The sequence below is a fragment of the Pithys albifrons genome, chromosome 5 (genome assembly GCF_047495875.1).
Source record: "Pithys albifrons albifrons isolate INPA30051 chromosome 5, PitAlb_v1, whole genome shotgun sequence".
Taxonomy (NCBI): Eukaryota; Metazoa; Chordata; class Aves; order Passeriformes; family Thamnophilidae; genus Pithys; species Pithys albifrons.
The window spans coordinates 66,812,684-66,884,152 of NC_092462.1; the positions used below are offsets into that span (position 1 = coordinate 66,812,684).

The 71,469-nt window shown below is 42.5% G+C and overlaps 1 protein-coding gene and 1 long non-coding RNA gene across 2 annotated transcripts; one reads left to right on the forward strand and one right to left on the reverse strand.

Annotated features, from left to right (window-relative positions):
- Window positions 1-26,144: 26,144 nt before the first annotated feature.
- Window positions 26,145-34,311, forward strand: TNIP2 (TNFAIP3 interacting protein 2). Its single transcript, XM_071556933.1, has 6 exons — window positions 26,145-26,693; window positions 28,812-29,117; window positions 30,909-30,992; window positions 31,556-31,837; window positions 32,199-32,318; window positions 32,807-34,311. Exons 1-6 carry the CDS (start codon window positions 26,346-26,348, stop codon window positions 33,086-33,088), a joined length of 1,422 nt encoding a protein of 473 aa, XP_071413034.1. The 5' UTR covers window positions 26,145-26,345; the 3' UTR covers window positions 33,089-34,311.
- A 16,795-nt stretch (window positions 34,312-51,106) lies between these two features.
- On the reverse strand, window positions 51,107-57,681 carry LOC139671941 (uncharacterized). Its single transcript, XR_011697823.1, has 3 exons — window positions 57,617-57,681; window positions 54,862-54,946; window positions 51,107-52,573 (listed from the first exon to the last, which is right to left on the reverse strand). It is a non-coding gene; the product is annotated as an uncharacterized lncRNA (long non-coding RNA).
- Between the last annotated feature and the right edge of the window lie 13,788 nt (window positions 57,682-71,469).

Consider the following 71,469-nt stretch of genomic DNA (forward strand, 5'->3'; position numbering starts at 1 on the left):
TGCTAGTTCTCCATCCTGCTTTTGAACTAAATGCTAGAGAAGATTGCTGCACATTAGCTATGTTTCTCATGTGAGTAATAAAGGAGTAATCATACAAATTTACAACATTACTAAAGCAATCATAGCTAAATTATAAGGAAAGTCTGTTTTATTAATGACTACTACTCAGAACAATTCCATCACCTCTTCTGCTGCAAGAGCAGTTTACAAAGTCCAGCAACTGAGTATCTGTAACCTGTCCATGAATGATAAATCCTCAGACCTCAAAAGTGCCTCTGTTGCCATGCCCATATGATGGGGGAACTAAGTTCCCAAGCCATCACTGAGACCTCTGGCTTGGGAAGGATGTGTGATCCCGAACAACTGAATGGACAATAACTGGCAGAGCATCTCTCACCACATTGCAGGTCTCACTGCCAACCATATCCTGGACTTCATCAACAGAAGTATGGCTAGCAGGTCAAGGGAGGTGATTCTCTCCCTATACTCTGATGTCATGAGACCCCAGGTGGAGGAATATGTTCATATATAAGAAGGGCATGGACTCACTGGAGCACATTCAGAAGAGGGACACAAAGATGCTCAGAGAGCTGGAGCACTTCTCTTATGAAAACAGACTGAGGGTTGGGGTTTTTTACCCTGGGGAAGAGAAGGCCTTACAGCACCTTCCAGTACCTAAAGGGCAAATATGAGAGAGTTTGAGAGGGTCTTTTGACAAGGGCATGTAGCCTTTGGACAGGAGGGAATGGCTTAACACTAACATAGGGTAGATTTAGATTACGTATAGATATAGGGAAGAAGTTCTCCCCTGTGAGGGTGGTGAGGCACTGGAACAGGTTGCCCAGAGTTGTGGCTGACCCCTCATGGAAGTATTCAAGGCCAGGCTGGATGGGACTTTGAGCAACCTGGTTTAGTGGAAGGTGACCCTGCTCTGCCAGGGTTTGGAACTACATGATCCTTAAGATCCGTTCCAACACAAACTATGCTCGGAGTCTATGAAGTCATTACATAAAAGAGATTAGTGCTACTCCCCATGTCCCCTGCGATATGACTCAGAGCTTTGCATTACAAGAACAAGCAACTCTTGGGGCTGGAAGAATTGTTTCACTTTGCTGAACTTCACGTGGTATTTTCCTGCCATATTTTATAAGATTTCTAAGACAGGCATTTTCATTTCAATTGCTCACTTCCACTTCTTCACTGGCACAGATTCTAATCTTTTTACAAGCATTGTGGAATACACTTGCACAATATCAGATGCTTATAGGAAAAGATTGGTACAATGGGGCATAAAGAATTAAAAAGATAGTGAACAGTGCTCTGTGAACTTGTTGCACTTCTGTCTCAGGAATTTCCTTCACTTGCACCTGGGATGACATTTACTTGAATTACCATATAACAAGAGAGATGATGCACCAAATAGCTGATTGACTCAGCCAATGATTCAGTAAAAGGTCAGCCTTATACCATACATAGGCAACATAAAGGCTTCATCCTACCGTTAATGAAGTCAACATCAAAAGTCCCATGGACTTCAAAGTGTCAGGGAGGAGGAGGCTTTTACTTCAGGATGTTCAGCAATGCCTCATGACATATCCAGACAACAGCTCACGTACTGGAAGACAGCTCTGCCATAGTCATTAATAACATTTATAATGTAATTTTTCGGCAAGTCTATAGCTGTTGGCACTTTGGCCATGGAGCTATATGTGGTGGCACATAACATGAGGTCCAAAAGGCCCCAGGATTCTGCAGAAGGAGTTAAAAAATGCCAAAGCAATGACATAAATATATTTACTGACTTTATCTTGTATAGTAACACATTTGAAAAAAGGGAATAAAGGTTGGGAAAGAACATCACATAATATGAATTTTTCATTTCTTCAGCAATTTTTGCCTCTTTCTGCTGTTTGTGTAACACATTGCATTAAACTGTGTGCAAGTTTTACTTTCATCCCTCGGGCTAAATTGACTGGATCATTATCTACAAGAGGAAACATCTGTACAGATTATTAAGTCTGGCTTCAGGGTCTGAAATTGTTAATTAAAATATAGATGAGATAAAGGAAAACAGCAGCAATTACATCACCACCTCTAAGAACCATGACTTAGTTCTCAGTGCTGTAACCTGGGGATTTACTACTCTTATCAAAGGGTTAGGAAGCATTTAGGATGAAATAAAGATTAGCGTAACCTCCTTACCTGTTCTGCCATCAAACCAGCAGTTATCGGGGAAAGTTTCCGTGACTGATTAACCCACGGCGAGAAAAAGCTCAACTGACCTGAAACACTTTCTCGAGGCAATGGCACCACCTGCAGACTGCGCTTGGAGGAGCGGCGGCGGCACAAGGACGGGGGCAGGGGCAGGGGCAGCGCAGGGACGGGGGCAGGGGCAGCGCAGGGACGGGGGCAGGGGCAGCGCAGGGACGGGGGCAGGGGCAGCGCAGGGACGGGGGCAGGGGCAGCGCAGGGACGGGACGGAGGCAGGGGCAGAGGCAGGGCAGGGACGGAGGCAGGGGCAGAGGCAGGGCAGGGACGGAGGCAGGGGCGGGGGCAGGGGCAGCCCAGGGACGGGGGCAGGGGCAGCCCAGGGACGGGGGCAGGGGCAGCCCAGGGACGGGGGCAGGGGCAGGGGCAGAGGCAGGGCAGGGACGGAGGCAGGGCAGGGACGGAGGCAGGGGCAGAGCAGGGAAGGAGCCGCTCTGCTCTCGCAGGCTTGGTTATACGAGGTGGGCAGCCCTGGAACAACGCGCTCCAGTGCTGCCCATTTTCTCCTGAGTCCATTTTAGCCATACCAAACATAATCCCCCCCCGTTTCTATGCCTTCCTGGATAACACTTGCCTCATGCTTTCTCTCATCATTCAGTCGTTTCCCAGCCCGTCCCACCCGGTCCCCGCTCCTCTCCATCCTGTTGATCCACGTTGGGGCACTATTTCCCTCCTCCTGCCCCGTTGCCCCCTGCCCGGTCCCAGTAGGCAGCTGGAGGTGAGGGACCACAGGGGACACGCGTGTTGCTCCCTCCAGTGCCTGCTCAAGGTGCTTCTCGAGGTGCCGAAAGGGTGAGAGCACCCCCTTCGGGGAGACACCGCTCCTCAGTTCAGCTAATTAAAAAGTGAGCATTACTTGCTGAATCAATAAATAGCAAATTGATGATGGATTGACATCTGTAGACTTGTGACTGATAATTAGATTAAGTTAAATTAACTAATTATGGTAAATACTCTCAAGCTGTCAGCTGGGCATGGCTACACACAGGATAAAGTCCTCCTGTGTATAACATGAAAAACTGATATTCTGCTCTAGGAAACTGCAAGAGATCAAGCCTTACTTATGCATCTGGCTACCAAGCCATCTCTGCCTACAGTTTTTATACACTATTACAGCTTTTAAGGAATGGAAATGCTATTCTGTCTTTCCTTTTGAAAAGGTGCCTATCACAAGCTTTACTGGGATTGGGAATATACATTGTGTGTGAGTATCTGAGAGGGTGAGCTAAGGGGAACAAGCAAATCTTTGTGACATTTTTCTCTGTTTTTTAAGGAGACCAATCTTAGAAGTTTTTTAATGTAGGGAATAAAACTGTTACCAAATTGAAGTGGCATCTTCCCTATAAACCCCAATTGCTGTCCTATTTGCTCATGTCCTGGCCAGAGGAAGGCTGGCCTTAGCTCCCTTCTTCTTCCTCCAGCCCATGGATATTTCTTCCATCTTTGCTTTAGCTAAAACTGAGAGATGAAAGACACTTCTTTGTTTTCAGTTGCTTCCAGCAAGCATCCACACAAATGAAAAGAAGATCTCCATATGTAAAGGCTCTGGAAGGAAAAGGGAAGATGTGGTCTGACTGCTTCTATCATGTCATTAATGCTAAAATGAAATAGGATAGATGAAAACAGTCACCAGCATCCGGACCTGTTGCCTGAGAAACCATTACCAGTTACCATAAGAAAGGAATTCCTTGGAAACAACTTTAGAAGCCAGAAGGAAGTTGCACAACTGTCAGTGGTCAAGGCAGCAGCTCTCCTAACACAGCAACAGGCTAAAGATGTGACCTGAGTAATAACAGCTCATCAAGATGTGTCTGAAACCCTTATTATTACAGCCGCTGGCAACCAGTCAAGCCTTCCAGGCTGCAGACACCAAACTGCCTAACTCCCAGGAATGCCATCACAGGGTGTTTTTTCTTTTTATAGTGCTTAAAAATCCTTAAAAAGGATTAATAGCCCTTCAAAGAGGGTAATTACTATTTTCTCTACTTGACAAACCAGGAAAATGAGATCTGGAAACTTTAACTGACATATGCAAAATACTCCATGTTATAATTAAGACATCAGAGTGCCTACCTTCAGGGTCAAGCTGCTGAATTACATATTTATTTAATATATTTAATTATATATGTTAATATATTATGTAAATTGGATTATTTTGAAAGATTTAGAATGAGTCTTGACTTCTAAATTTCCCTTCTGGTTCTGTCACTTGTCTTATTTATGAAAATGCAAAAGGCATATGTAAACCAAGCCACACCTCCTTCGTAATTATGATTGCAGCCTTTAATCTGCTGATGACTAGGAAGTTTATTAATTAAAATTAAAATGTTTAACAATTAAAATGTTTAACAGCAAATACAATTGCATCATATCTACTTTCCTATTTATACAGAAGTATGAACATGAAGAATTGGGAAGTTTGCTCAGAAGTGACAAAGTAGAAGGAAATGGGCAAGGGACTTCACAGAGTTTCTTTACTGAGATATGGTAAAGGGGAGATGTACTTCTGATTTTGCCTGGAAACTAAGCACATCCTATTCCCTACATCTAATGCACTACAAGATTGGAAGCAACATCCTTGAACATTCTGTTCTATGAGCAGCAAGAATTTTGGTTACTACATGCAGGGGAAAAAAATTGTGCTGCTCTGAACCCCATTACACTCACATGATAATGTGGAATTTCTGTTTTCTTTTATTCTATATAAACTCTAGAATATATGGACCAATGTATTCCTGTCTCCTGTAAGACCATGAAAAAATATCTGCCCTTTTGTAATTTTTCTTTTCTTTATTAAAAGAACAAAATTAATTTTGACCCAGCATATTCAGCTGTGTGATAAATTGCTGTCAGATGATTCTAATTCTGAATGCATAATCCAAAGATCATCAGCTTCTTCACATACAGACAGGAATTCTGTACTAGCCCATTTTTTTTACCTACTATGCAATTATTCAGGCTGATATAGTCTACCAGCACCTGTACATGTTATCTTTGGATGCAGTGAAAAAAGTGAAGCCCATACTTTTAATGGTCTGGAGCTCCAGGATGTTCATGCATGCTGTGACCTGATACCTTCTACAGAAACCCCAGGCTCCGTGCACTGACAACACTGTCAGCCTGGTGAGGATTTGTGAAAAGAAAAGCATCTTTCAGGCAGGTTGGGAAAAGTTGTGCATCTTCAGAGACAAGGTGAGACTAGCTATGCTGTGTGACTGGGATAAGCACAGCATGTGGGTTTGTTGCAGATCTGACACGCAGAATCTCATTAGCAGATGCTGAGATGAGTCCCAGGATTTTACAGCATTAGCAAATGATTACTGCAGAAGTAAATATTGGCTAACATCAGGCCCATGAATGCCTGTGAACTTTTGAACTAGGGCAGTATGGTATTTCTGTATATCCACAGAAAAAGACACACAGAATGCCATGAAAGGAACTATATACCAAGAGTGATTATTTCTCACCAAGACAAGAGTAAAGAGACATTGTGTTCTTAGAAGTGGACACCATAAATAACTGCAAGGTTTGTGATGATGACTTCCTATGGCTACAGTCAGGGTGGGAAGCTCTGATGATGATTATTACTCATCAGGATCTGAATTTTTTTTGCTGTGAGTTGCCATAATGGCAAAGTAAAAGTAAATATTCTGAATACTAAGAAAGGCAATAAATAGGTTCGTGATCTAAGGTGCAAGCCTATGACTGTGATCAGCATTTCAAGGAGAAATTCAAAGTGTTACAGGCGAGGAATTCTTCTGAGCAGAATAAAACATTAAACATCTTTTTGTATTTTTTTTCTACCCTGTAGGTAATCTGCAATGAAAATGTAAGAACTGGGTGCCTTCCAATACTTGTGGGCAACTTTCCTATCGAAAGAGTCTCTAAATGCCATTGCATTTCCCCTTCTTCTAATAGAAAAGACAGCAGCAGCTTTCAGGTGGCACACATACTGGTGGGACAGAAACACCTGGTGCAGCATGTCCGTTTCTGTGGCCAAAAATCTGGCTCTGCCTCATTTACCAGGTCATCAGCATCATTCACCAGTATCATTGCAGGTCATCACTCTTCAGCAACAATACAGAGTTATGAGTAACAGAGTGACTTATCCCGAGAGCTCCACTGCCAAGAATAATCTGTGTCCATGCAGGGATCCCTCAGACATGAGAACATGTGGCACAGCTGTCTCCATAGGGATCATGGCTGTCCATGCTCACATGTGACTTAAAGTCAGAAGCTAGGGATGATACAGAAAAATCCAGTGAAAATGAGCCTATTCTTTATCCTAAAAAATAAAACCTGCAAATATGCAATAAAAAAAGAGCTATAATAATCTCACTGCAGAGAAGCTGAAATCAGCTGTGGGCTGGAGAGCTCTCACACCCCACATCTGTGGTGTGAGCCAGGCTCAAGTGTGGGCACTCCCTGCACAGAACTGTCGTGAGAGCTGAAGTCTCCATCCCAAGCGCCTGTGTGCACACATGGCCACCCTGTGAATCTGAACTCTCAGAAAACCATGTGGTATGTTGATATCAACTCCTCTGTGGGAGTTGGCACAGTCCAAACAGAGCAAGTATTCCAGCGGGGGTCTGCGATTCATGCTGACACAGAAATCAGCCCCAGGGTTGGTGCAGGCATAGTGGGATAAAAGTACCACCTAAACCAGTGGAAAAGGTGGCTAAATTTCAGAAATTCAGATACCATTGTATTAGTAACAGCATTTTCTCCTCCTTTTGAGACTATCGCTTGCTTCCACCTGGGCTCTTAACACTGTGCTGGGAAGGCTGTATTTGCAAAGCATTCCCAATGGAGGCAAGAGTGGCATGGGATGTCAGTCACAGCTGATCTCAGCCATCTTCCCTGGATCAGCAAGCACAGCAGAACCCGTTCTTAACACTGAAGCCATTACTGCTTTATTATATATTATTTCACTAGAGGGAGACGAAGGTTTCCAGACCAGGGTAGAGGTTCCCTGCAAAGCCTCGACTTCCACGGAACAACTTCTTTTCTTACTTTGTGTGAGTCAGCCAGGACGATCCAACAGATTCGGGTGTCACCCTTAAACCCTGACATTGCGAAATGGGCTTGGCCAGAGCCCACGGGAAAGTGGTGCTTTGGCAGCGAGAAGCCGTGGGAGCACAGCCATCCCTCCATCTCCAGCTACACTCTGTGCATAGGGAAGAGCCAAACCCTGGCAAGTTTGGCTTTCAGCTTTCTTGACCTCCTCTTGTTCTGCCACTGTGTCTCCCTCCCTCCCTCCCTCCCTCCCTCCCTCCCTCCCTCCCTCCCTCCCTCCCTCCCTTCCTTCCTTCCTTCCTTCCTTCCTTCCTTCCTTCCTTCCTTCCTTCCTTCCTTCCTTCCTTCCTTCCTTCCTTCCTTCCTTCCTTCCTTCCTTCCTTCCTTCCTTCCTTCCTTCCTTCCTTCCTTCCTTCCTTCCTTCCTTCCTTCCTTCCTTCCTTCCTTCCTTCCTTCTTCCTCTCTCCCTCCTTCCTTCCTCCTTCCCTCCCTCCTTCCTTTCTCCCTTCCTTCCTATCCCTCCCTCCTTCCTTTCCCCTCCCTTTCTTCTCTCCTTCCTTCCCTCACACCAAGAAGGTGCCTCCAGCCAAAGCTGGCCCATAGGTCCCACCCTTAGATTTTGCCAGTGGGAAAAAACCCTAGGAAACAGCTAAATTCTACTTATTAAAACCTCCAGCAAAAGAACACAACTCAGAAGAACAAAAGATCAATTATGGTCTTAGGCAAGTCCATAATTCCTGGGAGGTTTGGTGGAGCCTGCTCACACCCTCCCCCTCTCAGCACAGGACCTGTTGTCCTTCCAAGGCAGCCCCATGGCCCTTTCCAACACAGAGAAGAAAATGGTATTTATTTATTACTGAGTTATTGTAATTTTTTTTTATACTCCAGTCAGGTCCCACGAGAGTGTGGGACTGGCAAGAAGAAGGAAAGAAAAGATCATTGGTTGGTTATGAAATAAGCCTCTCAATAACAATTATAAGAGATTAGATTAGAAGCATGAGAAATACTAGACTTGCCAGTCTGTGTTGATTTTCACATGCTTTCTATTTTTCCAACTCCTATATTTATTACTTTTCCCAAAATGTCATACTGGAATGTAAGAATGGAAAAAGTATGTGGTCACATTATTGCTGTGTTGTGTGTGTGTGTGTGTGTGTATATATATATATATGTCTATAAATATAAATATATGTAATCACACACATACCTGTTGTGTACACACATGTATATCCAACATATATGTATATAAATATACATATGTATTTGTAGTCTGAACATACATATCTATGCACATGTGAAGAGGTTTACATGAACTTCTAGTTCACAAAGTTGGCATTTTCCCCAGTAACCTACTGCACAAATATAGGAAAAGAACAGAGAACTTGTTATCCAAAGTAGGCTTATTCTAAAGCACTCAGCAGATGTTTATTTAACATAAGGGCAGCTTAAGTAGAAAAGAAAATGCAGAAAAAATTCTGTAAAAGTACATTTAATGCTCAATAAGTGATAGTTCAGGTTCTAATTTTAAATTCTCCTCTGCTTTTATTTCCTCTTTTCTTTATTCAGGGTTAAATGAAATACAATTTAATCTGTGTAAACAAAATCAGCACAAATACCAAGGTCTTATAATCTTGCAAAGAACTTTACTTATGGAAAACATTAATTTTATGCTTGTGAGTAGCACCAAGTGATTTCAAATGGGCCAAAAATACACAAATTGAAGCCTGTCTGTAATTTCATGGGCCGCGTTTTGCAGCTTTATTCAAGAGGCAAAATCCCTACTGGGCTGTGAAGAGGGAAATTGTTGAACAGCAGAAATAATTTGGGTTTTTTTTCATCAAAGGTAATGATTAGAGCAATTATTTCCATTAATTAATTCTGTTGGGTTTATGCTGTTTTACAATAGGCTTGAGGAGGAGTAACAGATCCAATTTCCATTGGGCCCCAAGACCATACAAGATAAGGTAAGACTGAGCTGGTAAAATAGTGAAGAACTGAAGGAATGGAAGGGAATGGTAAACCAAAGGACTGATCTGATGTCAAACCAGTGAGATCCCAAGTTCAAACTATATATCCTAAGAAGAAAGACATAGGAGGCAAATATGTCAAAAATTAGAATATATGAACACTTGACTCAAAGCACAGGGATTGTTGCAGCCTGAGGGACTATAAAATATTCCAAAGTCATGAAAGGTGGCATTTTTGAAGTGGTCTAGTGAATGTGCACTGAAATTTCTGTGAACACTTCAGACTTAGTTTTTAATGGTACATTAACTTTTTTTACTTTTAACTAAAACAGTTAATTGATTCTCACCATAATGCAAAGCAATTTTAATCCAAATTCTTGTGCTCCAGCTACATAATTCTCCAGACAGTCAAATCAGACTTGCCAAGCAGAGCTCTTGAGGAAATAAGCAGAGTGATGATATCAAATAAATGCTCACAACTAACGAAGCCAGAGAACAATTGTATTGATAGTGATACCACATGCACTCACCCCTGGTCATATGGTACTTTTAGAGGCAGTTTTGAGGCAGGGCAATCACAACTAGAAATGACACTGGTGACTGCTGTGACACGCAGACACAGAGGGCAGAGGGCACATTACACCACATTTACATGACATGATCCCTGAAATGCCCCGTGCACTTTACAACTTCTTCCCAGGACAGCCTGGCACAAGGGGAAGCACCACTTGATGGGGAAAAATGACAGAAAGATGATCAGTTGTCCCTGCAGAACTGGGTCTACCAAGATATTCTAATGGTTAATAAGCCAAATATTCTAACGATTAATAAACCCAAATTTAAGCCTGTCTGAATCCACCACTGCCTTCCATAGTCAGGGAAGGTTACTAGCTGTGTCATCACAGCTATAGTTTCATGAAGATGAACCTTGGACACTGTAGGTTTGGACCAAAACTGTGCATTTAAATCAAATGAAAACTTCAATGCATGAATGAGTCACCTATTTGGGTAGGAATTCTTATCTTGTGAAGATCATTGCTCTGTGTTGAGAGTCTAAGCAGCCCCCAGAAAGCCACACTGCAATACAAGCAAAGTGTGGATGGTGATGAAAATGGGACCTCTCTAAGCCAGGAGAAATGATAATCTCTTTGCTATTACAGTCATGATGAATGTGTGGGGAAAGCAAATAAAGCAAAATTCAAATCCCATGTCCAGACACACATGTCCACTATGCAGCCATGAGCCAGTGGTCATGGTTGGCAGCATCTCCACCCCTGTGTGTGACAGGCACAGAGCCTGGCAGGCTGTCCTGGGTGTCCTGCTGAGGCATGGAGCAGGGAGGAGTGAGTGAGCATGGCAGAGGGAGTGCTAAGGTGCCAACAGGAACCATCAACACTCCCGGTATATGGGCAGAAGCAGAATTATCCAGGGTGTTTGTCCACTCTGAGGGGTGATACCTGACAACCTGGACAAAGACTAGAACTTCTCTACAGATCAGGAAAGAAATATATGATATAATGTATCCGGGTTTCCCACACTGAAGAGCAGATAAAATGCTGTGAAAAGGGAGTAGTAGAGTCAAAATCTGTTTTGCTTTGCTACCATCCATTTCCATGACATGAAACAAAGAAAGCAACAAAGTAGCTAAAAATACAGAAAAGAACCTATTTACGTCTTCAGTGTCAATCTATTATTATACAGAACATTTTATTAAATGTCTCACAGATGCCACTTAGTAATGAACTTGAGATTAGCTCAGTTGGTTAAAATTTAGTTGTAATAACTCCAAGGTCATGGGTTCAATCCCCTGTATGGGCCCTTGACTTAAGAGCTGGATTTGATGATCCTTGTGGGTCCCTTGCAACTCAGAATAGTCTGTGATACTGTCAAGATGGTCCATGTCAATGCACCCCTCTGCCAAAGTGTTCAGTATTGTACTGGAAATGAGGAAGAGCAGCTGAGATCTATTTTAACAGCATCACTTCTCAGCTTCCCCCTTAATCTATTTGACTTCTCAGCAGTCAGATGGACATTTTTTCATTCTTTTTAAAATTAAGTCAATCTGAATGCACATCAGTAGATTTGGTACTAACATAATAATACAGGAGAAGAGGCTGAGAGCTAAAAATGAAAGAGTTTAAGACAGAAACAGAAACCTGAACACTTGTGGGAAAGGACACCAGATTCATGGTGCGAGTGTGAACTCAGATGAACGATAAACTTAGTTTCAATGGCCTTGCCATGGTAAGTTTAGCTGGTTCTGAAGCAAGGGATAGGCTTATTTGAAATTACGTGAGAAAAAAATCTGTGAGAGGAAGAATTGAATCTGTGGTATCAAATTTGCCTCCTTCTCTAGAACAAAAGTTGGAGTTTTTTCCTACACTGGCTGCAGTAAATAGTATTACTAAACCCACGGTAGCTTTTACTGGTAGTACAGAAGGAAACTGAGAAGAGGCAGTGTGCAAACTGTACCATCCATGATGGGAAAACGATGACACAGGCGAAACTTGTGAAGGACCTGACTCTCCTATTGATGTGAAAGCCTTCATTGGCTTCATGCTTTTGATTCACATTTATCTTCCTTCTAGAGAAAAACACAGAGCAGTAGTATGAAGAAAGGAGTGGTGATGTCAGAACTTGCTTTATTTATTAATCAATACACCTGTTTTTTCTCCGTTAGTATTTTTTTATTGTCCCTTAGTTCCTCTTCAGCAAAAGTTTCCTATCAGTAGAAGGGGAGTAAGAATACTTACATAACTCTGTAAACTTTTCAAAAAGCAGATGAAGAGTGCAGGTAACATTATTGCTGTTAAGAAATAGCACTTTGGAGTGTATTTTGACTGAGCCAGGTAAACATTCTATGTGTTTTGTTAGATGTAAATCAATAATGTGAGGAAATATTAATGTTTGAGAAATATTGAATAAAACTGCAACAATTTCCTGGTAATTGGACCAGTTATGATGGATGTTTTGCTTTATTCAACATTTTAGAAAGGGCTTGAATGTATTGAATACATTTATCAACCAGGCTACAGGGACTTTTCTTCTTTTTTTTGTACTGAACTAGAAAGTTCTTGTGAGAGTGTGGCTTCTACAAAGATTAGGCAAGTCAATTTATTAGCTTGGGGTGACAAACTTGGTAAACTCACTGTGTGCACTTCCTTTTGCTTTACTGAAAACCAAACATGTCACAGTCCCCTATTTCAATCACAAAAGAACAGAGAAAAGGAACAACTGGTAATGGGAAAATGTTTACAAACCTTACTGTAAGATATGATTTGGACCTCTTTGTATTACAGCTTTCATGCAGCTGTATTATGGTGTAGTAAAGATGGAAATAACTTATGTTTTGAGAAGGCTGTCAGTCAATAAAAATTTATAGATTACCAGAATTTGCTGGTTTCATTTCTTGAAGGCCTCTGAGAACTTTTCTCCACTAAGAACCACTAAAGAAATGCTCCTCTAAATACTAAAATCCTGTTGACTGAAACTAAACAGAGCTGGTTTTTTGTGATTAACCTGCTTTGAAGATTTTTCACTGGTCATTTCCTTGTTAACCCCTACAGTAAACTTCTTGTACTTTTTGATTTGTGTTTCTTGGGTGGGGGGTTTGTTTGTTTTGTGCATTTTTTTCATGGAAAAACATAACCAGAAAGTGGAACTAATCATAATGTGACCTTTTTATCTTGGCTTTCAGCCATGTGGAGTTAGAACCCTGATCTAAGATGTCAAGAGCATCTGGAGCCTTGACCTGTTAGTGAGCTATCTAGGTACCACTAGAGTAAAGGCTAAGAAAAAATGTATTAACTAGAGGAGTATTTTTAGTTTCAGTTCCTCTCCAATGCAGTGACTCACAGAATTTCTGAAGAAAATGGGTGCAATCCATAATCTTTTGGTAAGAAGACTGTTTCAAACAAGATTAGATAGTTATCAGCAGACTGAAATATAGTTCCTTAGGTTGAGTTGTGAGACACACAAAATAAACCCCATAGCCCAGGCTCAATAACCAGGTACCCCTGGCTCCAGAGTAACCAAAAAATTAACCAGTACCCTTGACAGTGTGAGGGACTCAGCTGACTACACAGATTGATTAACTGTATAATCAAGATTTCTCCAGTATGTTCTATCAGTTATGTACTATATTTGCCAACACCGTGCAGTGTTTGCTCTGTGGGTGTGTCTACACATGCACACAAGTGTGAACTAACAATATATCAACAGCTCCTATGACATGTAGTTTCACTTCTATTTCTATATAACTTTTCATAATACCAGGTAAACAAAGTTTTTACTCCAAGATTTTTATGTTAAGAGGATTTTCCTTTGAAAAGCCTTGTCATTAGCTTTCAGGGAAATAACATACTGAAGTAACAGGATCTTCTGCACCTTGCAATGACCCCAGTGGATATGTTAGTGCTTATGAAAGACATCTCAGATGGACACATAAAGGGGAACAAAAATTAAGAACCTGTTTTCACAAAGACCCCATGCTACAGAAACATGGGACTGGCATCACCCTGGCAAAGGAATAAGAAGTGTCTGGACCTCCATGCCCTAAAAATTAACTGATCCCACAAAAAGGAATGAGAAAAAAACAAATGCTGAAAAAAATGCTGACACCACCCCAAATGCTGCAAACGACCTGTAGGTGATCTCCCCATCCTTTTTAACCTTGCTTTCCGTTTGCTGTTCATTATGGGAAAGAAGCACTCGGTGTTCCAGCTTTACCACCCAGCGGTATTTTTCTGCAGTCATCAGCTGCATCTGAATAAGCAGAGCTATTTTTAAATCCCCAGCCACCTCACACAGTAAAGCAATCACATAACTGCAGAGTCATGCACAGTACAGGGAATCACTCCTCCTGGTTTGCAGCATCACATGAAGGGGAAAGGCATACAAACCATATCCGAGAGATTTTCACGAGTTTGTGACTAAGTCTCAGTTTCAGACTCTGTCCTTACACATAACAAATTGCTCTCTGAAATTTTCCTGTTGCACTAACATGGTTAAGTCCAGGTTCTGTCAGATTTTTTTTGGTGACAAGAAAATTTCAGAAAGTCACGAGTAGAGCCATGACAGCCACTTTCCTGGCTGACACATCAAGGGCCACAGGGGGGACCTCCAGAAAGAGAAACGTGACAGTCCTGAGCACTGAACCCTAGCACAAACTGCCATGCTACAACTTCTGCTTTTTCTTGTTTGGCACATGGACTTAAACACTTGCTGTGCCTTGTTAAACAAATACAAGTAGAAACAAAGTTCAGAACAATGCAAACTGAAAGAAATCAAATGCCACATCCTACAGCTCTAACATGCCTTGTTTTCCCAGCAAGTGTGTAGGCAGTGATGTGCCTGGTTCATTAATCAGCCATTAAACAGCCTGACTGTTCTGTGTAAATCAGCATGATACAAGAAGAGATACTCAACTAAACAGTAACATGACACAGAGAGTAATATGTAAGTTGAGCGTATCGAAGGAGAGATGTTCTTTACAGAGGTGGCATCATTTATGCAAGTATCTGCACATGGCAGGGTGTCACTGCATGTATTCTGACCTCCCAGCATAAGCTTATTGATGTTTGACATCAGCTTTTAGGATTTTATGTGGAAACACCAGGAGAGCGACAGAGGTAAACGCTGCTGAACTTTTCAGTATGTACAGGCAAACCATTTCCAAGTGTATGGCAAAAGGTCAACTTTCACTTCTCCCAAATATAGTGCAGCACTCAGTTTAAACTAAAAACAACAGCAGGCACATGTAAAGCAAAATAACCCAAGCTTTCCTTGGGGAAAATAAAATAGAGCAAATGCAGTAAGGTCCCTTCAGTTACTCCCTGCTATGAGCAGCAGGACCTCAGACACTGACAAGTTAGGCCTTCTCACAGAGATTTGTGCATTTATTCCATTTTTGAAGTTTGTTTGCTCCTGCACTGATCTCTGTTATCCAGCCTGCTTCCGTGTCACTGTGCTCCTGGGGCCTTTCGGGGATAAAACAACTACATCTTTAAGAGCATAGTTAGGGGAGTATTTGCTCAATGGTCAGACAATATGCACAGGACTCTGCTAAGCTTTTTCCACTTCCAGCAGCCTCACCAACAGCCTCCTATGAAGGAGGAGCGTGGTGAAAGGAGGAGCTATGAGCCCAAACCCACGTGCGGGGCATCTGCTGTGTGCCTCAGGATATAAACACAAAAATCGGGAGGATACGAGGCAGTACTCCCGTTATTTTGGATACCTTGAAACAAACAATCCCACACCCTCAGCTCCTCAGGGCTGTGAGAGGGGGCTGCTACTCAGGGGAAGATGACCTGGGAACCACAGGGGCAGCAGGCAGGAGCAGCATCCTTACCCATGAAAGCCCTGATCCTGCAGGACCCACAGCAGGGGTGCAGAGGAGCTCCCCTGGTAGGAACCAGGGTCAGCCAAAGCCATTTGTTTGCCAGAGAGTCCCTCGTGAGGCAAGCCAGGGGCAGAGAGGCAGGGGCAGGGGCGACAAAGTCCATGGCCAGTGTACCAGGACCCCGACACTAGTGCTCAGGCAGGGACCAACACCGTTGGCCTGAGCTTAAAAGCAGCTGCAGAGCCTCTTGTTCCACCCCTTGCCCTCAAAGCAGGTTACGTAAGCAATACTGCTTGAAACAGAGAAAGTTAAAAGCCCTTTGCATGATAACAAGAGATGTGAACCAAAGGCTGGCTCTGTACATGTAGTTTTTAGGCTGGATGCTGCATCTTGAGGCTTGGGAAGCAGGGCAATCTGCCAGCCTCATTCCAAGGCAAAAGATGTGCAAAGGGGGGCTCTTCTCAACCCCCTGTTACAAACCCCATCACTACAAGCCTTCACAGTATTGCTGGGTGGTTTTCTCTGCTTCAGCAAAGGAGGAAAAGTGGGAAAAAACCCAATTTTTTTGAATGGTTTGCTTCATGTGAGTGGCAGGATGACTGCATATTAACCAACCACATCACACATTGGATCACCACCTGCCAAGAGTTAATATTTCATAGAATCATGGAATTGTGTAGGTCAGAAAAGACCTTTAATATCGAGTCCAACTCAACCCAGCACTGCTAAAGTCATCACTAAACCATGTCCCTAAGTGTCACTTCTAGATGTCTTTTAACCACTTCCAGGGATGGTGACTCAGCCACTGCCCTGGGCAGCCTGTTCCAATGCTTGACAAACCTTTTGGTGAGGAAATTTTTCTGGATATCCAATATAAACCTTCCCTGGCACAACTTTCACCAAATACACATGGTGTGGGTATTTCCCAGTCTTCCTCCATACCAGTTACTACATGCACGTCTTCCCATCTTATCTTCTCCAAGAATCAAATAACATAATATTACTTTCAAACAAGTGATGCACATGCCAGGAAAATTAAGTACACCTCTTATGCAAATTTGGAAGAGCCATAAATGGCAGACATTAATTCAAATTACTCAGCATCAGAAGTAAAAGTAATAATACACTTTCACCACTCCCCATCATACTGAGCATGCTGTACTTTGAGAAAGGCATCACTTCCCCATCCTACCACATCTCTTGATGTGTTTAGCTAAACCTATCCTGTCTACAAACAAGCCTAATGGGGCACAGTCACTGGAGGCTGACACTCTCAGCTGGGGAGAATTATGGACATTTTCCATTTCCACACATGGGGAATCCTGTGTACACAAGGATAGGAGGAGGTTCCAAATTTTTTCATAGGACTTAAAGCCATATCATGACAGATATGGACAAAATCAGCATCAGGCTGACTCCTCTGACAAGGCTCCTGGTATTTGTGCACTAGGGAGGAACAGCCCATGAAATTCCAGGCAGTCTCCACAGCACCAACCAGGTCCATCCTGAAACAGCAGCATGGGGCTCACAAACTGCACAGGGAGCAGGGACAGCACTTCTCTGCTCCCTACAAAAGCATCTCTTCTTTCCAATGGGACACTGAAGGAGGACTTGAAGGACACTCAAAGGCTCCCCCTTTTATCACTGTGATTCTCAGACAATGCATGGGAAGGTCAGTTTTTCAAAATCACAGAATCAACAAGGTTGGAAAAGACCTCTGAGATCATCAAGCTGTGATGTCCAACCTATGACCTAACACCACCTCTCAATTCCATTTGCTTCTGCTCAAGAGTATTAGGTCCCTCTTCTGCAATCCCATGTATAGGCTGCTGCAGGAATAAAGACACAGTGATCCCCCTGGGGATAACAGCACTTTGAGTATCAGAAGAGCTACAGAAAAGCCATTGACATGACAGGTATCATGGGTCCCTTGCGGCAAAACCAACCTGTAGCTGTTATGGAGATATGCTGGTGAATTTTTAAGGTGCTGTGCTGGCAGAGACTGGTTCCATTGCTCTGCAGGAAATGTATTTCTGAGAATTTTGCTGAGGTTGGATACGTTATTAATAAAGATGGGAAAATATTTCAAGTGTAATCTTCTAGTAGAGATTGACATTAATCCATGGGTGAACCTGGAAATGAGACAAATTTTGTTCTCTGACTAAACATAATTTTTTTTATTAGCAGTAGTCATGAACCAATTCTCATCCTATTATTATCAGCCATTACATCTAGAAAATTGCCTGTTCTTTTCCCAGGTCTTTTCAGTGTTTTTAGCTCAAGCATTTTGTGCTTCTGCAGCTCATAATCTTTTGATATTATATGCAACTTTGAACAAATCTTCTTGATATCTCACTGCTTCAGGTCTCCTCATTCCAAAATAGGGAAAAAATTTCATTGCCTGATTTCATTCTCTTAAATGAAAATTGCAAGAGCCATGTAAATGCTACCAAACATTGGTGTCTTCCCCAACCTCTTTTTGGAGTAATTCTTGTACTGGGTTTGGTTGGAAGGGAGCTAATTTTCTTCACAGCAGACCACATGATACTGTGTTTTAGATCTGTGACCAAAGCAGTGCTGGTAACAGAGCAGTGCTTTAGCTATTGCTGAAATGTGTTTGCACAGTGCCAAGGCCGCCTCTGCTTCTCACTGTGCCCTCAGGCAGCAGGCTGGGCATGGGCAGGAGGCTGGGAGAGGGCACAGCTGGGACAGCTGATCCCAGGTAGCCAACGAGATCTGCTGTGCTATGCTCAGCAATAAAACTGGGGTGGTGTGTCAAATAAGCCGTTAGTCAGAGGCTGTCTGGCCATCAGGCTGCTGGTGGAAGGTGATGAGTGATCACCTTTGCACCACTTGTTTGGTTATTTTCTTGTCCCTGTTATTAAACTGTCCTCACCGCAGCACACAAGTTTTTCTGGCGTCATTCTCTCTGCCCTCCTGCTGAGGAGTGCAGTGTGTGTGCATGGGGGGTCCTACCAGTCAGCTGGGGTCAACCCATCACACCCCTCTGGTGCCTCTGAAAGTAAATAGTGCCCAAAGCAGAGTTTTGTTCTCAACAGCTAAGTTGTCTACTCTCATTATCACGCAAGTGAACTCCTTCACTCCATTTCCTTTAAGTTTACAAGAAACCTATAATTTTGCCTACAGGAAAGACCCATGAACCAAGAGTCGGATTCATTATCTGGCAAATTCATAGCTTTTCTTTCATTCTGAGACACTTCCTGCATAACTCACAGGAAATGAGATGGGGGAGATTATGTTTCATTTTTTAAAGCTGTTGGGTCAGCTAATGGCCATCACCATTGTTTCAGAAATCAGATTAAAAAAACTACTACAAGTTGTTTTATCTGTAAGTCCTGTAATGATGGTGCAAATGTGATACACAGATATAGTAGAAGGAAAGTTTGTAGGGAGAGGCAGACCAACTAAACTAAGGAAGTAGAGATGATCTCAAAAGGTCCTTGTTTTCTTTCCCAGCTTTGTCAGAGGATCCAAAAAGAATACCCCCCCTCTAAGCTCTGCCTTGTAACAACATCTCTAAGCTTTTTTAGAAGGCGTAGTTTCAATAAATACAAGATTATGACAATATTATAAACACTTCTCACACACAGAGTAATATTTACAAAGTTGGTTACATGAAAACTGCGACTCTGGTGGAAAACCTTGAAGTTCAAAACAAGTGTTTCTGAAACCAGTCCTTTTAAAGGTGCCTGTGTCTTCACACACTGGAACTGGAATGTCACAATTATACTAAATATGACTTACTTAAAACTAGCCCCCAAATAAGTCAGTAGATTAGAGTATCAGATTAGAGTCTAGAGAACATTTATTGTTTTGCTTATGCAAGGCATAACACAGCTAATCTTCTCACAGCTGACTTCTAAGCATTTCAGTCATAACCAGGTAAGTGTGTCAATTAAATGGTCATGATGGGTCATTCTGTTAACCAGTTGGAAGTAAAAACTTTGAGATTTTGTCTAAAAATTAAGTAAGGATAAGCAAAGACCGAGTATGATCTTCATTCCATGCCCCAAATATTTAATATTCTTCAGCCTTTTTGCCTTTAACCATCTACAGCAATGGCACTGTTGACAGTGGAGTAGGGTTCAAATGGCAAAGCAAACTAAGGTGCTACAAGACCTACTCAAAGTCAAGCAGCAAAATCAACCCAAGAGACACCAGAAATCAGTGTCAATCAATTCTCAAACTCACTCCACTAGATGGTGGCCTCTCTATTTGTTCAGTTAAATTTATTGGTGGTTCTAAGCAGCAGCTTTAATGAAAACCATACATCTAATATTCCCTGTGGTCCTTCCTCTACAGCTTAGGGCAAGAAGATAGGAAAGATTTTGCCAAACAACCATCTAGTCTGAAATGTATATTAAGCCAGCAACAATCATAACATATTGCATAAATATAATTAAATGGAGAAAGAATTTAATTTAGAACTAAAAAGATTTATGCCTGTAGAAACAGGCATATTTCATTGTATCATAAGTTCCTGTGCTACTTGGTAGCTCAAACAAATTCAGTCATGAAAAAAGCTGCAGTGGCTTTTTTTCCAGGAGTTTTCACTTTCAAGAAATACTTTATTTTTTCTTACAGTTTCTTGATTTAATCTTCTACAATCCATAACTATTTGCATGTCCATATTAAACTCATTTATTGGGCTAAGGCTGAACAGATATTGGCATGCAGGCTCCTCAAAAATACTCCTTTTCCTTGTTCCATTAATTCTGTTTGACAGCAAGAAGTGTCAAAATGCTTGTCTGCTTCAATTACGATCTGTGACAGAGAACGTGCTTACTCTTTCTTATAACAAAAATACATTTGAACAAGAGCTGAAGTTTTCAGCAGCTGGCATATGGCATTAATTCTTCACTTCAGCCTACAAAAGACTGAATTTCAGTCTACAAAGGACTTGAATTTAAAACTGCTGAAAATTGCTTTTCCCTATCCTGCCAGGGCAACTGATGGATTTTCTGCTTTATAGAGGAAGCTCCAGAGGAACATTATCATGCTGTTTCCTGCCTCTCAACTGGACACTACTCAGAATTTTGGGAAATGTTCCCGTTTCTGTGGAAATGGCACAGTGTGTGCGAGAAGAGTGAATGGTGTGATAAGGACACTTCCACTTTCTACTTCTATTTACTTAATTACTTCCAGCACTTCTTCAACGTTCTAGTTCTGAAAACAATTTCACCATCTAGTACCAAGGATATTTTAAGAAGCCTCCAATATTTCTTTTTCCTGATTTAAGTATAGAACTTTAACTCAACTATGATTTCTTTTGAGATTCCTGATAGTCTCAGGAAATCACCTTTTCCAATCATCCTTTAAAAGAAATGCTTAAAATAAAACATTTTAATCAGAAATTTAACCAAACATTAGAGGTCCATTTGCTCTCTAGGTCAGAAAAGCTAAAGATCAGAAATGTGTAAACTGATTTTGTTATAGTTAGAATGAGTGGTCTGGATGAGAGGCACCAGAGACACTGCTTTAGGAAGTCTCATTACACAACATTAATATATCAAACAAATCCACAAAAAATTTGGGTTGTTTCCAGTCTTGCGAGTGGATGCCTAGTATTTAGCCATACTTAGTAATTTTATTTTTTTCCTCTCAAATTAGCTTTAAAACTCCCTGGCCTTTGAAGAAAGATGAATAACAGAAACTCACAGAACTCAATACTAACCAGAGCAGAAAATCCAATCAGCATATATCAAAACCCAAAAAATCAGTAACATGGATCATATGTTAAGAGTTGGGAGAGTGTTTCCTGCAACCCCAAAAATAATTTGTCTGCAGCATTTCAAAGCATCAAATTTAGAAAAAAAATGTTTTATGACATCTACTAGCCAGCATATCCTGCACTGCTCACCAAGATTAAATAGACAAGAAAAGAACAAACAAACAAACAAATAAATAAATAATCAACCAAACAATTACTCAATCAATCAATTAATTAAATAATGGGGAAACCCTGGAGTGTTATACAATACAAGCTCAAAGAACTTGCTTCTAAGTAGGAGTAGTGGCTGTAGCAGTCTAAGCCTGTGAGTATGAAAATGGTCTCCAGTTGTTGATAACTTATGTTCAACAGATAGAGAGCTTTTTACATTCCTGTAAATAGAATCACAGTTCAAAAATCAGTCATGTCATGACAGAGTTTCCTAAAGGGCCAAACACGCTGCTTGAACTTCTTGGATCAAGAGACAGCATCAGCAGCTGAAATAAATTCCAGTTTGCAAGGTCAGACCTAGTGAACTGGTATTATTGCACCATGGGCAAACAAAAGAGAAACTGCAAAAAGAATATCCAGGAGAAACTAAAGCAGGGCCTGAAATGGCTGAACACACGGAGGGGATATGTCCAGTACCACTGAGCCTCCACAGAAAGGTGAACTGCAGCAAAGATCCAAAGCACTGAAGAGTAATGAGGCATAACAGAAACCTGTTGCCTGGATATAGACAGGAACAGACCAAGAGACTTGTGAGGGAGCCATGCAAGTGCACATTCAGCTTATCTACCAGCATCTATCAGGATGAGACTGAACCACCTTAGTCCATACAAATGTAAAAGAAACACTTCCTAGGGAAAAGCACAAGGAGTGCTTTGGATCTGACCAGTGTCATGGCTCTTCATTCTGGTTATTTCAGCCTCACTGTGATAAAGAACATGGGTCCTGGGAATCTACCCTATCTTTCAGAATTGGTTTCGACATCCTCCAGTGTTCAAACAGTAAAAAAAGTAAACCCAAACCAAACCAAAAAACAAAACCAAACCCCCTCCAAAAAAAACAATCTGTTCTATTTCCCCCAACTAAACTAAACATTTTCATGTGCATAAACAGAAAACAAGACTGAGAAAGGAACATTGTGATCCAAGTCAGAGCCTCACTATGGAGAGACGGCTGCAAACGTAAATCATAGCAATGAGTTCACCCATTTTGGGAATCCTGAAAGCCCTCAAGGTAACCTTTCAGCGAGTTTGTCATTGCAAACACAGAACATGACATCATCAGAACATCCAACAGAGTAACCTGCGTAAAGGATGTTTAGCCCTTTCCATGTAAGAAGGGTAAACATGTCTGCAGTTCACAACTATTGTTAATCTGTGAGTCACAGAAGCATCGACATCCACTGCTCTGCATGAAAATCAGATTCACGTAGAGCTCTCAGGCATTTTATGTAGCAGATTTTTTCATTACATATTATTTTTTCCCTTTTGCACTGCACGATCAATAAGAAAGGAAATGTGAACTGTTACCACTTTTTTCAGCCTACAGCAGCCAGAGGATCACTCAATAAATTTGTTCTTGGTTCTATTTAGGTAAAAGTGCTCAATGACACGAAACACTTTGTAGGTGTCATCATGTCATGACTTACTCTCCAGCAAAATTAGTGGTGACAGGACCACGGTGTAAACCACAGCTTGATTGGTTGAACAACATCTGGAGGTCACAAGTAAAAAATGCAATTTCTTACAAACTGAGCAGATGTCACTGTTTAGAAAATGACAGCCCCCCCCAGTATGTTGTATAGCCTTGTCGACAGACAATTACTTTAAAGTACAAAGGCTTGTATGATTTGCATTAATGCTACAGAGATAGAGCTACTACATTCAGAGGAATTCTTCTTATCAACTCTACAAAAACTCACACTTTAAAATGAGATTTTAAATATATCCACATTTGTGCACACTTACCTAATCTAACTATATTGTTCACCTTTCTTCCTTCCTGGTTTCCTAAGACCTGCTTCACCTCCTTTTTTTTCTAGGCAATATCTAATCCCTTTTGTTCATAGAATTACTTATGCAAAACAACCTTGTTAAGATTTCTTTAACAAAATCTAAGATTAAATTTTTCCCACGTAGTTTTAATATCCTGTTACACCCTATACTGAGAAAGAGTTAAAGTGACCTTCACCTTGTATTTCCTGTTGAGACCAGTAAGGTATGGAAAATAAACTTTTTTTTCTTATATAAAGTTGTGCAGAGCATACCTCTATTGTTCAGGCAGTTATCTGCTGACCTGAATTACTGTACTTAATAAGCCTTCATGATTGTCCAAAACCAAAGAAAGGAGAAGCACCAGCAAACCAGCTGCTTTATCAGCAAATTGAGTGAACAGCACACAGAAGGCAATCCAGGAAAAGCCAGGTACGCTATGAAATACGTAAATACGTCTTAAGATGTGACTCATTCTTTGGCACCAGCTTCTTTCGCTGAATTCCCAGGAATTCCTCTGCATTTCAGAACTGACAAAATGAAACAGTCATCTAAGGGCATTCCCGAGAACATCTGGGATCAGTTTCTTACTCAAGACTTACGCAGGCCAAATTTCCCTTCAGTCAGGGGTGTTTTCCTCGGGGGACTGCTGCTTTATCCAAAGCACTATTCATACTGAGCTTTCAGTAACCGGATGCAATGCTCCATTTTAATATACTGACACAATACTACAAATATAACAGTATTATAAAAGGATTCTGTTTGCTACCTAACGAAATTCCCAGATGCCCCATCCGCAAATGTGGGATTGCCAAGTTTACTTGTAGTTTGCTATTTGAACTGGCAGGAAACCAAACCTTTCTGCTTTTACAGAGCTCCATCATACGTTTCTACAAAATATTTTATCAGCCAGCAAAATCAGTATTTATCCAAATTTTCCTCTTAGCTCTGACCGTAGCACAATAATGGATATGTAACATGAAGTCTATGTTTTTTTCCCTTTTCCTAACAGTGTACATGAAAACTATAAAGGGCAGGTATTTAAAGGCAGGAACTTTACTTTTTTCACAGCAAAATCAATGTAGAATAATGTTGTAGAATATAACTCGGTACAAGTAAAAAGCCAAAAATTGTACTCCCTCAACTTCCACACAGATTTTTCACTGTCCTTAAGCCTGGGGTTATTTATTAGATGACATGGCAAATACACCAGAGACCTGTAGCATGGACAAGTGTTTTACACTTTTCTGTCCCATAGGATCTTCTATGCACATAACATTCAGTTATATTTTTATAAACAGCTAAGCCAATGGACCACTTTGAATTTATTACTCCTAATATTTTGGATAGCTCTTGTGAACATAATTAAAAGACAAAATAATGACTTTTCACCTTGAAAAAGCTGAACTGAATCACAGAACAGTTCATGTTAGGAGGAACCTTAGGAGGTCTCCTGCTGTAATTCCTGCTCAAAGCACTTCCAGTGTTTGATTCCCCTTACAGAAAAATAGTTTTCCCTGTACTTGATTGCAACTCATTTGAATTTACACCCATTGTCTTCATGAAAGGCTGAAATTTTCTGTGTTGTATTTAATATGCACCAGTACCATGAGGCTTTTGATCCATCCATCACCAGTGCAACCGTCTCAACTCTGAAGTTCATCATCTTCTCCTTTCCTCATGTTCCTGTTCCTGTAAATTCTCCCACACAAATTCTTCATTCCTGTGGCTTTTTAACCTGACACCTGCTAACACAGGAGACTGCTCTCTATCACATCAAATAAAGTCTTTTCTTTTGCCCCCACTACCTGTTGCATTTGTGATTTCCACCTGCCATTGGACAGTTGTGTTTCTTTGGTTCAGAAACATCTCCAGCGACTGTGCTGACCCTCGTGCAATTGAGGCTGAGTGCACACACAGAACTCGGTGTTGCATATATTATTATTCACACACATACATATACACACAATAAATACTATTACAAAAAATAACGAAATATAACCTGGGCTTTATTTTTGTACCAGTTTTCCTGTCACACTGTTCCACCACAATGGTAACACGGGCACAACAAAACCAATCCAAACCATGTTCTCAGATGAGCTTATCGTGCTCCCCTTCTCCTGTGTGAAATGCCACACCAGCGTGACCTCTCTATCACCAATATTATTGATTAAAGTTCTGTCTCCATGCTGCCCATAAGTTATCCCCCGCAGATCTGGCCGGCGGGCAGCTGTCCAGTGTCAGCCAGCTGGGTTTGCTCCCATCAGCTCATCCTGAGGGCATGGCCACTGGCTGGCGGCACGAATTTTGACGACCGGGACATTTTGGTCTCTTCGAGGCCTTTCGTAAGAAAGCTTTCCTCAAAATCCGCGCAGGTACGCGGCTTTGGAGAAGAGAGATGTGCTATCCTGCCTGTGTCCGGAGCCATCGCTCTTCACCGCTGCAGGTACAACACGCACGGAGGATTCCCTGGGAAGTTTTTCTCCAGCTGCTGCCCCGGGGCCAGGGTGGGAGGCGATGCCCCACCCCGGGGCCGGGGCCGCTCGAGGAGGCGGAGCAGGGAAAGTCCCGCTGGAAACTGGGAATTCCCGCAGCGGCGCCGGGAGGACGTGGCGCTCCGGGGCTTTCGCAATGCGGAGCCGGAGCCGTCCGCGACCCCGCAGCGCCCCCCGCTCCGCCGGGACCCGCCGCATCCCCTCCCCGGACTTCCCCCGGCCCCTCGGAGCCTCCCGCCTGCCCCGTGCTCCTCCCTCGCCCCCGGGTTTCTCCCCGCAGCCCTGCCGGGGTTCCCCGGCCGGCGCTGGCGCAGGGAAGCGCTGCCTCCCGTCGGGGTTCTCCCCAGGGGCGGAGCGGGCGCGGCCCCGCCCCGACCGGAGAAAGCCGAGCCCGTAAAGGGGAGCGGCCGCGCCTTCCTTGCCAGGGAAGGCGGAAGAGTGGTTGGGCCTTGTTTGTCCCCGGGTTGTGTGCACCTGTCCGGGCTCCCGCTCGCTCTGGAGACAGAAGAGAAGGGACCTGCCCCGGCCATGTGCTCGGTAAGCGAGGGCGGCAGCACAGACCCCTTCGTGGCCCGCTTCAGGCAAGTGGAGGAGACGCTGGAGAGGCTGCACCGGGAGAACAGGAGCTTGAAGAACAAGGTGCCGCGGTACAACGCGCTGTGCACCCTGTACCACGAGTCCGCGCAGCAGCTGAAGCAGCTCCAGCAGCAGCTGGCGGCCAAGGAGGCGACGATTCGGGAGCTGCGGGACGCGCTGGGCGGGGAAGCTGCGGGCGTGGAGCCGGCGCGGTCGCTGGTGGAGAGCCTGCTGGAGCAGCTGGGGCAGGCCCGCGACGGGGAGCGGCGCTCGGAGCGCAGGGCGGAGGCGCTGAGCCAGGTGAGACCTTGGGATGCGCTCCGGAAAGCGAGGGGTGCAGCGGCGGAGCGGAGCGCACGGAGCGGTGCTGCCCCGGCACGGGTGGGAACGGCGCGGGGCGCGCAAGGGACGGGAGCGGTGAGATCTGGCAGCGATGCTGCTGCACTGGGCAGGACCCAGTGCATCGCTGCGCGCTCAGGCAGACCGTGCCCAGGGTCAGACCACCGTGCCCAGGGTCAGACCACCGTGCCCAAAGCCGTCCGTAGCCAGCAGTATCTCCTGCTTAGTGTTAAGTTCAGAACTGTCAAATCCTAACTCAAAAACTTAACGTGGCCTTATAAATCTTCATGTGCCTGTTTTCATAAGGAGAAAGAAAAATAGTTTAAAAACTCCCAAAACCAACCTGAATTTGGAATTCGATATTATTTACTGAAGACTTATGGAAAATATTTTATCAGATGCAACAGTTTTCTAAGATGATGCCACCAATTTTGCTATTAAAGTGTGGTTTGCTTTTTTTTTTTAAGTGCTCTTAGAAATGGATTTTTGTATTGATATTAAGGCTGAATTTTAATACTTAGAGAAGTAACTGACAAGTCTGGATTGTGAGGAGATACATGGGGAAATGGGTATCTTTTTTGTCAGGGAAAGCGTCTCAAAACTGTATCCCCTCCATTCACCAGAAGTGCTGTCTTGCTTACTGTCATTAATAGTGTTCATCAGTCTGAAATACTCAAAGAATTTTAAAGCATTTGTTTCCAGATGATGCTGCATGAAGTAATTTCCAAACTGAGAAGCAGTACTTAAAACTGAAACAAGTATTTTTGTCATAAGTAATCTCTTGACCTAATGCTTGTACAAAACATTTTCCACATATGACACTCAGCTAAAATACATTTTAAAAGTTCATGTTTGGAAATTTGTTATGAGATGATCCTCCTGACACTGTGCAGGCAGATGACAAACCTGTGGTATCTGGACTTATTTTGAAGACTGATGCTGAATATCTTTAATACTTAACAAAGGGGAGGTTTGGCATTTACCATGATGCCAAAGAATTTAACTGTCAGTAATAAGAACAAGTTCTATTTCTCTATGTTAGGTTTTAATATTTATTTCTTGAAAGAATAAAATTTGATGCCAAATCAGAACACTGAAATAACTGACACTAAAATAATAACTGTAATGGTAGCGTCAAGCTGGTAGCTGTCTCATGGTCTGCACTGGCATCCAGGGCATCCTTGGTTCTGGAGGAGCAGTGCTAGAGAGGCTTCTGATACCAGCATCTGCTACTTCTTGAGAGTATGGAGCACAGGTTTTTGACAAGTATTTTAGCTGCATGGAACTACAGGTGGTTTGCCCCAGTCAACAAGCAAACTTGCTTCTCAAAACACCCGCAGAGTTGTTACCTTAATGCAGTGTGGATGATCCCATAGAACTTCCAGTCCAACAGAACATGGGGCAAGAAGATACACAGTTGTTTCCTAAGAGTGTGTCAGACCCCCTCATGTACCTTGGAGAGTCAGCTATGGCCAGCTAGAGCCATTGGTGCCACACGGATTTTGTTTTATGTTTGTGGTTTCTGTTTCTTGCCCTTACCTTGCTCTTCCCATCCTTTCCTAGCGGGGAAAGTTGCTCCGTTCTGACCTCTGCTTCATCCTTGTGTCATTGCCAGGCAGTGAATACACTTCATTGCGTTTTGATAAGATGACTTTACAGTTCCCTTTTTTTGTTTTTTTGAGGACAGTCTCTACTATCTGGTAACTCCAGAGTGCAGGACCTGTAAGCATTTGTCAGTCTCCATAGTTACTCCTTTTAAACTGTTTTGTGTAAGTTCCGTCTTTGGTTTGTTGCTGCTGTGTATCTATTCATAAAAATTTCCTGAATTTTGCTGCTTGTTCCTCCATCCTACTGACTAGAAAGTGCTTGTATAGCTGCCCAAGCAGTTCTTGATTGATTGATCTGTCAGTTCTGTGATTATATAAAGATGAACTGGACTGTTTTTACTTTGTAGGTACTTTGCAGTGAGTATAAGAGCAATATGGAATTACTGCAATAGGGAATTAAGTCTTAAACATATTTTGGCTTTTGAGTTTACTTTGCTTTTAAGTAACAACTTCCCCTCCCCCTTCTGTTTAGGAAGTACAGAAGCTGAATCAGCAGCTTGAGGAGAAAAATGGAGAGATACAGCAGATGATAAATCAGCCTCCATGTGAAAAGGAGAGAGAAATCTTACGCCTGCAGAGGACCTTGGCAGAGAAAGAGAAGGCTCAAGCCACCAGTGATGTTTTGTGCCGTTCACTCACTGATGAAGCTCACCAACTTCAACGCAAATTAGCATCCACAGCAGAAATGTGCCAACATCTGGCAAAATGTCTAGAAGAGAAGCAAAGAAAAGAGAAGGGGAATTCAGATGACCAGATACCTACTGAAAAATCTAATCAGGTATTCTTACAGCTACCACCTGTCTCTTTAAAGTTTTATTAGCTTCTGAGGTGTTAATTATAGGATGATAGTTGTAAACTGAGGAATGGTGAGAAATATCCCTTTGAACAACTTCATGTAGGTTGTAAAGACTGCTATGACAAGCTCTAAGTAATTCCCTGTACCAAAAGCTTAGGATGGAAGCAGTTGTTTATCACTTTAACTGTGGCTATCTCACCTCTTCATTGGAAGCTTTTTTTGGAGAGAAGAGCTTGAGACGTTCCTTCCAACCTCAGCAATTCCACAACTACAATTCTTCTCTCCATATACAGGAGACAGTACCTTTCTTATACCACTCTGTGTTTCTGTGCAGCGCTAGATGGTGCTGTGCTTTTGAAGGTGATCTCTCCTGATTACCTATTTAAGCATCAAAACCATAAAACAAAGTAGTTATTTCAAAGTAATATTTATTTTAAGAACTGTATGGCACCTGGTCTTCTCCAATCAGGACTTTGCACATGTAAACCTTCAGGAAGTTGGTTGGGGAAGAATGAGTCAAGGTGTCTTACCTTTTTATTTTTTGCCCTGGGATTCCCCCTGGCCTCCCAGTGCAAGGCAATATTTCTCTCCAGAAGGGATGCTTAGAAAAAACGCTTCACAATAGGATAGTGGCAGAAATGCTACTGTGGAGCACAAACACCTGGATTTTGGTGTACTTCACTAATGTCAGTTTGGCTCGGCCACATCATCACCTCAGCTGAAGCTTCTCAGTGTATGGTAGAGGTGGATCCCATTGTTCTGTTGCTCCAGAAGTCTGATGGCTTAGAATCATTAGGGAATTTATTGGAACACCATAAGGAAATGACATTAGTGGTGCTGCCTTACATAAGTCAGAGCATTCAGTAGGATGCTAGAGCCAGTTCTTACAAAAATGAATAATTCTGTCTCGTGATCTTTCTGCTACGTGTTGATAATGCTTGTCTTCACATGACCACTCATCTGTGCTGTTGTGATAAAGTCTATACTCTATAAAACACTCCAGAAATGTTTCCAAAGAAAACTCACACTAAAGTTACCTGTCAGAAATAGTTAGATGTTGAGCACATAGAAGAAAAAAGGACTTTTTAAGGGACTTGAAGCATTTGGTAATTTTGAGGAAAATTTACACGTATTTTACATGTAATTGATAGACAGGAAACTTGATTGACTTTGATATATGTAATAAGTAGCTAACCTTGTACAGTGGGGGACTTCCCTGTTGAAGAGGAGAAATTTCAGATGCCATTACTAGCTGATTCTAGGGAATTTTGCACAAAAGTGTTCTATATTACTCATGTACACCGGGGGTTTTTTAAGCAGATGTCACAACTGTAAAAAAGAGGTATCATTTTAGTCAATTATTTAGCAAGCAGGGGTTTTTCCCCCTCACTAATTTCTTCCTAGTGCTGGCCAAAATTGACAGTAATAACCAAGCAAGATGAAAGCATATCTGTGTCTTTGTTATGTGTTTTCACTCTCCAGACAAGTGGTTTTCCAAGGAGTTTGTGTAACCTGCTGAGCTCTGTTGTCATCAGGTCTATTTAAAAATAGTACCAAGGTGGTAAAAAACCTTAGTACAATTTTTTTTGGTAATTAATATTAGAAACACAATATATAGAAATGAATAGACCTAGATACATATCATTATTTCATGGATAGCAAATAGTTTTAGAGAAATTTAAAGAAAAATATTACTTCCAGTTCAATGGCATAGCCAAATAACACCTGGGATTTTTCTGTTCAAGTAACAGTTACTTTATCTGAAAATTACAGCTTTTAGACAATGAAACTTCACTTCAAGCTCTTATCTGCAACCTACAGGATGAAAACAGGATGTTAAAACAAAAAGTAGCTCATGTGAGTACTTTCATTTTGTTTAAGACTTGATTTATTTTTTTGAATTACAGTAAATTTGAAATAGGTGAGGCTGAGTTAATCTACTTAAATGGCAGTTTAATGTAAGACAGTTTTTCTTAGACCTTTCAACATGGCACAGTTTCTGTTGCCTTAGCTAAGAATGACTGATTACATTATTTTTAATGTAATTATTTTTAATGTATTACTGGGGTTTTGTTGTTAAAAATACAGTGCAGAAGAAGATTTTCATGTTCCTTCCATGCATCAGTATTGCACCCCAGGAGAACAGCACGAGGCCCAGGGTGACCACCAACCCTTCCCATACCACATTATTTAGTTCTGTCCCTTTGGACTGTGGGAGAGGAAGGGCTGCCTGTGAAAGGTCTGCCTGACAGTGTGGTGACTCCTGCTCTCCTGTACAGTGGCTTATCCACACTCAGAGATCCAGTCAGCATGTTATATTACCCTTTAGAGAATTTTCATCCTGCACATATGGGCAGGCTGTGAAAGCTTGGAAGTTTGTGCCTTCCTGTCCTTCATGTCTCTCCTGGGTAAACTTGCAGGTGGAAGATTTGAATGCAAAATGGCAGAAGTACGATGCAAGTAGGGACGAGTATGTGAAGAGACTCCACTTGCAGCTGAAGGAGATGAAGACACAACTAGAGCAGCAGCACGGCGTGACTTCAGCACAAACTAACTCGGAGCTGATGCACAAGGAGATACTCCGGTTAAACAAGCTACTGGAAGAAAAAATGAATGAATGCATAAAAACAAAGAGAGAACTAGAAGACGTGAAGAAGGCCAGTGAAGGGGATCATGAGCGCATACAAATGCTGGAGCAACAGGTCATTAAGTTTCTTTTTCCTAGAGGTGGGAATTCCTAGTGTCTTCCCAGACCACTGAAGTTCAAGGGGGAAAAATGGATTTATTTTTTGGATATTTACCACATTTAGCTATAAAGATACTTAACAACACAGATTTAAAGGAAACTCGCTGCTTACAAGAACTGCATGTGATTCTGCTGGCCTTAATACAAGCATGAAAGATCTGTGAAAGAAAAACGAATACCTTTGAAGTACAGATAGGATAGAAAAGATAATATTGATATTCTGGGAATAAGTAACAAAGGAATCACAGTCTCAGCTTTTCAATCCCATCTGCCAATGCTCCAGCTTACAAAATATTAACATAGTAATTCTTTTTCAGGTCCTGGTTTACAAAGACGATTTCACATCTGAGAGATCAGACAGAGAACGAGCACAGAGTAAAATACAAGAACTTCAGGCAGAAGTTACATGTTTGCAACACCAGCTAGCAAGAAGACAGGTAAGAAAGCAGCACGCTACTTTTCCAATTAAGGCATGTCAATAGTTCTGGACTAAAATACACTTTAAAATATATTTTTAAAAAATCATAATACTTCTAAAACCATTTCAGCTCAGTGCAGCTATCAAAACCTTACATTATTTCATAGTCAGTTTTAGTGGAGATGCTTCCCAGTATAGATATAATACCCCTTTCCAGTGTATTTTCCTTCGTTTTTTTGGATCAACATAGTAAGGGTGAATTCTTGAAAGGAAGTGGACAGCTGTGACTCTTGTAACAGTGGCATCTTTAAGTAGCACACTGGCAGTATTCTGTTTTTTTTTCTACAAACCTTCTTTACAACTATATTAAGAACACTGCAAAAACTGATTAATAGTTTATTTTCAAACATCTGATAAATAATTGAGCAGTGTTGCAGAAAAAAGTGATATCACCTGTTAATATCTTTTTACTGCATCATTTTCAAGAGCTCTTCTTTCTCTTTCTAGGACTCAAGAGACACAAGTAGTCATTTCAGAGTTCATGTTGGTAAACAAAATCATTTGCATGTACAGACCAATGTGGAACATCTGCAGGGCAATAGCCCAGGCCAAACAGGCACCAGAAGAACATCTTCACAGTCTGAACAAGCTTCTCCTGCTGCGGACAATGGAAACCTGGGATCTGAGGGCAGGGCACAGGGTGAGCTCAGGTGCCCTCACTGCATGAGGTTTTTCAGGGATGAACTCAGTGATGAATTCCTCAAGCACGTTGCTGAATGTTGTCAGTGATCAAGGCATGTGAGAGGTGAAAGGCAATCACTACTTTATGGACATAAAACCTGGCTCTCTACGTGTCTCCTGCACTCCTAAACTAGAGTAATTCAAATGGAGACCTCCTGGGAATTAGGAGAATGAACAATATCTACCTCTTGTTTGATTTCATCTTCTCTCGGACTGTACAAAAGGCCTCAAGAGAAAGCCAAGTGTTTTTCTGAAGGATTTTGACAGCTACAAGGAAGAAGGAAAGCATCATGCAAGGTCTACTACAAACTAAACTGAAACCTGCAGCGGTAGTTTTGCTTCAGACTGCAGCTTGACTTGTATTTGGGTCTAATTCTCTACCACAGTCTGACAGCTTGTAAAAAGTGACTGAACTTGAAATTTTCCTCCTCTGCCAAAAATGTAGGCTGAAGAAAGGGAGGAACATTTTGGCAAAAGATAGGAAAACCTTATAGTGCTTTATCTGGATTAAAAGTGAAAGCATTTTCTTGTCTATTGAGGCTGAACTTTCAGACATTTCATCTGAAAATCCTTGTGTTTAACTGAAATCAGAAGAAGTGAGAAAAACATAAAAGGCTGGTTATTGACTAAGACTAGCCTGTCTTTTTGCACAGAAACAAGGTACAGGGATATTTTCTGTGCCATAAGTAACTATTCTACAGATTTGTAAATGTTTATTTGTGTCATTATTGATTATATTCCTATTTTACCTAAGGGTTATTTTTATAATAAAAGTGGTTATGCAGTTGCTTTACTGCATTAGTAAAGGGGTCAAAAATCTCTCAGTGTATGTATTTAAATGTGAAATAGTCCCAGTAAATATACTGAGGGCTAATTAAATGTCATGGCTTCAGATGAGTTATTTCATTACTTCAGCGATAACCTCTCAGACTATTTTCAAATATGTTGAGAAAATCACTCATCTGTGAGTGGAAGAATGACCTTTCAGAGGCACAGGAACACATTTACTGCCCTACCTTGCCACACATCTGTGCTACCTACCTTAAATTTCTGCTTATCATGCCTGTGCTGGAGGGAACTTCAGCCAAGCGCAGGGAACTGTTTTAAGAAGAAGTACCTGAAATTGAAGTGTACAAACATAAGAGGGCCAAAGCCTTTTCCAGCTTTGACTCCTGGTGTTCCTCACTGTGCACCGGTTGGGGTTAAGGATGGGATACAAAGAAGGGCCTGGTACAACCATAACACTTTGTAATTAAAGATAACACTCCTATCTTCTGCTTTGCTTTGTTCCCTGTTCTGCACTTTAGGATTGTGGATGTTTTTCTGGATATTTCCTTTTCAGGATCCTGTTGCAGCCCCAAAGGAAGACAATGGTTTATGCCACATTGCCATGGGTGGGATAGTGCCAAAAAATGGTTAGGCCACTGCATGCAACATGCAAGCACAATGGTTATTATTAATCTAATCTCCAACTGATTGCAAACCTGTGACTCGTTTTAACCAACACAACATGCACAAAAATGCAGAGATTTTTATTTTTTTTTAGTGACCATTTTTTACATTGCCTTTTAAGGTCTTAGAGATCAAATGCAGCCCACAGAATATAAACTGAGAAACATGATTAAACTTCCTGTGGCATAAGCTAATCTTACTTTTTTTCACTGTTCTTATTAAACAACCCTGGTTTACAGCTCCGGGGTATATCAATATGATATTGCCAGTGGTGAATACAGCAAAACAGGGACTTGGTCTTTTTAGTGATTCACACAACAAGTCAGGTAAGAAGACAAAACCAACAGTAAAGCAAGTTAGCCTTTCTTTAATTGCAGAGATGATGTCTGCTTTAATATATGTCTGAAGTTGAAGACTGCTGTAGGTTTCTACTCCTGTTAATCCCTGTGGGTATAGTTGGACAGACTGACCTCTACTATTAGAAATAGATGCAAGAATTAGATATGAGAACTGCAGTACACAAAAATTAACAGTGCCTATTCTTGTGGATTTAAATTCTGGGAGTTAATGCCCAGTCAAAGCAGAGGCTAGTGTCATACTAATCCTGGGAAAGGAGGGCACTCCAGTGCTGGGAAACTGGATATACCTACAGTGAGGACAACATTGGACCAACAAACACAGACAAGTGAAGTTACAGATCAAGCACAGATTACAGCTACCACCTATAGCAATAAATGCAATAATTGATGACTGGAATATGACTACCTGTGGCAAAAATCTAGGGCATATCTGCTGGGTTTTTGTACAAAAATACCTCTCCTCAGAGTGGTTTTACTTTCCCATTTTCTACAGTGGTTTTTTTTCTTTTTCTCCTGGCTGGCAAAAACCTTTAGTTAGTTATTTCTTATTTTGGCTTAACCAAGAAACCACTTACACTGTGAAGAACTATCAGTGTCTAACATGCAAATGTTTGTTTCAGATGAGAGGGCATAAAATACTGTTCCTAAGAAAGGTAGATCTCTTGAAGAAACACTGCAAAGGCTCTACTTGCTCCCTCCTCCCCAGGCAAAGCACACACCCCGAGGCATCCCCAGCTGCCACCACCACTTCCTACATCCACAAGTCACATCCCTCAACTTTTAGACCTTAATGCATAAAACCTGTCAGCTCCACTGCCCCAACACTGAAATGAAACCAGCCATGAGCTTCCAGCATTTTTGAACCCTTTAAATAAAGGAGATCTCCTTTTGGCCTCACACTGGTGTTCTCTGCCTGTTGATGATGGCCCAATTAGCATGTCTTGCTTGGTTAAATGGTAAGAGCAACACAGTTTCTTTCCTAAAAGAAAGTAATAAAGGCGTAATGAGTAAAAAAGTAACTGCATACAGTGAAAGGAACTTCAGTAGCATAAACTTTGTGAACTTTCATTATCCATTTGTACTTCACTACTCCACTGAAATACACATCATCTGTAAAGCTGCAGAGACGTCCTCACACCGGAGACTCCTGAAATCATACAAAAGAGCTATGTGACTGTGTGGGACTCTGTTCCTTATTTGCTGTGTTGGTAACACAAGGCGTTCCAGAGAAATGAACCCCATGTTCAGGCAAAATTAATGCCCATCTAGGCTTCTGTAAATCATTCAGATGAGCAATGCCTGTACTGCAGAAGCATGCCAATACTAGGAGACGGGCAGAGAACCAGGACTGCAGGTCCAGGGTGGCTGAGAACAGGCAGCCTCTTCAGGGACCTTTAGGAATGTGCCTTAGCACATTAAGAGCTGCCAAGATGGATTTGTCCAATTACCTTCATGATTAGTCCGTCCCTTCCCCCAAGATCTCCCATTTAGTAAATGACCTTCCCTCAGTTTTGCTCTCCAAATCAACCTGAGTTCAGGCTCAGGGCAACTCAGAGCTCCTGAGCAGCTGTCTCACTTCACCAGCAATGAGATTTTTGCTGGCAAGCTGGTTCTCATTTCTCCTGGACCTAATTAGAATGTATTTTGCTCGGGATTTTAAAGTAAAGGCTGTTTACTAATAACCATGGTGGTTGCCATGTAGAAGTAGGCCCTTAGCACACCATCATGACAGCAGCTGTGGGCAACACTGACTCATTGCACAAATACAAAAAACCTCAGAAGCTGGGCTCTACCCCAAAAGCCCAGGGGAGAAAAGATCATCAGTAGTGCTGTCTCCTGCAGCATGGGCAGCACAGAGCCTAAAAAGCTTCTCAAATAACCTGCAACTTTGAAGGCAATGTCTGCTTCCCCCTCCAATGATTTAGGATATCCTATCTTTTAAAATAAGCCTTAAATGATGCCTCAAGATAGGTGCTCACTATTACTAAAACTGAATACAAGAATAAATTTTTTTCAAGAAGATACCTATGCTGTATGTTTTTTTTTAAAACTTCCCTTTCCTGTGGCTTTGCTGCATGTGTAAATATAGAAAGCAAGGGAAATTCCAAACAAGATGCCACACCATTATACTCAGAACAGCAGTGCTTCTCATTCTAAAAAAGGGAAGTCTCAAATGCTTTTTCTACAAAATCTGTGTGAATTCAAAGTATGCTGTAGTAATATTTCATAGTACCATGCTCAAGTAGCTACCAGCTGGGGAGAGGGGGGCATTTCAGCTGAAACCTGAAGCATAAGAAATACTCTGAAGCACTAGGTCAGCCCAGCAGAAAAGTTGAGCACTCCTGCTTTCTCATCTGATTCCTTAAATTCCTTGCTAAGGACCAAGCACAGCCCAGCACCCTCACTGAAGTGCTCCCTGCCACTGGTTGTCCTAGATGAGGGGTCAGGGCTCCAGCAAGGTCGGGGGGGATTACAGGGTGCTGCAGTAACTGCTTACACAGGGGGTCCTGGAAGGCCCCAACCATCCCAAGTGGCACAGCGCTTGTGTCTCCCCTCGCACTGCTGCTCAGCGTGTTCTTCCCCTTTCTCATTAGTACATCCACTTGTTCCTGCTCTTTGTACCCTGGCTGGCCAGGAGCTGCTGGTGCAGGGACACTTCACAATACATGATGGATGCACAGTGTTGTCAGTGGCTGACAGCCTCCCTCCAGAGCCTGAGGTATGTTCATGGCACATAGAGCTCTGGCGTGGACAGCGCTGAACCAGATGGTGCGTTACAAGACAGCTTATTTCAAATGGGGTTTTGGGGCCTTCCAGAAGTGTGTACTCAACCACACTTGTTGCCTCACCACCCTTCCCCAGGCCAGCCCTCCAGCATATCTTCTGGAGACCTGGTGGATTGCTGGGCAGAGCCCCTGTGAGCAGGGCAGCTCTGCCCATGGCCCCCACCTCCCCAGTGTCGCAGGAACTCACCTTGCCTCAGGCCCTCATCCTCTAATTTCTCAAGGAGTGGGAGGGAGGAAAGAGCAGTGGGACATTCCTCCTCCATCCTGCACTCACCAAATCTCTTTGTCAAATCTGTCTTTTATAGAAAAAGCATTTAATTTTTGTTTTTAATCACAGGTAGGCACCTTGGTTGCACATAAATATCACAGGCTGTTTATACACAAGGGCCACGTTACCAGGCAGCCTGGTGTGTGCCCCACCAGCTCTTTGGCCAGCACTAGCACACCCCATGCCTTGCTGAGCTTCTAAGTTCCTGCAGCCAGACTTCCTTCAGCCATGTCCCAAACCTACAGACCATGCTACAAGGCAGGGTCTCCATCTCTCTTGGGACACACAATGGCGAGGTGAGAGATGCTCAGGTCTCCTTGGACTAAGCTATCCCAGCTCATACAAGAGGGAAAAGCTGAAAAGAGAGTTCACCCACAGAAGAATCAGTCCTCATTGTGACCATCATCACCACACCTCAGCAGAGTTCAGGCATCCAGAGAGGTATGCAAAGGTCCACAGACATTTGAGAAAAAAACATCCCCTACCAAGAGAAACGGGGATCTTTTGGTATGTGAAGTGCCTTGTGCATGCCACAGGTGAGCACAGTCTAATAGAACATTCTACTCCTCCTTCCCACCACCTGAACTTGCCTTCAATGATGCAGGTCTAATTTAGTGGTTCTCAGCTCCTCTTCTGACTTCAGCATTGAGCACCCGCTCCACCTCCTGCAAGGCCTGTTCTTACCTGCCCAGATAAATCCAAACTAACCTCATCACTACAGAGCCATGTCCTGGAAGCAGCTTTTAAACAAGCAGCTGAAGCTCACAATCCCAGTTATTGCAAGGTCAGACCTAAAATTAGTGATGAAAAGTAACCCTCTGATAAGAAGTTGAAGGGATACTGATGAAGGTACATGGCACTACCAGAGAGTGATCAAGGAATGGTAGGTTTGCAGAGCATCTGAAACTGGGGTATAGCAGGCAATAGACATGTATTATATAGATATCCAGACAGGTACTTCTTGTGTTAAAAAGGGTTTTCAGCCTTTATTAGAGGATGAAAGATACAAAATAAGCTCTGACTGGGAGTTTGCATCTCTTGTGTTTTATAAAGTAGAATTTTGACAGCATCTTCTTGACAATAAAACTGCAAGTAGTCTCTTTCAATTGGACTAAGGTCCTCTCCCTTTCTTGAGCAGTCCACTCACTGATCATCAGAGCACACTTTTGCCCTATTCCAGTCACAGTCAAACACAAAAACAGTCCTTGGGATGTTCGCTGTCACCTGAGCCTGTGACATCAAGTGCCTCTAGTCACCAAGCTTGGCCCTACAGGCACCAGCAGCAATTGCTCTTCTTGCTTCTTCAAGTACCCTTTGTATTACTGAGATGAATAGTCCTCAAAAGGCATTTCAGCTCCAGTGGTCACACCACCACTTTCCTCTGTGGTGCCTGGAGGGTTTGCATCTTTTCAGGGCCAGTCTTGTTGCAGGGGAGATATTCCCAAATAAACAGGACACAGATGGTCCCTGATGGTGTGCTTGGCCCAACACAGCCGGAAGGTTTATCCCATGTGCAAGCCAGGAATGGAGGTGGTGGCACTTGACCCTGAGCAAAGGGTCTGAAAAGGGGAGTAAAGTGGAATTTGCCTGAAAGAAACATCAAGGCAAAGATGTGGACTAGAACGGCGTGTTTTAGAGACTAAAGTCTGTGGCCAAGACTCAGAGCCAGTGTGAGGTGCAGGCAGGCTTTCCCCTCCCACACAAGATTCATCCTTTGATAACCAGACATGGAATCCCCTAAACTCTCTGCACAGTGACATGTCCTAGGGACAGTGGAAAAAATTGATGAGCACAATCACCTTGTGACTGTCAGTCAAAGAATGGGCGACAACGTATTCTGTGAACTGTTCTGAGGCTTTGTTTTGTTGCACCTACACACACCAGTTGCATGGCCCCACATCCCCTCCTCCAAAATGTCAGTCTTCAACTCCTAACAATAACCATCGAGGGGGAAAAATAGTGTGTGCTGGCCCGGGTAACTCCTATGCAGTGGGGACAACACTTGTCTGGCCTTTCCCCTCCACTCAGGGTTTGTGCACACCTTGTTCTAATTTTCCTCCTGGTGGCATCTCCTATGACAGACAGTGGGCAAATATTAATTTTTAATTCTGTGGTTTTCAGGTGACTTTCTCAGGGAAAGTTTACTGGAGCTTTAGTCTTCCTGAAATGGCAGCAAGACAGAATACCCACTTCCTCTTAGCACGGCTGAAGAACTTCAAATGAGCAGTTGTTGCAAAACGGTGTGAGGACACTCTCCCTTCTGCCTCTGCCGTACCCTCTTGCGTGCATTACTACCACTTGTTACACACACTGGGCAGTGACAAGGTTGGGAAATACTCGAGCAGTAAAAGCCACTCTGACAGCCTGCAAAGGCAGGCAAATGCTACCTTTTACTCTTCCCTGCAGTCAGCTTGTGCCTTTGAGCTCCCAGCAGCTGTAAACAACCCAGATCTGGCAGTCACCAAAATCTACACCTGCACCTCTTTTTTAGTCTGGGCAACTGAATGATTTTGAGCCAAGCCCCAAAAGGATGCCTGTACTAAACATACTTGCAAGTATTTCTGTTGTTCTGCAATAATGCAAAAACAAATAGTGAGAATAGACAATAACTTGCAACAGATGTTCACAAAATTGATCTCTTAGGTTGCTTCTGTAACCAGAGAGGCACAGAAAGTCCCCACCATCCACAGAAATGAACCCCAATATCTATAATAAGAAGCTGGGCTTGTGCACCTCTTCAGCAGTTTTTTTGAATCTTTGAGCAGCTTGTCTACAAGCTGGGGTTAATATTGTCATAAGGCTTAATATTAAAAGGGCTTATGTTTGACTGGACTTCAGAAGTCAAGTTCCAGCCTCCTCCATGCACTTTTCCACTGAAGGAAGGCAGAGGGCTGTGACTCACTTAAACACTGTGCTTCTTGGCACCGTGCACAACACAGGGGAAACCCTGAAGTGTTTTTAGAGATGGTGCTAACACAAACCAGAACAAGCTTTGTGCAAATAATGCAACTGTGTAGACGTCATTCCAATGAGACAATGCTGTGACATCATGGAGAAAGCCCTGGGCTGGGTATGCTAAGAATCTCAGCCTCAGGTCACCTGTACAGTCACTTCACATTGTCACAGGCTACAAACTCCACTGCGGCTCTTCTTTCCATGGTTTTCCACATTATTTAACTGTTTCTTCTCCCTCTGGCTGACAAAGAACGAGCAAGAAGGCAGGCCTGGTTCTGCACCTGAGTTGTCTCAATCGGCTTTTGCAGGACCAGCAAGTTGCCTCCACCTCCTTTTTTTTTGGCAGTCACAGATTTGACTCAGGCTAAAGAGGCTGCTCTGGGGCCTGATGTAGTGCTGTAGTTTAGGGCTATGCCCACATTTGGAGATAACATACTGAAATAATTACAATGATCATGCATTTTAAGGGCACCAAATAAAGAACAAAGCGCAAATCCCCACGACCTTTGAAAGCTACATTGACTAAAAATCCCAGCTACAGAACAAAGAGCAAGTCTCCAGTACACCTAACCCTGTGCCATTACTTGTTCACCACAGAGGCTGTGGTTTAAAACCTGCCTTACTCAATTTATCAGCACCTCATTAACACCTATTTTCAAGTAGGCATGGTTAGAATAGTGAAAGCTCAGACACAAACACCTATGGTAGCAACACAACCTGCAACAGCTGTTGAGGTCTTCAATGCACCAAACCAGTACAACCTGTAGCTACACAGCTGTTTATACTGGTGCAATTACTCCAAGTCCTGATGCAATGGCTCATGAGTTAAAATGAATCTGGTTTACACAAGAGGCTGACAGTCAAGGCAGGTAACGAACTCAGATCCCAGAGTAAGCAGTGCAGGATCCTTCACATTTGGAAAGTCAGAATCTCAAGTAACATCTGTGGACCACAGGCTCAGAAAATGTCACTTCCTGTTTGTGTGCCTGGATTTTGGGATTTCCACTCCAGCTCTTCGCAAGTGGGATGTCAGGGAAAAGAATAATATAAACACAACAAAAGGCTATAAAAGCTCATGGATTTGGAAGCCAGAACTGACCATAAAGGAAGGGACTTTTAGGAAATAAACAGCAGAAATTTTTTAAGCATGCATTAAATCAATAATGGAAAAATCTGTATGCATGCAAGAGTACTTCACAGAAAGGACATGGGCATAGAGCCAGTACCTAAAGGAAGCACAGAAAGAAACTTACTGGAAACATCTGAATGAAGATAGCAGGTCTAGGCATGAATTATTTGCCTATGCCAAATTTATGACTGCCACAATCAATGGAAAGTTTTCAAAAATCATAGAATAGTTGAGCTTGGGAAGAGGAAGGTCTGAAGATCCTCTAGTCCAGCCTCCCCCACACAAAGCAGGGTCAGGTAGAGTAAGCTGCCTTGGGCTGTGGCCAGTTAGGTTTTGACCATCCTCAAGGATAAAGAGTCCACAACCTTCTCCATGCAACCTGCTCCTGGTTCAATCACCCTCCCACTAGAAAAGTTTTTGCTTTTGTTTAAATGGAATTTCATATTTCAACTTGTGCCCACTGCCTCTTGTCCTTTTCCTGGGTATCACTGAGAAAAGTCTGGATCCATCTTGTGTACTGCCCCCACATGAGGTATTTCTATGCATTGGGAAGATCCCCCAGGCCTCCTCTTTTACAGACTGGACATTCCCAGCTCTCACCCCTCCTTGTCTTACAGATGCTCCAAGGCCTGAATCATCCTTGTGGTCCTTAGCCAGGCTCTCTCCAGCACATCCATGTCTGTTCTATACTGGGGAATCCAGAACCAGACTGCTCCAGGTGTGTCTCACCAGTGCTGAGCAGAGGGGAATGATCACCTCCCTCGACCTGTTGGCAATGCTCTGCCCAACAGCTGCCAGCTTTAGCACATGGGACACATTGGTGGCTCACGTTCAACATGTCTGCCAAGACCCCTGGGGTTAACCTGAGCTTGAGCTATTTGACACTAGTCAAGGAAATACAGACACATTTCTCCCTTTCTTCTGCATCTCCCCCGACCCAAGTCCTGAGAGGGATTTTATGTGTTTATTTGTTAACTATCACATTGAAAGTATTCAAGATCTGCAAGTATATGAATACCCTGTGGAAGTACAGAAGAGACATCTAAAACCTCAGCTAAAACACTAGACAAAAACACTTATCTCAGAAACCAGTGCTGAATGTTCAGAACAACAGCATACTTAGCATGGCTTTTAAAACAAGCACTTCTTGAAGTGTTTGTAAGAGACAACACAGCCCATTGTTGTCAGGGATGAAGGGTGAAGAGGAAGGAAATAAACTTTCCACTTTGTTTTGGCGGACTCTAGAAATTCCTCAATTCAAATGCACGGGATTGTTTTGAAAACTCGGCTAACAAAAACAAAGCAAGAGAGCCTTGCAAACCTGAGAGGTCTAATGCAGGAACCCATTTTATTACTAGGTCTTCTAAATCACAGCAAGATAGAATCCCACTGTTGGTTTCACTATGCTTACATTAGACCCTCTCCCTCACCTGGATGGATACTGATCAGTTATCCCTTCTCTCCTGACTTCACAGCCCATGACATTTGTATGTTTTTACTGCTTGTGCAGGTTTTATGGTAAGCCTGGGGTACAGCAACTGATTTCCTAATGGTTCAGTTAGATGAGATTTCTACATCTCATTCATTGTAGCTGCTCTCCCATGTTGTGAAGACTACGCATCACACCAGACCCCTGTGCCCTTATTGCCGGTGCTCATGGCATTCCCTTCTCTGTCTTACAACACGGATGCTGCTCCACTGCTCACCAAGGTGAGGCAACAGTGGCACTGACTAAGACCAAGCAATTGTTTTGGAAACTCTCCAGTGAGTCTGAGAGTGCACCATGAATGTGACCTGCAGCCTTTGTGCTTTTCTGGGCTGCACAAGGGTCACCCTCAGATGCTGATCTACACCTACTGAAGAACTACAGTAACACCAAGCACAAAACTCTACCGTTGTTTTCTAAGCCAGGATCTGAATTGCTGGTTCGTGAAGAAAAGGGCATTACTCACTGCTGACATGACTGAATTTCTGATCTTAATGACAGTGAATCAGTATATAACTAAACCAAACTTGAGCATGTCCTCCTGAAACTCACTTGTGCACCTACAGCATTTAGGACCCTGATATCAAACCAAAAGAGGGAAACAAAAGGCAGGAGTTGGACTCTGACAAAGAGAAAAGGACTGAAATAGATACAAGTGCAGAGTTCCTGCTTTCCTTACCAAAGTCAGCTGTAACAAAGCAGAAAACACAACAAATAAAAGCAATAACAAGGGAGCATGAACGTAAACTAGGGATTTCTGAGATACATTAAGTTCTTCAAAGTAACTAAGTTGCTGTTAATCATCAAAAAATTTATAATAAAAACCTTGGTTGAATTATTTGAATTCTCTAAGAGATTCAATCTTGTGGAAATCTTCTGAATAAAACTCCAGAAGCCCAGAAGGGATAAACATCTTAAAAATGAAACCCAACTAACCTCCCCTCAAAGAAACAAGCAGATGAGTTTTAGGTACCTGGCAGCCGGGAGGTGATTTATTCTTGACAAATTCATGTTGGTTGCTACTCACCATCAAACTGCTGACTGTTTTCTCCTTTTTCAGGGTAAAAATAGCTCTTGTGACAGAAGAAAAATAGTAGATATTGTGAAAGATACTGAGAGTTTCAGTGTCTTTTTCACATGACATTTCAGTAAATAAACTCTGAAAAACACTAAGGGTGCAAGAATTGGTCTGGGAGAATGTATCAGCAAGGCTCCTCTAAGAGTGGTCCTGAACCCAACCATGAGGTATTTTCATTACCACTTGGGGGATGGGACAGAGAAGATGTATTAAATGCACATGCAGATCCCAAATGAAAGTAAGGTGCCAGTGCACAGAAAAAAGGGAATCAGAATGGCTTTGGCAAACAGATGGTTTGGAAAATGCTGGCAATTCATCAAGTACAAATCTGAAGTTTGAGGACAACGAACTGCACAAATACGTGATGAGTCACTAAAGGGCTAATTCCTCCCAAAGAATCAGAGACTGGATTGAGCCACAGGCTGCTGCAAAAGTGCAGAGGATAAAGAGAAGAGCTGTCAGCTGGATGTGAAGAAATCTCTCTGCTCCACGAGGGGTTAACTAAGCGCAGCTGAAGTACCGCACTGTGCTTCAGAAATGGTGTGTCAAGAAAAACATGGGGAAATAATGATTAAAAAAATTGGACAAAAAGCCACAAGACTTCAACAAAATATCATAAAACATTATGAGAGCAGAAGACTGAGGGAAGGCAAGGAAACCACTCATCCTGCCTCCAGTCTTTCCAGTACAGCAAATTTCACTTGTTTCTCCTATTGGAAAATTCCAAGCAGTGTCCACTTGGTTCCCACAAAAATGTTTAGCCTGTTTTCCTTTCACTGTCCTGTGCACTTCCCTCCTACAAGGAGCCTTTGCAGCCTGTGGAGCTCTCTGGCAGCTGTCAGTCCTGCCCTGCTCTATGAGAGCCTCTCCGGGCATTCACAGAGATGGAGCAGTCCCTCTCTCCACAGGGAGGGCCACACGAGGAACTGAAGACCATATGAATGAGCAGTTGCCTTCTCAGACGATGTGCATTATGCAGTCCTTCTGCAACAAACCCAGGAGAAACAGCATCATGCACCACCTGCCATGGCCACTCACTACATTGCTGCAAAGCATCTCCCAAACCCATGTATGCACACAGCAGAGAAGTGTATAATTGATTTAATCATGTACACATGTGCATCTACATCTGGTGATAGGGAGGAACCTTTCACATTGCAGGGCAGTGCCCGAAGCGACAGGTTTTTCAGGGATGCTTTTTCCATTCTGTCCCGATGGATTTTTGCCACTACTCATGCAAATTCTGACAGGGGCTCAGACAATCTGGAAGGAGACCTGAACCTGCCTATTACGACCTGCAGATGGGCTCACTCTTCACCTTGGCCTTCTGGTTCACGCAGGCTCTTTCTTTTCACATCTTCTCTGGAAGAGTCAGCAGTTCAACTGAGATTAAGTTTCAATAAAAGTTTTGGTTCTGCTAGGTTTGCTTTCTCCAAAAACAAAAACACCTTTTCAAAATCTCCCAAGTAACTCCAGGCCTGGTATTCTCAATTCTTTTAAACATTTCATCCTGTTTTCATTGATTCCTCAAATACTGCAATCTGGAAATCACTTGGTTCCATGTTCTGCAAAGTGCATCTCTGGGAACTGCATCACTTGCACGCATCCTTCAGTCCAAGGGCACAAAAGACAAACTAAAACTTTGCATTCCCATTACACTGGTCAGGATTAGAGAAATTATAAAAGCCATGAGATATTGTTCTCCCAGCTTCCAAAACCCTTCAGCTACACAGATCCAAGTTTTGCTTTCATGAAGCTGCATCTTTACAAGAAGTTGAAACACCTTTGCCAGCAATTCAGTTCCTCTTTGTGCCCACCTCTTCCCTTCTCCACCCTCCCAGGATTAACCTTTTGTTCTTTCCTTCCTGGCTCCTGCACAAGCCTGTCCACTAACCACCACCACTTTAGGGAGGACTGATATAAAGCTCCCACTGTATAGGTAGGGATTGTGTCATTCGATCCTTGACACAATGGCAGTGGAGTCACCGCAATATGTTTAATCTGGGTTGGGCTTTAATCAGCACCAGTGACTAATACAAAACAACTGGAACTAGGAGGGGAAAAAGAAAAAAAAAGTACACTCCCTATGCCACCCCTCTGTAACAAAAAATTCCCTGATCCCAGTGAACAAAGTTCATGGATTTTTCATGCCTGGATCCAGTTTCTCAGGCTCCCTTCCTAGATGCCAACCTCACAGAGGCAGGGCAGTCCTGCTCTTCATGGCAGAGACTTGCAGTGGTTAAAGCTCCTACTGCTGCCTTAAAACAAAGCTGAGACTGGAGTGACAACACCCAAGTGTGACTCCAAGAAGCCTCCACTGCCAGGAGTGCTCAGCAGCTCCAGCAGAGCAGTGGTGTGGTTCCACTGCCCACAGTGTGGGTGAAATCGGTCAGCACAGTGGGACACAGGAAGGTTTGCAGCAGCAGCTTGGGCCAGGTCTGGAGCTTCCCAGAAACCCTGGCTCATCAGGTTTGGTGTTGCTATAGGAGTGCTCAGCACTGCTGCAAAAATGACAGCGTAGAAAGGCACTAAATTTATGGACAAAAAGATGATAAGCAGAAGGGCTGATGTGGAAGAAATGCCGAGAAACCGATCCTGTCTTTGGCAGTGCTGGTGAGAACTGTATCTCAGCTTCACCTCCTGCTTCCCTGCAGTGTTCCCCTGCACAGGTGCAGGGGGCTGTGGGAACAGGGAGCAGACAGGGTGCTAGGGACAGGCTCCTGCAGCTGCCTCCCAGCTAAGGGAAGTACCTCTGACTTCATAAGCAGAGGTGCCATGTACCCAAACTTAGGAGACATCTGCCACAGGGCTTTCTCTTCTGTTAGAAAAGAGAACACTTGTGAGGGCTGAGAAAAGTAAATGAAAGGGGCTGAGGATCAAAATAAGAGACAGAAAAACCAAAGGAATTTTGTCTGATAACAAAGAGAGGCAAAATCTTACAGGAAAAGAATAAAGTGAAACAGAAGAAAACACAATGCATATTTAACGCTGGCTTTACATCACAGACCAAATATAATATGACTTCACACAGAGACACAGGAGAGGGGATAGAAGGTAATAGAGTCCTGCAGAAATGGAATTAAACACCAGACCAAGGTCAGATGTCATCTCTGGTGTTATTTGAGGACAAGGGTTTAGGGAAAGATGGTATCTTTCACTAGACCAACTAATACCTTGGATAAAAGATAGTATTCCATCCTTTACCACATAATAAATGCAGCCTGTCCCATCCCTCTGGGACAACCAGAATTGGCTCGTGGTAAGGCTGAAAAATTAGTTCAATTTTCCTTCCAATCTTTCCAAAAAGAAAAAGATCAACTGTTTCAGAATAAGACTAGTGCTTCAGAACTCACCAAGCTTCTTTTGAAAATTATTAAAGCTTCAACAATATACTGCAGTAATTTTATTGTAATATCACCTTCCAGAGCTTTCTCGAACAAATACCTTTCTTAGCATGTATTTGGACCTTCCAGCACACTTGAAAAGAGACCTGATGCCTAAAGTCTTCATAGGATCAATGATGTATCAGCACATATTATTGACCTTTAAAGCTTCTTCATGTTTCTGCTTTCCAAAAACCCCAAAAATAGTTCAAACCAGTCAAGCTGATTACAAAACCCTTCAGCTGAAAAAAACCACAGCACTTTTCACCCCTTAAGTCTAATTTAGGGAAAGATTTTGAAATTAAATTTCTTGCATGGGGAACAGATTAGACTGCCAGGATCGGCTTCCTGTTTTGTTCTTAGCTCCTCTTCTTATAATCAAAAGAAGAAAACAATTTGCTTTTGTAATCCTAGGAATTATTAATATACTGAAGCACAGCTTAGGTGTTTTCCTTTGGGATCAGAAAAGAAACCAAAACAATTATAGGGAAAATTTTCCTTTCCATTTCTTAGAGTTGTGTCATTTGGGAGGGGAGAGAGGAATAGGAAAAAGGCATGGAACTTGGAAAGGACCAACAACTATAACAATATAAAACCACCCTCTCCCTCTCTGGCAAAGCCAGCTTTTGTAAAAGCCACAAATCCATGCCTTAACTGCTGTGTACTGGCACATAAAGTCTGACCTGATGTACAGGCAGAGTATCTTTTGTGAGTCATTCAGGAAACATTATGTCCTTGGCCAGACCAAGGTTAGTTTTAAGCTCCCTGAGCATACCAGGGCAGGGATCAGGTGACCCAACAAAGAGAAAAAGAAGCTGGGAATTGAAGAGAGTAACCAAAGACACTGTGCTGACTTATAAATCCATTTCTCATCACCACTGCACACCTTGAGTTATCTACAGTCAACATACAGAATACATAGAAAGGGGAATCAAATAGAGAGATACGGAAATGCTTTCACACAAGGAAAGATTAAATAAGCTCAAACTTCTCACGTAGGAAGAAAGTGGACTGGTGGGTGAGGTTTTTCAAATCAGGAGTGTGCAACTTGTGAATGGAAGATTAGTATTTGATGGTTTTCATAATGCAGGGATTCAGTATAAAGTGAAAAAAAAAAGCCCCAAACAAATATAAAGTTATTTCATTTAAAAAAAGCATAATCGGACTTTGGAATTCCCACTGTCATGGGATGTTTTAGATGGCAAAAGAATAAATGGGTTCAAAAATGAATTGAAGGAAGAAAGGTCTGTTGGCTTTTAAGCATAAGTGTGGATGACAACATCTGGCTCAGGAAGTCCCTGAAATCACTAGCTGAAAAAAGCCAACAGGGAATCCTCAGGGAAGTAAGATTAGAAGAATAAATACGTGGTCATCACTGTATTAATCATCACTGGCCTCTGTCAGAGGCTGCTCCTGGACTTTTTATCAGGGACCGCAGTGTTCATATTCGTGTACTGGCACACACAGTGAGGGAACAAAGCTCTGCACCTCTTCTCACTTCTGGGAGATTCCTACAGAAAGTCCGTCTTGCCCTGGGGCTTTGTGTAACTGACTTCAGTCCTGTGCATTCTCGCTGTAGCTGGGAAACCGACATAAGAGAGATAACAATGAGATTAGCAGATAATGCAATTCATTTTGATGACTGTAAATTATCTGCTGATGCACAGCACAGCTACAGCATAACAGCGTGAAGAACAACTGAAATTACAAGATGTCTGACATTGTGTAATGCTCTTCTGGATCCAGAAATCTCTTTACCAAAAATAGTCAATTCAACTGAAAGGACAGACATCCCTACGGTACAAAGCAAGCAGAAATAGTTGGTTTCTGGCTATTCATTTACCTTCCTTCCTTTAAAATTCCCCAAAGAATTCTGTTATTTATTAGAAACAACCCTGAAAAATAATCAGTTAGATTTCCTTTGTTTGCAGGCCACCTTCAGCTAGTCTGTTCAGCAGAAGAGACATTTTAGTGTTTGCTATTCTGAAAGAAAGGTCTCTGGCAATATCAGCACAAAGTAAGGAGTCAAAAAACTCTAGTTTCCTATCACTGCTTTTAAAAGGAACCTCTTGGAGGAATAAGTTTTAATAGCCTTACTATAAAGACATCATTTGGTGAGGGTACTTGGAAGTAGTGCCCTTTACAACAAATGTACTTTGACTACAGTCTGATTATCATAGAATGGTTTGGGTTGGAAGGAACCTTAAAGACCACCCAGTTCCAACTCCCCTGCCATGGACAGGGACACCTTCCACCAGACCAGGCTGCTCACAGCCCCATCCAACCTGCCCTTCTCTGGGCAATTATATACCTTGGTGTATCTAAAGAAAGACAGAAGAGCTCTTAAAGATATCTGTGGCACAACACATCCCTCTCCACCCACCCACCCAACAGCACTGCTAAGAAAGTCTCTGAATGGACTAGGGGAACCTAAACTTGAAATTTTTGGTGTGTTCCCCACATCCTCCAACCCCAGGATTTTTTTCTCTGAATGCCCACTGAATAACTTGGAGGAAGACACACATATTGTGGTTTCCCATCTCTGCAGCAAAGTGAAATTCCCTTTGGTTAACCACCTGCTAGGTGTTTAAAATGGCATTTGCTTCACAACGAGCCTTAACCAAAAGGCACAGCAACACCACCGCTGTGTCAGGTTCACAAAACTCCACCACTGGAGATTTCTACTTTTGAAAATCCAGCGATTTAGCATCTATTTGCTTGAGAGAAGGAGCCACTTCCTGCAGTTCTCTGAACATGCCCCCAGTGAATTTCACCCGGGTACTTTTGCCCGTGACACACAGGGGGACAGAACGTTCACTTCCTTATTGGGCTCACTGAAATTCCCTGATTTCATCACGCACAGCACACTGCGGCAGCAGCCCCGGCACAGGAAGCAGAGAAGCTCCCTGTGAGCGACAGCCAGGGCACAACGCAGCTGCCTGGGGAATCGCAACAAACACTTGCATTTATTCAAACAAGTTTTGCAAGCAGCCACGCACGTGTGTGCATGCAGAACACACTGATTTATCACGAAACCGGCGGTGACAGCGAGAAGTGTTTACTGCCCAGCTACAAATTTGTCCTAGAACACTGTGGTTTTGAACTCTTGTCACAAAAGGTTGCTGACACAGAGAGCTCTCACCACATCCAGCTTAACTTTTATTTGGCTGTGGGTTTTCCAACCATCCCAGAATGATGCTGCAGCACTGGAATCCCATTAGTCACTTCAATACCATAATACCTCCATGTTACTTAAAGTGGGACGTACATCATGTCAGGCAATTTTTCTAATTTCTAGAAGGATTTTTTAAACTATTTATTACATACATCATGTATCTTAATATTGACCTGGAGAAATGATCAATAACATCTGGAACTGAAATACCGCAATTAGGGCTTAGGAAACCTAAGGGTTGTTTGAGTTTTTTCATTTTAACAACTTTAAACATATCTGTATAGTGCATCAGGAGAGCAGGAGGCAGTCTTGAGGTGCTCACCTTTAAAAAGCAAACTACCAGCCACAGCTCATGAAGAAATGTCAACTGCTTGTGTTATTACCCTGCTGCTTACTGCTGAGCAGCTCTGCTCAGGTCTGCTCAGAGAAATCAGAAGCAAAATCACAGCAGCGTTACTGGGAACTGTAAACACAGTGGGTCATATACAGCTCTTCATTCCTGGAAGACAAAGTCCACCTTTGGAAGTACTCCAAAGAGCAGCTCTAAACACACAAGGTAACAAAATTGCAGGGGCAGTTTCATTTATTCAGAGAGCTAACCAAGTCGCCTCCTCTCCCAGCCTCCTCTGATTATACAGCAGCAGGAGAGGATGTCCCACATTTCCTGGACAGGAACATGGAACATCACTCAACTCCACTCCCAAGATAGCAGTGCTGATGTCCAAAATAAAATCCCTGCATGTTAAGAGCTGTTACAAAACCATCACCATTCAAGTAACTCCAAAGGGCTGGCGTCACTGTATAACCAAGAGGACCCAGAAGAAATGTGGAAATTCCATCCTTAAGTCATCGACTGCGACATCCTCTGGCAGTTTTCATCATTGGTACCCTATGTCAAAAAAAAAGAACAAAAGATTTCATCTCACAGTACGGCCTCTTTTATGGCTTATTATTTGAGCTGTTACATGTACAGTTTTTGTCTGGTTCAGCATGCAGTCAGAGGGCCAAGAAGGTTTGGTTTTTTTCTCTTTTAAGCAGATTTTTAAATTCTTCTGGGTTTTCCCCCAACTCTCCCCGTCGAGTGACTGAACTATGTAGCTGCGGTCAGAGCTGCCATGTGCCAGACATTGTCTTGAAGTCAGGTGGCCAGTCTGCCCTGTGGGTTGTGTCACCTCTACAGAACATGTTCCTGGTGTTGCTTGTCCATCGTCTGTGACCAGGAACCGTTTGATGAAAAATGGGACCACATATAGTAGAGGCTTTGAACCACAACAGGCTTCATATCATAAGAAAACTTTCAGTCATCCTTCTGAGCCCCAAGAGACAGGTGTGAAGGTTTTAGGGCTTTAGGAAGCCCTAGGAAGGCAAACTAAGCCTGAGATTGCTCCTGTGACAAACACCAGCAGGGCATCTGCAGGGAAAGCAGCCATTCAATACATCCACACAGCTTCTTTCCCATCTCCTGGAATGAGAGAAAAAATTTTATGCTTCAGGAAGGTATGGAGAAACACAGAATAGACACTGAAGAAAAATAAACCCCTTTGTAGGAATGTAATTTATTAAGCACTCTAGAAAAAATGTGGTATAGTGACCAGACCTAAAGATATTACAGGAAAGGTATTTATTATAGGAAGTAAGTATTAATTTAAGAAGGGTAGAAGTAATTTCTTATGTGGTCAACACAAGAAGTAGAATTTGGCCTTCCACTAACTTGTTAGAGATCTTGAGAATAAAGGAGAGGGTGTCATCAGTTCAGAAAATGAACTGTGAAAGCTGGATAAATCAGAGAAAAGTTGGAAAATTCACATGAAGTTGAGAATTCTGAGGAGACCAAATTAATCAAAAGTGACAGCACAGGAAGAGAGCCTTCCAATGGATGAGCTAGAGTGTCATGCAAACCCAGTTTCTCACAACCTCATTGTGTTATGAGAAAAAGTTACATTACTGTTCCATGAGAGGATGTTGTAATTTCTGTGCAAATATTCCTGAGTGTGAGAGAAAAAAGGGAACAACTTCAGATGCTTGTTAACTTCTGGAGAACTCAGGGTCAAGATTTTCAACATAAATTCCAAGTTTCAATTCTGATGTGCTGCTAACTAACTTAGGTACACCTTTTGGGTTTTGTTCAAATGATTCCTTGTACCATGAAAGGGAGCTAAGGAGCGAATATCATCCTTTCACAGCCTGAAAAGTGAATACAACACAACCCGTGTTTGCTCTGGGGCAGGGAGAACAGAATTTTGTTTTTCCTGGTCCCACGGAGAGCTACTACTGACAGCAGCAATACATGTCTTTGTTAAAAAGTAGTATTAAAATGAAATAGTTCCATCAAATGTGAAACTCACTGTTCTTGAGAAGGATACTTTCAGTGACTTGTTTGTGCTCAGCCAATATAACAGCATTACCTAAAATCAGATTACCTTTGAGCAGAAAAAAGCCCATCCAACCATAAAGGGTTGTGGAGGACAAAGATCAGTAGAGAACATAATCATGGCACACTCCCAAACCAGGGCATCACTAGATGAAGTGAAGGAATCCTTGATTCTGTACGGTTAGATGAACTTACATCTTCAGCAAAAATAAAAAGTCATCAGGCATGGCAAAGAAAAGGATGATGACAGTAGATAACAAATGGTAACTTCACCAGCTGGTGTCTGAATTTTTGTCTGCTCCAGTCAAACCACTGCATGATCAACATGTGACCTGTTCAGCACATACAGGACCTGAAAAAGAACTCCTGCTCCTTTGGAGTTCACTGTGATGAAGGTAGAAGCAGAATCTCTTCTCTCCTCCCCCCAGAAAAACACCTACCTCAAAACCTTAAGAGGAATTGATATGAGCTTAATGAGCACTGGCCTTTTGAGGGAGAGACAGTGGAACACCTTGGGATTTCCTACCCAGCTTGTGCATTCCCACTGCAAAGCACTGAAATTCTTAGGGCTGTGAAACTGTGCCACCTATGTGATCTTTGAGATGGCTTTGGGGAGGGGGTATGTGATAACTCTGTTGCTGTGGTTTGGTTAAAGATGGTTTCCTGTGGGGCTGAGCGTTCAGCATTTACGTTTCAAAAGAGAGGAGGAGAAAAATAAAAAAAAACCCAAACCCAAAAAACTGACAAGCAAGTCAGACGCAAGCTTGGACTCTCCAGGAAACCACATAATAACCCTTCTGAACAGTGCATGAAGTGCTATTTCTGTGCCTCAATCATCTTTTAAGGAGATAAGAATGGAGGAGGAAGGGCTAAAGAGAGCTGAGCATGAAACTGGAGCTGAACACATGCTCAATGAACACAGGCACAAAGGAAAGAATGACTGTGGAATGTTAAACCCTACTGAAGTCAAAGTCATGAGCAGCTTCATGGAGTGGAGGCCACACACAAAGATGAAAATCCTTCTAGGTAGAAGCAAAGACAGACACTGATTGACAGCATGGGAGCCATGCCTGGGAATGCCCCTGCTGAGATGAGCAAGCTACCCACAAACAGGGCTCTGGAATTACCAGGCTGGCTTGAGTGACTGCAGCATTAGGCCACCACAACCAGACTGCGGTTGAGGGATGCTGATATTTTAAGCAGGTCTTCTGCATAGCAGGGAAGTTAAATAAGGTGTGGAAATTGCGAGTGGGATACCATTTGAACAACATTAGCTGAACTAGTCATCACCACAAGGGTTTAGAATCCTCATGGTCAGTAACAGAGGTTAGCCTCAACCCTGAGCTCTGGCTCAAAAGCTGTCACCGACAAACACATACCTTGCAGATGTAACACAGGAGTATGGTTTATCTTCTCATTTGGTTTCAACACTTAAAACTGGGCAACATTTCAAAAGGAGATCAGCTAGAAGAGGGAAAGAATTTATATCTGATTAATGGCTCTTAAATGACAATGAACTGAACTTCACCTCTGCCTGTGCCTCATGATTCAAATTTATTTTCTAGCAGCGAAAAAACACAGAATTCATTAGGCTGAGCTCCAGCTTTACGTTACACTTGCACTGCTGGAAACCAGCACCTAAAGAAGCTTCGCATAATCCTCGTTCTGATAAAAATTAGAGTAGAATCCAACCCTAAAAACTGGGAGATATCATTTGGTTGAAAGATCTTCATATGACCAAGGCAAAACAGTGCTTTGGAGAAAATTATGAGAAAGCTTTTCCCCATATTTTCCAAAATATTGAGAAAGGCTCACTTAAATATTAAAATCAAAGTATTAAGTGAGAAACTCCTCTGTAGCAGGTGACACTTTTCAGCATAATTAATACATTTCTAAACATGTTTTGAACATTAGAATCTTTCAGTCAAGTCACTGTACTTCCAAATAGATTCACATTTTGCATTTGAATTGCATGAAGTTTCTTTTTAAAAACTTGTAGTTGCAACTGTATTAATGGTAGCAAAGCAAAGTTTGCTTTTCAAAAAAATCTTTTGTTCCAAGTGAAACAATAAAGCTATGGGGAAAAGAAATAAAAGTACCTTTTCTTTTCATAACAGGAAAACCTTTCTTAGGAATAATGATTAACTCATACTAACACAGATGCTGCTGACTTGATGCATGAGAAACTTGTGTTTCACTATTGCTACAAAATTATTTAGTCTATATTTAAATGGGTCTCTGGTTTGATATCAAGAGGAACCCATTGACAAGTTAGGCATGCTCCATGCTGACAGTGACACTGTACTGCTTTCAGCAAGTCATTTAACTCCACACTTTACCCTCCTGTTGACCTTATGAATGTCATGCATGCCCTCAGCATCAATGTATGTAGGAAAAGCACAGCCTAAGGACAAAATAATCTTATCAGACCACTGCTTTTTTGGTACTTGTTTACTAGCAGGAACTACACCGAAAGGTTATTAGAGTTGCAAGTACAAGCACATTCCAAATTAAGAAGTTGCTTTCTCCAGCAAAGCATGAGTTCAGCTCTTTCATGCTCATGCTGGGGCTGTGTACTTATAATCATGTCCTACCAGGAGATTCCTGTGTCACTGGAGGTTTAAGAAGACCTAGCTGGGGACAAGACTGCTGCAGTGGAGTCACTGGTACAGCAGGCATTCTCTACATGGAGGCATGCTGCAAAAAGTAAGAAATCCTAAGAAAAATTCTTCCTCCTTTGCTGGTATTCCCTACTGTTCATTTCCTGAAATACAGGAACTCTCTATTTGCTTCAGCTGAGAAAGAGCTGAACCAAGGCTGAAGCACAGGTGTATTGTGCCTGCAGCAGAGAGGCCATCTGGGGTTTGGGGCTGCCTCTGTTCCTTTGCCTCCCACTGCAGCTCAGGGCTCCTTTCCATGGCACAGAGATGCTCCCTGGCAGCTGTGCCTCCTTGGCCCCTGCAGGAGGGTCATAAGGCAGGACAAAGCAGCAGCACATTGAGAAGCAAGGCCCTTCCTCTGTGCTGCTCTGCAGAGACTGATGCGCCAGAGGGAGTGGAGGTACGAGCTGTGAGATTGCCAGGTGATGCACTGGGGGCTCAGAAAGCACAGGGTAGCTCAGAGGGTGAAGCTGGGTTGGCAGTGGAGAGGGATAAAGTCTAACCTAGCAGTGGGTGTGGAAGGCTAAGTGTGCACAAGACTGAGCTTGCTTTGACAGACCTTGATATTTAAACTTACTTTGCACCAAATACCCTGTTTACTGCAATATAGTCACCATTAATGTATACTGTGACTTGTCAGATTATGTTTTAAGGTGTCTACAAGTGGGAAGCAGCCAGAAGTTTAATAAAATAGATGAAAAAACATTACTCAAAGAGGAAAGGAAACAATGGCTTGCATGTAAAGCCTCAGTGCCCATATAAAACACAGGACAAACAGACAAGGGCAGAGCATTCATTACACAGATGAGAAAATGAATTCACCCAAAACACCACTCTGGTAATCTTTAACAACAGAAGCAAGAAGAAACAGAACTACGATTTCATCAAAACACACATGCCTTCAGATAAATGGTATTCTGAGGAACTTACAGTAATGTATTCTTGTACTGTCAAAGTATGTGAAAAGCTCTGCTCCTTCTTGAAAAGGATTCCACTAATAACAGGCTGTTTCCATCTTCACATCTGCCTAGTGACAGGGTGCATGCAATAAAGTGACACAGCAAGGCACTCCAGCCCAAGCTTTTACAGATGCCACCAGTCTCCAGCCTCCTCTAATGCAATGTTTTCACCACAACTGAGCCTCGCAATACACCTCTGCTGGCAGGTACAGTAAAGGAGAGAATAAAACTGAGCAATCTGTTCACAGCAGCTGTACAGCCCAGGGACACAGCACAGCTCCAAGAAACAGCCTCTCAAACTATGTACAGTAAAACCCCCTCAAAGAGAAGTTACTAAGACACCTCAGCCATTGAGCACATCGTAACTTCCACAGCTATGGAGAAGTGCTCAAGGGAAGTGTGCACTGAGCTCCTAGAAATTGTTCTAGGATAGTTCCTCTTCAGATAGTCAGTTTAGGAGCTATCACAGCCTGGGTGGAATTCACCTGAGGAACCCCAGACATGAAAAAAATTACCTCTAATCATCAATAGCTGCACACATCTGAGTAGAGATGAGGATGTGGGAGAAGGGAACAGCAATCTTCCAGCTTCTGAGAAGAGGAGGAGCAAGAACAGGGCCAATGCCAGCTCATTCTGCTCCCTTACACTGGAGAAAGGAAGAAAATGTTTTTCTCCATTCTTCCTCATTGGGGACTAAATCTCAAATCCACTGTCGGACAGTCAGAGCCCACTACATGAAAAAACACTGAAGAAAAGCAAAATCTGCTTGAAAAGGGCTGAACAGGAGTTATCACAGAGACAGAAAAGATGTGTGTGATTGTGTAAGTGCATTAAGTAGGTGAAAGAATGTATTAAAGTAAATAATCTGGAATTTAGCATATTTGGAACCTGTCATTAAAGAGCAACCGGTCCTTAAGAGGTAAACCAGCATTCATTCTACAGGTACACAAACCTGCCAAATTGGAAATGCCTGGATCTCCTAGCCTGGAAACGCTCACTTGGCCCCAGAAAGGGGTTACGAAAGGTTTTTTCACAGGATTAACAGTACCCAGGAGTGACATTCCTGACATTTCCTATGCAACTGGAGCAGCTTCTTTGCTTCACAGATTGTAACACCAGAACCCATTTCATGCAAAAGAAAAATTAAGGAACTTATTGTAGCCAGTGTCCCCAATCATTTCCCAACACTCTCCTCCTCCCACCCTCAAGGTGTATCACATGGGGTATCTCTGCAGGACCTGTACACAAAAAAATGCTGCAAAGCAGAAGAAAAGTCCATGTGCAGGCACAAAGCTGCGGTGTCTTTAGGAGTAGAGATGTGGCGGGATAGTTTACATGATTGCAGTGCTCAGATGGATGGATGGATGATGGGTCTCCAGGAAGGAAAATAAGAGAAGGAAGCAGAGCTTAGGGCTGTGTTCTTTACAAAGAAGTAACCTCAGTGTGCAGAGCTCTGCAAAGCAATAGGTGACACTTTGATCAAAAGCTTAAGGGTCAGGATGAGAGAGCAGATCAATGGGCATAACAGTGTGACAGGAATCTGCTACAGGCCACCAAAACCAAGAGAAAGCTGATGAAATCAGTTGTCATCAGCTGGGAGGAGCCTTTTGATTACAGGCTCTGTTTCTCCCAGTGACAGGACAAGTGGACAGAACCTCCAGCTGCGCCACAGCAGGCTCAGGTTGGACATCATGAAGAATTTCTTCACTGAAAGGGTGGCTAAGCATTGAAACAGGCTGCCCAGGGAAGTAGTGGAGTCACCATCCCTGGAAGTGTTCAAGAAACGACTGGATATAGCACTTAATGTTACGGTTTAATTGACAGGGTGGTGTTCAGCCAAAGGCTGGACTCAATCTTGGAGGTCTTTCCAACCTTAATGATTCAATGATGCTCTCTGGGGGTTTTCACCATGCCAGTATCTGCTTGGGAGGGCAACAAGGAAGAGTGTAAGTAATTTAAGAGAGCAATCTTGGAGGACAACTTTTTGATAAAAGTGATAGGTAAGTCCATTAGGAGATGCATCCTGCTCCATCTCCTGCTCATTAATGAACATGAACCAGTTACAGCTATGAAGGCTAATCACAACCTTGGCTGCAGCAATCATAAGGGGGTGATACAAAGTTCTGAGAGCAGGTAGAATAGAGATGTCACACTTTGGAAGAGCTTGCTCAGGGAACTGGCAGGCAAGATCCCATTGGAGGCCAAGGGACCCAGAACCCTGGTTGATCTGCAAGAGCCAGCACTCAAAGCAGAACAGACCGTTCTGATGTGCAGGAAGTCAAGCAAACATGGCAAGGGGCCAGCTCCGCCCAAGGGGGAATTCCTGACTGAGCTCAAACACTAAAAGGAAGTGTAGAGATGTGGAAATGGGGACAGGCTACTTAGCAGGAATATGGGGACAATGCCTGTGCACAAAGCAGGGCAGGAAAGTAAAAGTTTGGCTGGTGTTGAAACATGGAAGGGGTGCAGAAGGCAACAAAAAGTATTTCAGCAGCAAGGAAAACACTGGTCCTTGGACAATGGGAACAAAAACACCACCAAGCTCTTGGATGGGAAAGTTTGTCCTCAGACCTTCCTGAAGGTATCAGCAGAGTCTACGCAAGTGAAACACGACCCAGAGCACAGAAAAAGTGGATTAGAAGCAAACTAGGAATCACAAAAGGCAACAGAAGGCTGGACTAGATAACCTGAATTAGTCTTGATTAAAATTCCCAGAGATCACCGTCAACTCTTTTGATGTCTAAAGAAAAAACAAGGTTGAAGTATCATCTCAGTCTATCACCTTAACCACAGCTGTGCCAAAGCTAAAAAGCTGCTGTATTTGAAGACAGAAGACATAACAATGCGTATGCAAAATGGTGATTTTAATTTCACTAACAGTTCTTACCCACATACACTACTCTGTCAGATACTGATGTCTCTAGAGCTGTTTTCAGACACCAGTATCTCAGGTGAGAACAAGATGGGGCCAAATCTAGTGCTGCCCCTCTGAACCATATCAGACAAGCTGTTAACACCATTGCTTCCCTCCATTACTGTTGACATCGAAATTTGGTGACTGAGTTTTAATCCTATAATACTCTAATATTAAAAAGTCCTCAAGCTCTTAAACCATATCCTTTGCTACAGCAGTACTAATTTGGGATGGAAAAGGCAGTAACAACTTCCAAGTGGAAGCCACCTTACCCTGCTGTTTCTGTTTGTAAACTTCTCCAAGAGTATCTGAGGTCTCCTTAAGTCTGGTCTGTAGGATACAATTGCTAACAAATTAAGAAATCTTTCCCACAGGTCACCAGTATGCTGCTGGCATTGTCAAGTGGTGGTATTTTGGTGTAATGTCATAGCAGCAATTGGAGCAAAATAGAGGGGAAACCCCCCCTGCAGGGCCACCTTCCAGTGCAGCATAGCAACAATCAATTTGAAGAAAAAATACAGACTGGTATATTAGCTCTGTGAAGAGAACAAACCAGACAAATATTAGGAAAATAAGTAAAACGTAGGTGTATCATGAGTTCTCTCCAAAGGTACCTTCAGTGAACCATCAGCCAGGTAATTTCTTTTACATGTTCCAAATTCATTGCTATCTTCCAAACATAGAAAGCAATAGTTTTAATTATTATTTTTAAATAAAACAAGGTCAAGCACTAAGACAAGGCTGCTGCAACAATCAAATTGCAACTACACACTTAGTCCCTGTGCTACAGCAGGAGGGAGCTGAGCTGTAACAGCCTGTGCCTTCAGGCAATAGAAGCTTTTGAAGTTCAAGCCTTTCAGACCCTTCTTAGAAGCTGAAGCATTCTCAACTGAGTACATGCACTCAGAGATGCTTTGCTTTAACCAACTGAAAGTGTCAACTTCCCATTGGTGCGTCAGATGGACTTTTTCTCAAGCAGTGGAAACAACTATCGAGGCAGCTCTTGCGTGGGGCTGCAGACACCACTGAGCTGCTAAAGTACCTTTTATAATAAATTTGAAACTCTGAGGAGAGACCATTCATTCTTCACCTCTGAATCAGGAAGTCCACTCATTCAAGCACTCATCAGCCCCTGCAGCAAAACACATAAGGTTCACACCATCCCCACCACTCCTCCTCCAAACATTAATTCACAAAAAGCCACTCAGAGGCTTCCTCAAGCCCACCAGGAAAACCAGCAGGGGCTTTCTGCAGATGTAGTTTATGGTAGTCTAAGGTCAATATCTAATTTAAGACAGGGAAACCCCAATGGCATCTGTTTATTATTTCCTTAATGTAACTTACACAGAGTGAATAGGTTACAAAGGGAAAGGCCTGAGACAACCATGATGCAGCTAAAATGAAAGGAGGCTCCTCATCAACAAAACCAGTCTGAGACAGTATTAACAAACATACCACACTGCATGCCAGTTTATACACTACTCCATCCCCAACAAACACTACTGTTGCAATGCTCACACCATTATTGTCACATAGTGGAAAAACCTGCCACAAGGACATGATCTCTACCAGGCTGATGTAAAGCAGGTGCTTTACAATGGCAGTGCTGTTTTACTTTGACGTTCTTGAAATGCAGGGGTTTATGCCCACTCCTTCCCCAGAACTTGCTTTGAAGCCATGAGCATAAGCTTTTTGTCTCCACTGGTAAGAACAGAGACACAAAAGATCAGCCTAAAGGCTAGAAAGTAAATGAACAATAATAACAAATAGAAGGCAAATTTATTAGAACCAATAAATCAATGAACAGGTTGTCCAGATGTGTCACTCTCTGTTCTAAAGGGTTTTCAAGGCCAAACCAGAGAAAGACTGAACTAACCTGATCTCATCTCAAAGCTGACCCTGCTTAGAGCAGGAGGTTGGACTGGAGAATTTCCTACGTCTCTTCTGACCTGAATTATTCTGTTTTAGGTTCCTGCCATGCAGCCTTCCTGGTTTAAGCCTGTGAGTAAAGACTATGAAACTCTTCAAGCCTGGCAAGCAGATATGTTCATGTGCAGCCTTCTGAAATGAAACTCCCCTTCCAGGCTCTCCAGCTTTGGAGAACTCAATTGAGAGAGTCATTAACCCTCCAGCCCAATCAAATGGAACCATCAGGTCTGTGCTCATGTATTGCCAAGTGGTGCAGCAGCTTGGAGAGCAAACCAGAGAGCTGGACCCTTGAAAAAGCACAGGGAGGGTGCTAGAGAGCATATAGAAGGATGCTGAGGATGTGACATGTGTGCCAGACTTCACTACTCTGTCAGATTTCAGGGCTCAGTAGAAACCACAATCACTATGAAATTCCCAGCCCACACCATGTCTGTTCCTGGGCTGAGGTCTCAGCACAGCAGGCAGGGTGGCAGGGAGGTGGCACCTTGCAACAGGCATGGCCTCAGCCTGTCTCCTTGAAGCGTCTGACCAGACTGAGTCACAGAGAATCAAGGTCAAAATTTGAAAGCGAAGCCAAAGCCCCGGCAAAATGCCTGTTTCCTGATTACCGGTGGCCAGCCCTCTGCTGGGTGCAGACTCCCTGACTGCCCCCTCGTGTCTCCTGCAAGCACAGCCAGTGGGGGCAGAGGCTGCACCAGAACTGCTCTGTAGAGCCACCAGCCTTCACTGGACTGCACTAAACACTCATTTTCTTGACTAACACAGGGAGAAAGAAGTGCAATTGAAATTCCAGCAAACTCGTAGAACAAATCTCTGTTTGTCATCTGTTTTTCTTATCAGTCCTGACCAGCAGCACCCCTGGCTAATTGCCTTAATGAATCAGATGAAGCGCTCCTTGATGCTCCATTGGTTGTCTCATCTATTTTGACAAGAATAGTATCAAAGTACCTTTGCACATTTATTGTTACATGAAAATCCACCACTTTTTTTTTGCCCTCCCTGGAGAGGGCAGCTGCTAAGTTCTGCTCAAAAAACTCATCTGTCCTTTGAGGTATGCCCAGACAACCACCACACATGGGTTATCAGTGACAAACAATTGGAAATTATTTAAAATTTGTATTACATTTAAGACATTCCTGATCCCTAAACATTAAAAAAACCATCTAGCGTTGGCAACAGAAAACAGCAGGGGAAAATGACAGTGAACACAAAAAGGAAGCTCACTTGGCCACGAAGCACAAACTTCTGCACTGGCCACACCACTCTCACTTACAGGCAGAGCTTTTCATTTCCTGGGTGGCTTCTTCAACAAGGGACAGCCAGAATGCCACTATAGAAGGAAACAGGATTGTTTCAGTGACCCATCCTAGAGTAAAAGCAGGACATAACTTCCACAATCTGACAGGACAAGATCCACAGAAATTATTTTTTGTTTCTAAACGTTGAAATTCGGGTCTGCTACGTTTTAAAAGCTGAGTTTCCAACATAATCAAGCCTTGGTTATACAGACAAAAGACAAACCAAGGCAGTTGGGTGAATGCTACCTTGAAAAGGCACTTTAACCTCTCAGGTTCAACTCTGGGTCTCATCACCACTAAAAAATCCTGCAATCCTGGCAAAGACCACTTTGGCTGAAACACAGCAACTGGTAAGACTGATAATCTTCTGCACAGACAGTGGCAACTCTTAAGTTGTCTAAAAGCATCAAACAATCCTTACAGAAATCTAGCATGAAGTATCCTGTCTTGTTGGTTAAAGGGAGGATTAGTTTCTCCCCTCAAGACCAAGACACTGGAAAACCTTTTTTTTAAGACAAAGTGTCAAATTTCATAGTGAATTCTTATTAAACAGCTTTAAGAGGCAACTTTTTGTTACATTGGAATGAAGTTATCCCACTAGATCAAGATGCTTAAATATACTTGGCCAAGCTCTTTGTATACACCTGGCCTCCTTCCTCTGTGTTTGCACAGATCATTTCAGCTTCCTCCACACTCCTCAGGAGGAAATGGTAGGTAGTAGCTGAATTAGCTGAACCCATTCCGAGCTGATCAGTGGAAATTATCTTACTCCTATGCAAATAAGTACATCTGTTATGAGACAAGGATACTCACCCAATGCAAAACCTGTTAATGCTGATGAATGCTCTCGGTTTCTTTCTATTAGCAAAAGTAAGGTGAGCAAAGGAAGTCATGTGTTTTCCTGGAAATTCATTTCTAGTGGGTAGAAACCATTGCCATTCTACACAGTTGACAATCACTGCTAGAGATCACATTTGTACCACAGCTAAACTACATGAGATCTTTACCTTTAGAGTTTCTTAAGTACTAAACATGGAAGCCAGTTGATTCACTTCTTCATACACCTCATGGTAGTACTGCACCAGGTAGCCAGTACATGCAATACTGATCTCAAAATTCAATCTACACCATTAATTAGCATTTATGTTTCCATCACCTCACTCACTAGTTTCTGCCAAACTTCTGCATGACACCTTTCAGATGAAAATTCTCCCCACAGGCCTGTTCTATGCTCCAAAGACCAAGTACCCTTCAAGGGTATAAAAAGTATTTAATATCAACTGTCATCTTTTAGAAGTATAAAAGTGATATTTGCTTTTAAGATCACTTCACAGTTCCTATTCCCACCATGAAATGTGGTCATGTGTGATGGAAAACAGAAACAAGATTGTCCTGATACCCACAGATGGTAAGACAAAAGACCGAAGACCAATCCATAGAAAACTGGGCACTAAGGTTCTGAACTGCTATTTGGCAACTATGAGGTACGTGCTTTCTGATTGTTGAGAATTTACCAGAAGAGATTACTACACACCAGGAAGCCCACAGCTCCTATCCATCCCAGTGCCTGTCTCCTAAGCACAGGATATGCTGTTACTGTGGAAGAAATGAATGAACTCAGAGACAGACAGATTCCTCCTCTTTCTCTCATCCAATGCTGATTAGAGCACAAGCAGGAGTTTTACTTTGTTCTGACCCCACCAAGCTTACTCACAACGTGGTCTGAGTACAGCACAGGCCACTCCATCTGTTTTCAGCTATACAACTGCCCACACATGGTAAGAAATGCCACAGTGTGATGCTGGCATTTCAGGCATGCATGAAGGAACAGTTTAACTGAACAAACTGGGGCCCCTAGTATTAATGCTGATGTTCTGCTGCCAAAAAGCCTCAGGAAAACATCACTGCTTGCACAACCCAATTGCTCCTCAGGTATTTCCAGGGAACCTCAGCCACAAGGTCAGCAGGAGCAAGAAGGATCGACCTGATGGTCTGGGAGGTGGTGTAGGTGAGCAGATGAGGAAGAGAACATTTAATGCAAAAATCACCACAAAGCAAAAGTGATTTAATGCTTCACAATGCTTCTCCTCCTTTTTTATCCAGTGACAGTGCTTGTCTAAATTCTCATGACACAAGACAGGCTTGTAATTCAGCCACAGACTTAGGTCTCTGGATATCAGGGTTCAGTTTCCAGCTCCGTTTCAGACTTGAACTGTAGCTCTGGGGCAAAGCTGCTTCATCTCTGTGCTGATGCTTCTTCTGTGAAATGGAATCAAGTTGTAGATGCCCCATGTCTTTCCTGCCTCATCTATTCCAGTTGTAAATCAGCATGGGACACCAGTGTCATCCTGGAAACATCTCTACCACTGTTCAGATACTAACCATCCCCCTAGGAAACACCAGTTCTCAGTGCAGTGATGAGCTACTGAACTGCATGGAAAACAATAAACCAGAAATACTGTCAGCTGGTTAAGGCAAAAACCACTTAAGAAAGTATAAATCAGAGTCCTTCACCAAAAGAAAACAACACATTTCCAGAGAGTCAAAGACACAAAAAATACAAAACATTGTTTATAACAACCTTTTCTACAGGCTTTATAAATTAAGTTAAAATGCAAAAAGGAATTGCTGAAGACCTTAGGATGAAGACAACAAAGTACTTGTTTTTAAACTACTTAAAAATAACTATTTTTTCCCTTCTTCACTTACCCTCAGCTACCCTAATTTCAGCTATCATACAAGATACAACTCCCTGAGCTGTGCAGAGCATACATGCTCAGCATGGCCATGAAATGGTACATCTTATGAAGTGTAAGCCTATGAAATATTACAACACCAAAAATGTATTAAAGAGGAAGTAGGTCACCTCTGTGCAATGTGTAAGTCTCACACATTTAAAACAACATTACCTTTAAGACCAATACCATTTTTAGATCATTACACATGGAAAGGGGGCATCCTTATTTACACCTCTAACTGAAGTAACATCCTTGTCTCTCATACTTATGCTGCATCATCCCCTGCAATCTAACACACTGAATGCATTCCAGGCTATACGCAAAAAGAAGTAGGTTTTGTGGTGTTGTTTTTGTCTTTCCTCCCAGTCATTTCAAAACACTATCACTTCCACAATTTCTCAACCAGCTGTGCTGTTTCCTCATTGGGCGACTTTTGTTTGGGCGATTCTCAATTACAGCAACATTCAAGATTGCTTAAGCTGCCAACAGCTAAACATTATGAAGTGTCAATTAACATCAAAACCAAATCCAAAGTACAGATGATAATCTCCAAGCCCAAATACATAAGAAGTGTTGGGTTTATTTTTTTTATTTAAAGATACTGTGCAATAAACAGAGTTGTCCAGCCAGCCTGGAGACCTTGATCTGTATTTGGGTTCCAGCTGTTTTTAATAAATGCTTGGCCCACAACATCAGACCGTGTCATTCCCATATATTGCTGGTATGAGAAAAGGGAATGGCAGGTCATGCCAGACCTTATCTGTTCCTACACTACATCACTTAAAGGATTCCATCCCAAGGACAAACATACCTTTGTATGGAAATGACTTCAACATTTTAAGACTTCTCTTCCATGTTTATTCTACCTGCATGCATCATGCAGATTATCACGTTCTAGTTCAAGGCACTGACAAAATCTACTTCTCTGCCAGTGCCTAATCCTTTCAAGCCCCTGACTCCTACGCATAAGATGTTTCAAAGCACGTAGAGATGACACTCCTGTTGCACAAGTGTAGATTAGTGTCCAAAAAGGCATCTGCATGAAGAAAGAGAAAACCAATCAAATGAGAACATGCAAGTTCTCTCCAGTAACTCAGCTGTGACCAGTCTCGATTGATCAATTGCTAAGATGGACTAAAAATGGATTTCAGAAGAGCAGTTACAACAATGATCACAATAGGTGGTCCCTAAAGGAACTTAAATGAAAAAGCATCTTGGAAGAGAGTAACAGTTCTGATGTGGCAAGATGACTCTCAAACTGCATAATCAGTACACTGACCAGCTTAATTCTTGCATTTCCACTTACTCACCTCACTGCACAGCATTACGTCTCCAGCTGGAGCTCAGCAGCAAATTTAACCAACATCTGAAACCTCTTATGACTTTACACATGCATTTACATAACTCTTTCACCAGTGCTAAACCACCAATTACACTTTTGTGCCCACTAAAAAAGCAGCAAAACACAGTACAGAGAAGCTGACCCATGTCCATACAACATTCTCAGATACCCTGTTCAATTAACTACTTTGCTACATGTTAAACAAAACCTTTCAGCAGAAATAAGAAGCATCACATAACAGACTTAAGCCCTTTAACTTACAATTCCCTTTTTATGTGCTCGGTTTACCCTCACGGATATTAAGTCAGTTCCTCCCAGAACTACACTTGAATACTGCAAGCAGTCTCAGAGGTTTTTATTATATTAATTAAAAAAACACCAAACAGTCACTGCACAATTTCATGCCTCTTGACTCAGAGCATAACTCAGGATACAGAAAGGGTGGGATTTTCTGCAAGAGCACCTTCAGGAAGCTTCCCCACCTGTTGAAATATGTAAGTATGACCAATGCCATTGACAAAGAGGCTCAGAGGCAGCTGGGGAGAATAAATGAATGAAACAATTTCACTTTAGACCACAAAATGGCTTAGGCAAGTGACATGCACCACAGTTACATTACTGAAAAGATTCATTAATTCTTCAAATTGACTTTTCAAACATGCAGCCAAGTCTAAAAAGGAAAGAGACATCACCATTGAAAGCTTTTAAGACAGACTGATGGCACAGAGGGGAATAAGTAGAAGCCCCATATAAGATAAATGGTAGCATTTTCAGTACTCTCTTCAAATGGACAAGTTTTCTTACTTGCTGACTGGAAGACAAAGACTTTACCTGCAGACTGTAACAGACAGTGTGAGTACAACCAACTGAGAAATCTCAAAGGTGACCTTGCTTGAAAGGATAAATGCAACAGTATTGTTGCCATGTTAGGTACTGGTGCACCAGGGCACTCTCCTCATCCCACTTTTTACAGTTCCAGCAATCACACCTTTCACACTCAGCAAGGCTACTCAACTATGTCTCCACTTCAGCCTTGAGATTCCACTCACTAAGGCAAAGAGTTCACAGCCTGATACAAACAATATACATAAGTGTAATGTAATAATATACCTAAGATGTAATGTTACTTCAAACTTGTCTTTCCCTGTTATTCTGTTAAGATTGTCCTAAGAGGACTTCTCTTGCAAACTGGTTACATCTAACTTGATCTAAATTGATAGAAAACAAACCAGCCAAAAAAAACTTAAAAATCTCAGTTTAATTGCCCTTAGAAATACTGTAGAATTCATTTAATGGTAAAGCAGCAGTTGGATAAAAACTTGTACGAGGTCTTGAAGACAGACCGTACGAAACAAGGTATGTATGGCCAAATACCTGACATAAAGTGACTTGAGTCCTGTGGTTTTTCCCATTTGGAAGAAAAGGGCTTTGTTGATTTTGTACTTCCAGTTGATATGGAACCACTCTCCCATGAGCTGACACAGATGAGAGGACTGAAGCACGAAGTCTGTTCAAGCAACACTTACCTGATCTGATGAATTTGGTATTGCAGCTTTTGTACTCCAGACCCCTGGATTCAAACCTTGCATTTCAATCACAGGCAAAACCACCTTAGACAACCTCATGTTTCTTTCATGTGACTCCCCTGCTGCCCCTAAACCAGCACAAGCCATTGTACTAAATTCATTTGAGTCAATAGGCTGTTTAAGAGAAACCAGAATTGAAAAACAAGTCCAGACATCTTTCCCTCAGAAAAATCAAACTTGTATAAGCTGGCTGAATGACACAGTTGGTGTGGAATGCATGGTAATTTATGCATTATGAGTGACAATCACTTATATATCACTATACATCAGTATAGATTTTTATTTATTCTTCTGTTTAATGCTACACGTCTCTTTCTTCATGGTGCCTGCCTGCTGCCTCCTCTTTTCATTGATGGTAAGATGGACAGTAAGTATAATTTACAAGAAAAATGTTACCTTGTCACATGTTCCTTGGCAGCTGGTCAATCTGAAACTGTCAGCTTATGGGTATTACTGAATTGTCAGAGATGCTCACTTTACTTTTCTGTTCAGCTTCCACAAAAACATGGTTAAGAAAACAGAGGTTCAGAGTCAACACAAGATTCCTCAATGCTCGTTACTGGCGTAGGTTTTTCTTTGGGCAATTTCTAGAAGAGAACTGTCCAGTAGATCCCTCTTGACACACTGCATCTATGCAGACCTGTGGACTGCTGTACTTCTGCAAGACATACTGGAAGAAAAATTCAGGTTAAACACATATCCAGACTACACACCCCCTACTCTCTTCTCAACTCTAAGGAGGCACTAATGGCACAACAAAACTATGTATTTCTGCTGAAAGAGAATGTTAAAGGCTCTGCACCTGTGACTGAAGGGTAAAAATACTCTTCAAGCCATTCTAAAATGAGACATTCAAACTAGAAGGTTTTAAAAAATTTTTGAGAAAAACTAGTCAGAGAAGACACGCTCAATACATACCTTCTTCCCTTTTGGTCTTTCACAGAGATAGAAATCTGACACCACCCACTTTACAATCCCATTTGTACCTATCATCTCTATAAGGGAACCAGTAAAAACCCAAAAGTAGTCACAGGAAAACATAGGTTTACTTGGCATGTTTTTCAACAGCAGTTCCAGATGCCAGCAATAGGTTTCTTTCCCAATCCTTAAGCACTGGGCTGGGAGAGGCCCAACTGCACAACTGCAGCAGAGCTGAAACGGAATACACAGACCTGTGAGGGAAAGAAATGAGGCCCAAAGGGCTGCATTGTTACTTCTTCATGAGGTGGGGAAAACAGAAGAGAAAAACATCTTCTTTTCAGTGACAGCTCACTTACATCACCTGCTTGCAGCAGCAGTACCAAATACAACATTTTTATGATTATTTAACATTTTCAGTTAATGATGAATATGGTAACAGCAAACAGACAAGTTGATGGCCATTAGGAAGGCACCTAAAAGTTGGAAAACTGGAATTTTTCTGAAAGTCCTTTCTGATGGACAGGAAGAGGAAAAGAGACACCTGAAATCACCACTTCCGTGACTTCACTTCAGAGAATTCCCCTATCAAAGGTTTCAGTCTTCAGATTTCCTGGAGGCATAAATAAAGAGGAAGAGCCAAAGACAACAAAGACACTACACATCTAACCTTGTTCAGATATATGTAACAACAGAACAAGTGGAGATTTTGTTTAGAACAGCCTCTGCAATTGCAAGTTGCATACCTTCATTTGTACTGGGAAATATGTGAAATTTTGAGTATTCAGTGTAAACATTTTTTCCAGTAACCATCAATTTCTCTACTATGATACAACAGAATCTCTACTTAAAGGTAAACTAATCTTTCTCTGAAACAGAAGGCAACTTGCAGAGTGTTTTTGAAGAGCAGTGAGCACACCAAGTGTCTACGCACTCAACAGTCACTATGTGAATTAATTTTTTAACACATCAATTTTCCCAGGCTATGGTGAGATGTGTGTTGCCAGCACGCTGAACCTCAGCTTCAGTTTTAAGCACCAATGATGCCACACCAAAAAAATGTGCTGAAGACTTGAACTCCCAGTTACCTCAGGAAGCAGCAGCAGTGAACGCCAAGCAGAGATAAGACAGAGCTGTCTTAGATCATCCAAAATCAACACTGCTCAAGATACTCAGGTTTTGTGCAATTATGCCCTCTTTCAATAAGGAAGTGCCTGACAGTACCACACCCTCAGATTCAGCAGCTCTGCTATCAGCAGACGGGCATAAAATAGATATGCCACCAGTCAGCTCCAGAGCTTAGATACCCATCTTTCATGCAGGCTAAGATGACTAAGGAATAGGAGGATAAGTTACACTACAGCTATCAAAGTAGGCCACTCTCAAAGTTGGATTACTCCCCCTTCCAACTCCCATGAAGAACTCTAATCTACTCAGTCATGATGTATTATTTACAGTGGTCTCCTCTGCTTGAAGTTAGCTTTGAATGTATTTATTCTGGACTGAAAGCATCTGAACTATACAAATGTAAGTGTAGAACATTTATGCTTCCAAGAGGTTGTGCCTTAGACTTCATAGTGCTACTTATTTCATTTGGGCATTAAGAAACATGTTCACAGTTCAGCAAATCCTCAATAAAACCA

Excerpts from the sequence above, each read along its gene's own strand:
- TNIP2 (XM_071556933.1), top strand. The coding sequence starts at position 26,346 with ATGTGCTCGGTAAGCGAGGGCGGCAGCACAGACCCCTTCGTGGCCCGC. Across the intron at positions 30,993-31,555 it reads TAAAACAAAAAGTAGCTCAT|GTGGAAGATTTGAATGCAAA; the intron begins GTGAGTACTTTC and ends GTAAACTTGCAG. Across the intron at positions 32,319-32,806 it reads ACCAGCTAGCAAGAAGACAG|GACTCAAGAGACACAAGTAG; the intron begins GTAAGAAAGCAG and ends TTCTCTTTCTAG.